We start from the raw sequence: 72,089 nt of genomic DNA on the forward strand, positions 1-72,089 counted from the left end.
TCAGTGTTCATTTCAATTTAAAGTTCAACACTAGCATAAACACAAATATTGGCAGAACAAACTTTTTCAATGTGCAGTTGTGGTGATCTGCACCACTCCATTATCAAACCAGCATTCGTAGTTGTGGGCCCCCGCAGGATCAGGGGTTCCAGTAGCTGGGGGGGGGGGGCACAGCGAACTCTGGGAGGTACGCGACTTCAGAGGTTGGGTGATTGTGATAGCAGTTCAACTGTCATTATTTAAACTCCTGCGAAGATTCCACTAAACAGTTCTGTTGGTTCAGCTCACAGACATCTTCTGTTGTTCTTGATTCACTGCACAACTCACTACACAGTTTTTTTGCTTTTAGAGATTCAGCCTGTCAGATGCTTTGATAACACATATGGATCTATTTAACACAGGTCCACTACTGTCTAGCACCCATAGTGTTTCCTCTGTTGCTGTGCAGGCTGGATCTTCGGTATTTGTCAGTTCCTGCAGTGTCTCTTGCATTTTCAGCAGACTCTTTCGATTCCTTCTCTGTTCTACTATAGCATCTTCAATTTATTTCCTTCAGAACTGTACCCTTTTTATCCCAAGAGTTGGAATCTCTCACTGTGTCATGTTATGCCAGTGGCCCTAAGCTTCTTGCTGACTTGTCATAGTTTTCATTTTGTCTCTATTGCAGACTCTTTTATTTCCATTTGACTCCTTTGATATCTCTGTTCTTGTTTGGGACTGCAGGGTAGTGGTATGTAGTCTACATCCATCAGAAGCTCAGCGGGTGACATGCCATGTTCAAATGGCAAAGTTCTGTAAATCAATAGAGCTAGATATGGATCTGAGCCACTGTCTTGTGCTTTCTTGAGCAACTGTTTAACTATGTGAACTCCTTTCTCTGCTTTGCCGTTTGACTGTGGATGCAGAGGACTTGAAGTTACATGTCGAAAAACATTCTCTTCTGAAAGGTTCTGGAATTCTCTGCAGCTGGAGCATGTTCCATTGTTACTATAGATAATTTGAGGGATTCCATGTCTTGCAAAGTTTGATTTCATATATTTGATCATACAGGCAGAAGACATATTTGGAAGCAATGCAATCTCTGGATAGTTCGATATATAGTCAATAACCAGCAAATAATTATTTACATCCATGTGGAACAGATCAGTCCCAACTTTCTGCCATGGTTCTGATGGTATGTCAGTTATTATCATGGGTTCTTTTGTCTGTTTTTCATGATATTTCAAACAGGTCTCACAGTTGAAACCATCCTTTCAATGTCAGCTTTTATCTCTGGCTGATGCATTTTTCTCTTGCATTTTTCTATTCCAAGGTGCCCCTCATTCACCCTTTTCAGCATCTCTTGTCACAGTGATTGAGGAATGACAATTCTGCTCTATCTGATTACAGACTTTTTCATAGTTTGGGCATCGTTTTGGTGCATGTTGAGTACCACATTGTTAACAAATGAATGTTTACGTCTTTTTGTTGTCTCCTATATCTTATTGTTTGTTTGTGTGTGTGGATACACACTGTGTTATGCATGCCTTCGTTTTCACTGTCTTTTTCACTCTCACTGAACTTTTTTTGCATGCTGTAGAGCTATTTCACTCATGTGGTATATTTTCACAGCTCTAGCTAAGGTAAGTTCTGTCTCCTGCAGCAACATCTCTCTCATTTTCTTATCAATAATCCTGAACACAATTTGATCATGAATCATTGAATCTTGCAGCTATCCAAAATTGCGTGTTCTTGATTATAAACTCGTCCGTTTAAAAATGATCAAATCTCACTCTACAGCTGTGTTCATGAGCAAAACATGTACCTCTCAAATGTTTCATTTTTCTTTGGTGAACAATGTTCATCAAACCTCTTGATAACCTTTTTGAATTTGCCCTGGTCTTCTGTTTTGGCAAAAACAAATGTATTGAAAACCACAGGTGCTTGAGGTCCCACTACGGTAAATAGCAGGGCAATCTTCCACGCATCAGGTACAGCATGAATCCACTCATGATTGACATTTCCAGTCCAATTTACAGCATCAGAATTCATCACACTTTCCAGTTATCTGCTGCTATTGACTGATTCTCACTCTGTCCTATACAGGTGTTTCTTCCATTCCCGGTGTTGCTTTCAATCCTAGTACCATGTGATGTTTCTTTTATTATGATAAAGAAATTGAAAACAACTGTATTTGAATCTAGTCAAAACTGCAACAGCTCGTCTCCCAACTCCCTCTAATGGTCAGGATTAGCTCTCACACTAGCACTCTGTCAGTACAGGGGGCATAGGTTAATTGGGTGTAAATTGGGGGCACATACTCATTATGCTGTATTTTTAAATTTAATTTAAAAATAAATAAATAATGTTGAAGAATCAGGTCCTTTTCCTCTTTCATGTCTGTGCTGACCATCAAGTATCCATCCAAACTAATTATTCTTTTTTTAAAAAAATGCCTTGGACATTCATATTTCATCCAGATACTGCTCAATGGAAGTACTTGCTTCCATTGCCTTCTCAGGCAGTGTGGTCCAGATTGTAACCACTCTCTGGGAAAAAAACATCCTCAGATCACCTCTAACCTTTTAAAACAATACCATTTACGAATTTGCTGATGATGTAATGGGCCGAATAAAAAATATCCTGGAAAATCTCATCTGAATGCTCTCCTATGCATTCACATCCTAGTTCTGTGCTGTTCCTGTTCCAAATTTATAGCAGCATCTCACTGGCAATTGTAATTCATAAAATAGTTGTTTCATAAAATATTTCAGCTCACTTGATCTTACATTCTCGAGACGCAGGTTAGAAATTCAGTATGTGATGGCAATGAATGCTTCTTCGATATCAATGACACCTCAGAATTCTTTTCATGGGTATTGATGTGATCGGAGACCAGACACAAATCAAGGATCTCCCAGTAGCCTGCCCCTTTAATTACACATCCCATTGCTATACCAACATGCCTGTCTAGGGCTTACTGTACCATCAGGTTGAGGCCAATGCAAATTGAAGGAACAACACCTTATATTCCACGCTGGCAGTCTCCAAATAGATGGGTTCAATATTGACCTCAAATTTCTGGTAAACTTCTTCCTTGTTTCTTTAACCAATCCACCCCCCCCCCTTTGCTTTCCCCTATTCCTCTAGTCCTACGCCTGCTTTCTTTCTCTTTGCCCTCCCCCAACCATCCATTCTACCTGCCTGTCATTCACACCTTTCTTTCTCCAGTCCCCAACCCCATTTTTTCCCCCTATCAAAGTGTATCTTTCTCAGCCCTCTGTCTCTTCCTCCTACCTTTTTCTGGCCTCTTACTTTTTTCCATTTCTTCCCTCCCCCCCCTACCTGTATTCACCCATCACATGCCAACCTGTGGTTCCCCTCCCTCCCCCCTCGACTCTTTTATTCAGATGTCAGCCTGTTTCTTGCTATTCATGATGAAGATCATTGGTCTGAAACAATGCCTTCCATGGATGTAGCCTGACCTGTTGATATGCTCCAGCATTTTGTGTGTGCTCCAGTTTTCCAGTATCTTCAGCCTCTCTTGTTTACTTCTGGAACCAACTTCTGTTTTCTTTGTTCATCCAGTGGTTCTCAACCTTTTTCACTCTACCCATACACCACTTTAAGTAATCCCTATGTGATCATTCGGTGCTCTGTGATTAGAAAGGGATTGCTTAAGGTGGTATGTGAGTGGGAAGGGAAGGTTGAGAATTACTGCTCGAGACCTAATTGTGAGTGAAATATTTTGCTTGAGAAAAATTGTCATTGGCCCATTTCCTTTGGAGTTCTGAAACCGTGCACATAACAAGTCAATTAGGTACGATTAAAACAGTGGTTTTCAAACTTTGTCTTTCCACCCACATCCCACCTTAAACAATCCTTACTAATCACAGAGCACCTATGGCATAGGGAACACTTAAAGTGGGATGTGAGTGGAAAGAAAAAGGTTGAGAGCCACTGCCTTATCCCATCTTCTCCTTTGTCATTTGATCATTCCTGGCTTGGATTTGATCACAAAACTCACCTTTTAATTTTTTTTCTGTATGCTGCTTTTTGCTTCCTTCATATTTAATAAGAATCTGCAATATTTTCCGGTTTGGGTGAAAGGGCACCTTTCTGAAATATGGACCTCTCTCCAGAGATGTCACATAACCTGCTATATATCCAGCTTTAAAAAAAACCTGTGATTTCCTGTAGCTGCAGCATTTTGCTTTTGTTAATGTTCAGTGGTCCTTCACTAGCAATAGTTTGTGTGAGGCCGAGAAGGGAGCACAGAGTCTAGTCCTGCCAGTGTGGCATGAAAAGTAGCAACAGGAAAGGAGATCTTGAAAACAATACTTGGAGAATGTCTTCTTGTTTAATCCAGAGTTAAGCCTACTTGTGGTGTGATTTTGTAAGCCTGGTATCACTCATTTAAATGCATTTTCATTGGTCAAATAATTTACAAGTCATCTGTCATCCCATAGCTCAAAGCTTATCTGTATAATGAAAATGGCAAACGGGATTGGTAGAGATATTTGATGATGGGCATGGATGTGATGGGCCAAAAGGCTTGTTACTGTTCTCAGTGACTACAACTGCTAACTGGGGTATTACCAATATATAGGTTGGGAATACAGGCTTATCAATTTTAATGAACACTTGTCCATTGCACCATTATTGTTTATCTTTGGATTGGGGAGCTCCTGATCTGCTCGATAGCCAATTCTTTAAAAGAACAAACTGGGGTATGATAACCAATTCTTGGTATGCAGTCATGAGACAGATTTTGCCTTTCATTCTTGCACTTCCTTAACCTCTTTGAAAGTGAGCAAACATTTGCTGGGATGAGGCTTAGTGTAAATCATTGCAACGCAACTCAATGGGTGAATTCAAAATGATGGACACCCCATGTCTCCTCCAGCAGTACGTGATCTGACCTGTCATGAGCAATGCAATTTCTGATTCATCCTGGTATGCTTTTCTGAGCCAGATTTTTATTTTAAATTACCAATGTTCCCCTGGATGTTCTGTGTGCTTCCATAACTAACACATTTGGTTTTTTTTTACTCTCTATAAGAAAATAACATCTCAACTCTCCCACCAAAGTCTTCACTGCTCTTGTTTGAGAGTTTTAGTTTTATCTGCAGTACACAGTGTTTAACTGTCAACAGCTGCTTTACTGGATTTAACTGCCTTGTGTGTTTCCTAATTTTGTTTTAAATAAAGAATGTGATATTCCAGAGCGCTATTTAAAAATAGTGCTTCTGAGCTTCCTTGTGTCAAGCCATGATGCACTGGGCTTCACTGAAAAGCTCTATTGAATTACTTACAAAGGCAGGCTCGTGGCCAGGCAACTTAAATCTCATCAGCCAACAGCCCTTGCAGGCACATTCGCACAACACCATTTCTGAAGTGCAACTTACTGCGCCAATGTTCTTCATCCTGCAGAGCAGCTGATTAGATATCGAAGGGTGTTTTTCACAAGGATCAGTTAGGGGAAGGAGAGCTCTTCAGAGTTCAAGTTCGGTCAGTGATGCTGTCTCAGAAGGATTGGATAAGCCCCACCATCGAGAAGCTTTAGACAAAGGGTCTCTAAAATTCTTGGAACAGTATCCCATGAGATGTCAGGAACAGTGGAGAAGAATCCATTATTTGGGCTGGAATTCGAGACTCATATTCAAGAAACAATATTTATTTATTTGTATATAGGAATACTTGTCCTGCCTATGTATTGTTTGTCTGTATGTGCGCTATGGCTGTTTGTGCAGCTGCCTGTTTTGTACCAAGGACCGTGAAATGATGCTTTGTCCTGTAGTACTTTTTCAGTCAGATGACTGATAAGGGAACATGGCTGGTAGGTTGTGTTTAATCAATCTTACAGAGTTTTTTGAGGAGATTTCTAAGAAAGTCGATGAAGGAAAGGCCAACTAAAGTAAATCTTTAACAAGGTCCCATATGGGAGGTTAGTGTGGAAGGTTCAGTGGCTCAGTGTTCAGGATGAGGTTCAGGATTAGATAAGAGTGCATATATGATCGCTTATCTAACTGGAGGCCTGTGACTGGTGCTGTGTCTCCTGGATCGGTGCTTGTCCATTGTGGTATATCAATGATCTGGATGATAATGTAATAATTAGATCAGCAAGTTTGCAGAGAACACGAAGATTGGATAGCATGGAAAGTTTTAAAGCTTGCAGTGGGATCTGGATATGCTGTAAAAATCAGCTGCAAAATGGCAGAATTTAATGAGGACAGGTGTGAGGAGTTGCAGTTTTGGAGGATTAACTAAGGTAGGACATACATGGTAAATAGTAGGGCACTGAAAACTGCAGTAGAACAGAGGAATCTGGGAATACAGATACATAATTCCCTGAATGTGGCATTAGAGGTAAAAAGTTCCAAGTTCAGATTTATTGTCAGAGTACATACATGACATCATATACAACCCTGAGATTCTTTTTCCTGCAGGCCAGGCAGAATTTCTACTTATCAGTAGTGTAAAAAACGGACCCCATTATTTAACTTCTTTTCAATGTAACATACCATTTTTATTACTCTATAAGATTTGTTAATATCTTATTTTATTGTCATGTATCTATCTAACATTTATTTGATGAAACCAATAAAAATATTTTAAAAGAAAAGTAGTACAAAAAACTGTACTTAAGAAAAGACAAGTGAACAAAGGAGAGAAATTTAAACAAAGAAAGAAATATAAACAAACTGAATGTGCAATACAGAAAATAAATATTCAATTATACATAATATACAAAGTAAAAGTCCTTAAATGAGTCTCTGATTGAATTTGTTATTTAAGAGTCTGATCATGGAGGGGGAACGTCTGTTCCTGAACTTGGTGGTGCGAGTTTTCTGGCATTTATACCTCTTTCCTAATGGCAGCAACGGGAACAGTACATGTGCTGGGTGATGTGCATCCTTGCTGCTCTCTGACGGCTGTTTTCCCTGCAGATTTTCTTGATTGTGGGAAGAGTTTTGTCTGTGATGTCCTGGACTATGTCCACTACCTTTTGCAGGACTTTCCGCTCAGGGGTATTGGTGCCCCCATGCCAAGCCGTGACGCAGCTGGTCAGCACACTACCCACTCTACATCAGTAGAAATTTTGCCAAGTTTTTCAATGTCATACCAATCATGTAACCTGATGTGCCAGAGGTCCCAACACACTCGATCACCAAGATAAGGAAGGCCCACCATCCTTTCCCAAGAGCGCATTTTGTCGAGTCTGATCACAGTGTTCCTTTTGCCTTCATACAGACAGGGCCTAAAAAGAGAGGCTGCAGAGATCAGGACAGCTAGAAGATGGCTGAAGAACAGTTACAGGACTTCTTCGAGTCCGCAGATTGGGCCGTGTTCAAGGAATCTGAACAATTACACCAGGGCTGTCACAGACTTTATCAAAACAGCTGTGGGTCCATGTATCCCCATCAAATCATTCACGGTCTTCCCCAACCAGAAGCCCTGGGTAAACAATGAAATCTGGAACCTGCTGAGAGCAAGATCACAGGCATTTAAGTCCGGAGATCCAGATCAATACAGAGAAGCAGGTATGGCCTGCGAGAAGCTATCTCCCAGGCAAAGAGGAGATTCCGGATGATAATGGATACAAGGGACACCTGACAGCTGTGGCAGGGCCTAAATGCCATAACCTGTGACAAAACCAAGTCCAGTGAAGTAGCAGATGGCAGAGCTCGCTCCCAGAGGAACTGAATACCTTCTATGCCCAATTTGATGATAATAACAGTGAAATCCCCCATGTCCACTGATGATACCATTCTGTCCATCTGAGGATGGCATTTCAGGAGACTGAATCCAAGGAAAGCATCCAATCTGGACAGAGTACCTGGCTAAGTATTAAAAATCTGTGTGACAACTTACCAATGCATTCATTGATATCTTCAAATCTCACTGTGGAAGAGCATGGTACCCACTTGTTTCAAACAGGAGCCAATCGCACCGGTGCCCAAGAAGAGTGCAGTAACCTGCCTTAATGACTATCGATCAGTAGCACTTACATCCACATTGATGAAGTGCTTTGAGAGGCTGGTGTTGAAGCATATCAGCTCCTGTCTGAGCAGTGACTTGGATCCATTCCAGTTCATCTATTTTAGCAACAGGTCTACAGCAGATGCCATCTCACTGACTCTACACAAAGCTATCGAACGCCTGGACAGTAAAGATACATTCATCAAGTTGCTCTTTATCGACTGTAGTTTGGCATTTAACACCATCATCCTTTCAAAACTGATCAGCAAACTCCATACCCCACTGTGTGATTGGATCATGGATTTCCTCACCTTCAGACCACATTGATTGAGGATTGGTACGAACATCTCCTCCGCAATCTCCATCAGTACCGGAACACTAGAGGGCTGTGCTCTATTCACTTTACACCTATGACTGTGTGGCTCTGTACGGCAATAACACCATCTACAAATTTGCTGACGATACCACTTTAGTGGGTTGTATAAAGAAAGGTGATGAGTCAGCCTACAGGTTGGAGATTGAAAACTTGGCTGAATGGTGCACCAACAACAACCTTGCACTCAAAGTCACCAAAACTCGGGAGCTGATTGTTGACTTCAGGAAGGGAAAACCAGAGGTGTACGATCCAGTGATCATTTGGAGATCAGAGGTGGAGAGGGTGAGCAAATTTAAGTTCTTCGGAGTCACTATCTCAGAGGAGCTTTCCTGGACAAATCACACTGTTGGCATCGTGAAGAAAGCACGTTAGCGCCTCTACTTCCTCGGGAGTTTGCAAAGGTTTGGTATGACACCAGAAACCTTGGCAAATTTCTACAGAGGTGTGGTGGAAAGTGTGCTGACCGGCTGCATAACTGCCTGAATTTGGTAATCAATATTCCTGACTGTAAATCCATCCAAAGGGTAGTGGACACAGCCCAGGATATCACAGGCAAAACCCTCCCCACTATTGAGATCATCTACAGGGAATGTTGTCATGGGAGAGCAGCAGCAATCTTCAAGGATCCACACCACTCAACACACACTCTGTTCCCTCTGCTGGTATCGGAAAGAGGTATAGGTGCCACAAGGTTCAGGATCAGCTGCTATCCCTCCTCCAGACTCCTCAATGACAAACTCAATCAAGGACATGAACATAAGAAATTAGAGCAGGTGTAGGCCATATGGCCCATCGAGCCTGCTCTGACATTCAATAAGATCATGTCTCAACTCCACTTACCTGCCTTTTCCCCATACCCTTAATTTTTTTAATGTAAAAATCTATCTAACCGAACTTTAAATATGTTTAATGAAGTAGCCTCAACTGCTTCCCTGGGTAGACAATTCCACAGAGTCATGACTCTCTGGGAAAAACAGTTTTTCCTCATCTCCTTCTGAAATCTACTCCCCTAAATCCTTTCGTTCTGGTCTCACCTACCGGTGAAAACAATTTTCCTGTCTCTATCTTATCTATCCCTTACATAATTTTATATGTTTCCATATGATCTCCTCTCATTCTTCTGAATTCAACTGAGTAATATCCCAGACAATTTAGTCTCTCTTTATAGATCAATTTCCTCATCTCTGGGATCAACCGGGTGAACGTCCTCTGGACTGCCTCCAAGGCCAATATATTCTTCCTCAAATATGAAGACCAGAACTGCACACAGTACTCCAGGTGCAGCCTCACCAGTGCCTGTAGCATGACCTCCCTGCTCTTGAGTTCAATTCCTCTAGTGATGAAGGCCAACATTCCATTTGCCTTCTTAATAACTTGTACCTACAACCCAACTTTTTTGCGATTCATGCACAACCACCTCCAAGTCCTTCTGCATGACAGCATGCTGTCACCATTTAAATAATAATCTGCTCTTCTATTTTTCCTACCAAAGTGGATGACCTCGCATTTACTAACATTGTACTCCATCTGCCCACCTAACTTAACTATATCCTTCTGAAGCCTCTTCACATCCTCTGTGCAATTTGCTTTTCCACTCAATTTAGTATCATCCACAAACATAGCTACACGACACTCTGTCCCCTCTTCATCAATGTAAATGATGAACAGCTGCGGGCCCAGCACTGACTCCTGCAGCACCCCACTTACACTGTCTGCCAATCAGAAAAACACTCATTTATTCTGACTCTCTGCCTTCTGTCAGTTAACCAATCCTCAATCCATGCCACTATACTTCTCCCGACTCCATTCATCTGTAACTTATTGATAAGTCTCTTGTGTGGCACCTTATCAAAAGCCTTCTGGAAATCTAAGTATTCAACATGAAGCTGTTCCCCTCTATCTACCACACCCATTATATCCTCAAAGAACTCCAGCAAGTTTGTCAAACAAGACCTGCCCTTTCTGAATCCATGTGACGTCTGCCTAATGGACCCTTTCATTCAAAGTGTTTCGCTATTTCATCCTTAATGATAGCTTAAAGCATTTTCCCGACTCCAGACATTAAACTAACTGGCCAATAGTTACCTGTCTTCAGCCTATATCCCTTTTTAAAAAGTGGCACGACATTTGCTGTCTTCCATTCTGCTGGGACCTGTCTAGAGTCTAGAGAATTTTGGTAAATCACTACCAAGGTATTGACTATAACTCTCGCCATTTCCCTCAGTACCCTGGGATGCATCCCATCAGGACCAGGGGATTTGTGCGCTTTCAGTCCCATTAGTTTACTCATCACTATCTCTTTTGTAACAATTATTTTATTGAGGCCCTCACCTCCCTTCGCCTCCATATGCATGCTGGACCCGTCTTCCACCGTGAAGACTGACACAAAACATTTGTTCAATGCCTCGGCCATTTCCTCATTACTCAATATCAATCTCCCTTTCTCATCTTCCAAGGGACCTATGTTGACTCTAGCCACCCTCTTCAGTTTTATATAGTTATAAAATTTTTTGCTATTTGTTTTTATATTTTGTGCTAATTTACCTTCATAATCCTTCTTCCCTTTCCTTATTTCTCATTTAATCACTCTTATTTGTGCACTTTATTAATTTTTTATTCTCTCTGTAGTGCATAGTCAGTTTGTTTACATCCATTATCTATTTAAATTCTTTATTTGTTTACGTGTATACGCTGTGTATGGTTTTTTTTTGCACTATCAATAAGTGGTCATTCTGCCACACCCACAGAAAAAGAATCTCAGGGTTGCATGTGATCTCATGTATGTACTCTCACAATAAATATGAAATCTGAAATCTTAAGTAACTTACTGCAGATCCTGCTACTGCTGTCAAACATTTACTTAACCAAGGTAAGGCAACATAAGGGTTTATGTATCTATCACTTGAAGGCACATGTTGCAACTTGTCAAGACCAGAAAACGCATGAAGTCCCTTGCTTGTGGAATGTTTTCCATTCCTCAGATAATTTTCAAATTAGCAAAATGCCTACTGCTGTTCATCAAGTGTAATGTAATAATAAAAATGTGGAAAATACTTTCTAAATTGACTATCAGTTTAAGCATTTTTCTGACCATTGAATTACAGCATGTTTGCCTGCAATATATAGCTATTTATACTTTATAGCCATTAATATATTTAAATTGCCATGATTTCTTCAAGGTTTTGTAGTGCGCTGAGTAAATTATTCAATCAAAACCTCTTTTAAGTTGTGTTATATGGCATACGTTATGTAAAATAGGCCTAGGCTGCGACTCGGCTATTTTCCCTTGTAATGTAATCCATGATGGAGAAGATGGCGAGAAGATATACAGATTAAATTATCGTAGAATTATTGTCATTAACCACAATTACAGATACTACTACTTGTATTCGAATGTACTTTACAACTTCTAACGAGCAGAATTGACACTGGCAAAGGCAGAGACCAGCAGAACTTGGTCTCTTTCAAAACCCGCCCATTATTGGGCGAGGGTAATACCTGACGCACAGAGTAAAATAAAATCAAAACTTTGATCGGATCCTCATCAATTATGTCAATGCAAGAAGTGTGCTTTCCAAGTCCTCTCTGTGACTTGGCATCCTTTTCAGTTCTTTCTGTGAAAACGCTGTCAAAGGCACATTAATAAAACATGGCTTGAGGCAGTTTTGTTGTAATACATAAATATAGATAGGGCAACTCAACATAGGGTTAAGGTCATAACATAGATTAGAGTCAAGAGGCTAATTGGACTCTATTTGCTTATGTGAGTTGAATAGCTCAACTTACATTAGCAGGAAGAAGATATTTAAACTTGTATTAGTTTTGTTTAGGGATTGAAGATTTCAAACCCTACGAGTTGACTGTTCTTTTGTTTAAATTTGTTATCTCTTTTGACAAATAGTCCTTTAGCAGCAGGACAATTTTAAGTGAGCATGGCAGCACAACTTACTGAAGAATAAAAAAGAGAAATCTAAGTCTGCATGGAATCTTCTGACAAATTTAGATATATATTGACTCTATACTTAACCTTAATATGGTTGATATTACTTTCTCAGGTCAATCTTTTGTAATTGCCATTTTGGGATTGACCAGTGTTAGATATGTTCCATGTGATTCCACCTTATCAAGCCGTCTGGTGCCTCCAGCGCATTGCTTACATCAATGCAAGCTCAAAGCACGTAACTTTGTCCACGCAATATTGTGCAAAAGAATCATTAGGATCAAGTCTTTGAATTTCAGTGGGGTTCTCTTGATCATCTGCAGTAACCTTTGCAGAAAATTGATGGATCCCCCCAGAGAAATTGCATAAATGGCTGCTTAGAGTTGCAGATGACATTTTCCCAAGGGTTTGGCTGAACTGCCTCTGGAGAACTCTTTCAACCACAACTCGCATGCTTGAGTAGCACCGATATTTAAAAATAAATTAGGCACTTAAAGAAGAGCATTTTATCTTTGATTTGTTCCTTGTTAAAAATGAATTGATAGTTTTGTTGACTGACTGGTTTAGTTGGACAAAAGCAGCTGGGAGAGCAAATTGCTGCCATCATGACAGATATTACAATCTTGTTAATACAATTAAAAGTATTTATGTACTTGTTTGGAAACTATGGTTATTCCTTTGGAAACACCTTTTTGCTTCTGTGTATGGAAGGAAGAGGTGATTTTAAAAATAAAATTCTGTTCAGTACAAGTGGGATGCTGTACAAATGAGTATTTTGAGATTACTCTAAGATCTACTTGTATGGTGTATTATATTTCGATGAATGGAAAACTACAAGCACTCCCGACTTCCTGAACAATGATTCTTAACAGATAATGCAATGCCACACAGGATGTAGGTCTGTCAACATTACAGTCACAATACACACACTTTAAAGAACTCATCGACATTTTGCTTACTTAAAACCTGTAAATTAATTTTCTTTTGGAAGGCAGCCAACAGCAGAAGGGGATCTCCTATTCACACTTCTATGACTGGAATCTGCATGCATGGCAGATCAGATTGTTATTATATGCATCTCTGATCCCAATTCAACTTCATTTTTAGAAAAAAATTAGCAATTCAATTAAAATACTATTATATATTCTCATGTCCTTGCTATCTCATAAGTCCTTCATCCAGAATAATTAAAACAATGGAAGTTTCTGTTGCAAGAGCATGAAAACTCAAAATGTAATAATTTGGTGATGGGGCATTTACATTGTCGTACACTGACATGAGGAAAGATGGAATGCTGCTTTAGTGGAGCAACAGTATACTAAGGCATCGATGCTGATACTTGGATAGATTGGCAATTCTTACTGAATGGACCAGTCTAAATTCCTGACATCCTAGTTTTCTGCTGTGTTTTTACTGGACGACTCCACTGTTTTCTCAATTAACAGATGTACAACCTGACATCCAACACTGGACGAGCAGAAATTTCCTCCAGCTTAATGTTGGGAAGATCCAAGTATTGCATTCAGCTCCTTATTCTCTCAGTGCTAGCAGTGGACTATGCCATCAAAACCAAAATGACCAAGTTCCACCTCCAGAACACCATCTGCATGTCTCATTTAATCTTTAGGTGAAACCCTCCTCCTGGTCTTTTTTTATTCTGAACTCCACTATACCATTCACAATAAATATGTGACTGTCCATTTTCTGTCCCTCACCAAATCACAATTACCATCAGCCTTGTGCTCAGTTACTTACAAAATCTTGATTTTTAAATTCTCAATAGAGAAAAGTGCTGGAGAAACTTAGCAAGTTATGCAATCTTCCTTTCCTCACCTAGCAAAGATAGGTAACCAATGTTTTGGGCCTGAACCCTTCTACATGAGCCAAAAGGAGGCAAGCACCTGAATCAAATGGTGGGGAAAGGGACAGGGGGCAGAGCACAGACTCATAGATGGGTATGGGCGGGAGGCCAGAAGAAACAAAAGCTGGGAATGCTAGAGGAAGGGTATAATGGAGAGGGAAAGGGTGGGGAGTTGGAAGAAAGGAGAAAAAGAGAGAGACAGCCTGAAAGAGAGAGACAGGGGATGGCCATAGACGAAACAGGAGAAGTCAATGTTAATGCCATCTGGTTGGAGAGTACCCAGAAAGAATATTAGGTGTTCCTCCAATTTTCAGGTGGCCTTGGTTTGACAGTGAGCGAGAGCATGGAATGACATATTGGGATGGGAGTGGGGTGCAGAATTGAAATTGTTAGCCAATGGGAGGTGCTCAATAAAATGATCTTCCAGTCTGCATCCAGTCTCTCCATAGTAGAGGAGGCCATACTTGACGCATTGGATGCAGTCGACGACCCCCACAGATTCACTTCACTTGAAAGGACTATTTGGGGCCCTGAATGATGGTGAGGGAGGAGGTGTGGGCATGCATAGTATTTCTTGCAGTCACAGGGTTAAGTACTAAAGGAGTGATTAGTGGGAAAGGATGAGTGGATGAGGGAATCATGGAGGGAGCAGTCCCAGCAGAAGACAGTGAGGGAAAGATGTATCTGCTGGTGGGATCATACTGTAGGTGGAGGAAATTATGGAGGATAATATGTTGGATTCAGAGGCTGGTGGGATGGTAGGTGAGGACAAGGGGAATCCTGTCCTTGTTGCATCTAGTGGTGGTAAGGGCCAGGGCAGATGTGTGAGGAAATACAGGAGTTGCAGGTAAGGGCTGAGTTGATGGTGGTATAGGGGAAGCCATGAATCTTGATCTGTAATGGAAGATCTCATCCTAAGAGCAAGATTATATTCCATCTTCTCAATTCCTCCATCTCCATTACATCTGCTCTGAAACATTGGTTGTATATCTTTGCTACATAGAGAACGCTGTATGACTTGCTGTTTACCTAGCAATTCTGTGTATTGAACTACAATCACAGCATCTGCAGACTTTCTCGTTGAACTTTTAAAATTCTGTACTTTGATCAGCTGGAGCCGATTGTCACGGAACTTTAGACCAGCCATTCCCAACTTTCTTTTTGGTTATGGTCCCTTAGGACTTTGCTCAAAGTTTACAAGCCTCATTTCCCGTGAAGCTGTCATTTAGTTGGCTTCTTTCTTTCCCTTTTCCTACTGACTACGTAAAAAACATAAAAAATATCTTATGAATTCAGTCCGTGCCCCTGCCCACTTAAATGTGTTTGGTCCCCAGAGGTCCGTATGGCCCTTGTTGAGAAGGACTGCTTTAGATTCACCACAAGGAGACACCAACCCGCAGCAAGATACCCAGAATGGATGCTCGACAATCATTTCCCCCCCACCATACAGAGAACCCATGAGGCTATCATTGGGACCACAGTTCCTGAAGTGTGGCAGCCCAAACTTCTGTATGAGATTCGCACCTAGTCTTGACTTTGGCCAGGTATTGCAAGGCGTTTACACATGAGTTTGAAATTGCGCACAATGAAGTTTGCTATTTTAATCTCCATTATTGTTTCAAGTTTACAATCCTGAACCTGAGCCCTCATGCCCACCGTTTTGGTGAACTGCAGCAATGATTACGGGCTCAGGATTGGGATGGGGTGGGGGGGGTGATCTTCCACTGGGAGTGAGGTTTCCTCAGGTGTAGCTGGTGGTGCTATTGGGGGAGATACAGCTGTGCTCCTGCTTTTCCATCTCCTGGCTGGGTTGTATTCTCCTTCTTGAGCTGGCATAGAGGAATGGCCTTTACACTGCTCCCAGCCTCCTGGAGCTGGGGGCAATGGTCACTGTACTGCTCCCAGTCCACTGGTGCTGGAGGGTGATGGGTGCTATGCATCCCACAGTCGGGCTTACTCATAATCTGTTGTCCCCCTTTCTTTCCCCTCTGGCTTGCTGCCTCCTCGGCTTTTGTCTATAGCTCATGCTGGCTGCATCCTTGGACAACGAGAGATTGTTAGCACTGTTTGGACCTTGACCTTTTTCTTGCCACAGCTTACAATGTCAGTTGGCAGTTTCTTCTGTGGGGCTTTTTGGGTTTTCTATAGTTTCTTCACTATCTGCCATTTTTCCTCTGTGGCTCCCTCCTCCGGTGTGGTCTCTGGCCTCTTGTCTAGGGTTTGAGGGTTGAGATGGGTGTGCTTGGGGTCTCCTGGTCTTGGTCCCCACCAGGGTCTATGTCGTACCCGAGGATGAGTGTATGTTAACCTTGCTGTAGAAATGGCCTGCTTCCCCACACAAGTTTCAGCACTTGCTCTCTTCACAATCCTTGGTCTGGTGGCCTTCCTTTCTTTATATACTTTATTTTTTGAAGTTTTCATACATGTAGCATATAGAGTCCATATACATCCATCATTTTATACAGATTAATACTGACTACAAAACGAATATAAACCCTCTCCCCTTAAAAACTAAACTTTTCCTAACCCCAACCCCCAGAAAGAAAATCAATCATTACTTTAATAGCATATAATAACATATTTAAAGAAAAGATTTAAAAAAAGAGGAAAATAAAACTACTGGATTGCACTAAGATAGGCCAGGGAACACAAAGGGCTTAACTATTAAATATTTATCTGTGTTATTTGGTAGGAAATAGCGATTAGAAAAGGATAAAACTAACCCACAATACCTATCTTATGTATATATGAGCTCCATATTTGTAAGAGTGTGTTATATTTATTTCTCAAATTATGTGTAAATTTTTCTAATGGATTGGACTTTTGTGTTTCCGCATCCAATCTGTCTATGCCCAAATAAGAATTCGACTTCCAGGTGACTCCAATATATTTCCTTGCCACTGCCAATTCTCTTTTCACAAACTTTGGTTGAGTTGATGAAAGGACCAGTTTAGGATTGGTTCCCTCAACATTTCCTAGTAAAAATAAATCAGGATTTTGTGGATATGGAATATTAGTAATTTGTTCCAACAGTTCCCTTACTTTTACCCATAACAGTCTTACTTTTGGACACATCCATGTGGAATGCAGAAAGGTACCATCTTCTGTACCACACCTAAAAGTTTATTTGATAAGTCCAATTTTATTTTATGCAGCTTACATGGTGTGATATATAGTTGATGTAAAAAATTATACTATACTACCCTGTATTGCACATTGATTGCATTCAACATGCAGTCTCTACATAAATCCATTTAGAATTGCTCAGCAATTATAATATTCAGATCCTGCTCCCACTTCTGTTTTGATTTATAGAGTTGCTCTTTGTAATAAAAGGCGCATGGTGGAAATAAATTTCCATACTGACCCTCATCGAACAAGAGTTTCCACTTCACTACATGGTGGTAATAAACTTTCTGGCCCCAATTTATCTCTTAAGAATTGCTTTATTTGAAAATAACAAAAAAGCATATTTCCAGATATTCCATATTTATCCCTCCCTTGAATAAAGGACATTAACTGACCTTGTTCAATCAATCTTCTATAAGTTTAATTCCTTTATCAGACCACCATTTCAAAAAATTTTGTCTTGGGGAAAAAGGCATCAAACTGTTCTTGCTGTAACAAATTATGCTATATTTTATATCGTATATAGATATGTGTTAAAGGAGATAAATTGTGGGGATGTTTTTTGTGTAGGTTGCATACAAACACTTCACAACACAGATCTTATTTAAAATGTCAGAGTTCTGCTCAAGCCAGACAGTCCAGGCTCCAAATGCCTTTGCAAAACTTTGAAGAAAGCCGGAAGAAGCTTCACAAGTAGGTGTTAATTGGACATACTGTGGAGTAATGGATTATTGTTTTGGAAAGCAACAAATGAACGAACTCAGAAGATTGGGTCCGGTGCCGCAGTCTGCCTGAATGCAGTTTGCTGTTTTTAAGAGGGTCATGTGGTTTTCTCTGAGTGAGTGAGAGAAAGAGAGAGAGAGAGAGAGAGAGAGAGAGAGAGTTAGAGAGAGTTAGAGAGAGAGAGAGAGAGGAGAGAGAGAGAGAGAGAGAGAGTGTGAGAGAGAGAGAGAGAGAGAGAGAGAGAGAGAGAGAGAGAGAGAGAGAGAGAGAGAAATTTCATTTCTACAGTTCAGCAGCAGCAGCTGGGACTGGAACAGGACAAGCTGGCAAGCTTGTGGAAAAACCCCATTTTAGAAGACAGGTTGTGAGCTCTGACTTCAGCCTATACAAAGCCCTTGTGGTCCATACAAGAGGAGGTGGCTGGCTGTGTGGTGTTTCACCTGAGATACAGGAAACAGAAAAGGACTCTGTGATGACCTGAAAGAAAGAGGTTATCATCTTGAAAATCCTGATGGAGCAGGTTTCTTCAGTAAGACACTGAAGTGGCTGAATGGTATGAATCAGTTTGTGTCCGACAAGCAACAAATCTCCATCTGAAAACTGACAATAACCTTCCTGAGTGGTAATCATTTACCTTTCAATCAAGATTCATAAATGTTAAATTCTGTGCACAGTTTAAGAATTGCCTGGAGGAGTGAGAAATGAGATTGGACTGTGAAACATGCGCCTTTTCTGAACTAATACATACGTTACATACACATGCCCTTAGAATAAGACGGGGGGGGGGGGGGTTATGTTAGGTTAAGCTAATAGTAATAAGTTAGAATTTGATCCTGTTTGCAGGATCAAAAAATTATCTTTTTTAAAGATAATTAAAAAATTTGTCGTGGAGAATATCTATTGCTGCTGGGTTCTGGGGTCCTCTGGACCTGTAACATTGTAGAGAGGAATATGTGGTGATATACCCCACCTTTGTCCCAAATATCTATTAAATATTTCAGTAAAGTTGTTTCTTTAGTTCCTGACATCAATCTAGAATTCCATTTATATTGAAAAGCCTTAGATTTTCTCCAATTTTCTCCAATTCTATATTAATTCATATCAGACTGGTTTTATCTTCAAAAAAGGATGCAATAAAACACATCTGAGCTGCTCTATAGTAATTATAAAAATTTGGAAGTTGACTGGGCTGCAAAGGACCACCACATGCCCAGGTTTGTTGCCATTCCTGCACATCTTGGGCTGCCTTGCAAAGACCAAGTACCTGTGGTTTCCCCCCCAAAAGCAAACACTGGAATGGGGTGGGGAGGGGGGTGGTTGGACGATAGCCTTTCCTGTTCTCCCTCAGCTTCACCTTCACTTGGCATTTGCTGGTCCAGTTTCCAAATATGTGTTTGATGTTCACAAGGTCCCTGACCCTTCGACATAATGTCCTAGGAAGGTGAGCACGTCCATGACTGGTATAGGTGGGTTGAAAATGTGAACTGTTATCACTCATTCCTTCTGCATAGGAAGGGTGAAGAGTGGCTGCATCTTGAACAGCAAGAATGGAGCCACTTTCTGCCTTCTCCTGTACTATCAATTAGTATTAGTGCATCAGTAACTTGTGCCTTGATGGTTAATTTGTGTTTTACATGAGAAACACAGAACTGAGGATGCTGCAATCTAGAGTGAACAAAGAGAAGCTGCACTGACTCAGTGTGAGCCAGGTATCATCCATGGTAAGAAATGATTAGTCAGGGCCCCTTAGTGAGATGACCAAATTGTTGACTGACCATTTCTCTCTGTGAACACTTGTGGCCTGGTGAGTCCCTCCAGTTTCTTTTTGTTTCCTGTCTTTTACCAGCACCACTCAGCTCTGGACCTTATCCGCCCTGGTCTAAAGATGAAGGAAAGAGTTGAACTCCTGAAGAGATGGAAAGAGATATCAAAGCAGTATTTGACCAGATGTGGCATCAAGAAGACCTGTCCACACTGAGGTCAATAGTCATTTGTAGCAGGCTTTACAGACTTCTCTCAGGCAGAGGAATCTGGAATTAGAGTCACTTTAGGATTAGGAGAGATACTTGTTAATCGGCATGGACTTGAGGGATGAAAGGCCCAGTTTAAGTCCTGCAGGACACCATGGCAACCTCAGGTCTGATTCCGAGAGGAAGACCATTTGTGACTGAATAAAGAAGAAATTTCTTTAATAAAGCAGAAACTGGTGGAAGCGCGAGGTAAACCTGGAAAGAGAAACGGATAATATTTCGGATCAAGAACTCATCTCGCGATGAAGCAGTCGTATTGTGGAGGCTCAGTCGTTGATCACACAAAGATGATATAGGTAGTGTCTTGGAAGTGAAAGGTGTCGAGGCACATGGGGATGTGAGAAGGGCTGGACGGGCTGAATGGCCTGGTGGTGCCATTGGTATTATCCACTGTTGGTGGTGCTGCTGTGGTGTCTATGGTGGATTTGATCCCAGAGACACTGAACAACACAAAGGACACGCCCGCGCCTCAGTGTTTAATATCACCTGCGGGCCCCTATCACTATGCATCGGTGGTTCAGTGGTAGAATTCTCGCCTGCCACGCGGGAGGCCCGGGTTCGATTCCCGGCCGATGCAATGTGTTTTTTCCCCCCCCCCCCCACCTCTTGCGCCTGCGTCTCTGTTCTTTTGTCGACCTCTCCTCTTGCTGCAGCTTGAATCGAGCAAATGCGCTGGGAGTCGCGCTCACCAGACAACGCAGCAAGAGCTCCGGCTGGCGAGCCGAATGAGCAGATGTAAAGCTGACGAAGGAGCGTTTGAAACCCTCAGGTGAGTTCAATCAATTTCACTCCTCGTTCGGGGCTGCTGTGTGGGACTTGGGGATGTAGCTCAGTGGTAGAGCGCGCGCTTCGCATGTGTGAGGTCCCGGGTTCAATCCCCGGCATCTCCAGGCTTACGTTTTGCTTCAAATCTTTGCTCAGTGACGATCGAACAAGGGAGATGTCAATCTCGTGCAAACCGAAAGGCTGCGGAAAAGCAGGCAAAGTTTGCATTTTGCCGATGAGAACGGCTTCCATTCATCCCGACTCAAGGACAAAGTCCAGCATCCAAGAAGCAATGACAATGACCGGTTTCGCCACGTTAAATCGTCAACCGCTGCGCCCTTGCCCTTTGCAAGTGGAGTGGGGCGTTAAAAAAAAATTCAAGCGTTTTATGTCGATTCAGAGAGGCTGCAGGAACATGGGCATGAATTGTCCCCGCGCCAGACTGTGGAATGCAGAAAGAATTAATTAATGACAGGCTTTCATAACTGCAGGACATTCCCCTCGTTTCTGCTGAGGAGAGTTGCATTCCCTTCCAGGTTTCTGTCTTTCAAAGTGCAGAACTCTGCAAAAGTTGCTGAGCAAACTTTTGCAAACTCAGCCTCTGAGGTGTTTAAATTAATTGTTTCTCTCTCTCGCCAAGTGCTTATTGCAGTTTTTATTTCATATGATGGGGACAAGTCGCCCCCGCGCTGTCGAACTTCATGACTCTGTAACTAACTTCAGGGGTGCGGGGGATGGGGATCGGGCCAGTGGCATCAGGTTGACAGGCAGGTGTTTCTCCCGCCTGTCTCCACGATCTCACAGGAGCACGAACTGGTGGGGGGGGGGGGGGGGTCAGACGGATTACTCTGACAGCATCTTCATTCATGATCTGCCTTCCACTTCGCCAGGAGACTGTCCTGACTTGACTCTCTGAGCTTGGTGGCTCTGGTCCCTATCCTAAATAATAGTATATTATTGCAATCCAATGCATTTATTTAAATTAGGAAACATCAAATTACTGGGATCGTTGCTCCTACATTGACACTGTCAAGGAGTTTGAAGTTCTGCCATGCCACATTTCTGGTCACAATACTTTAGACTTTCAAATCAACTCAAATAGTTAATCCCTGCACATTCAGGCAAACCTTTGGATTATTTTCCACACCAATCAAAGCTTTTTTCTATACCCTAGGGATGACCATACTTTTATTTAGGAACACCAGATGTAACTCTCATTGGAATTGTCCAGAGAAATAATTTACTTAGGATTTACTTTCCCTTTGTACCTTAGATCTGTTTAAAGAATGAGCGAAAGGCTCAGGCTTCAATTTGGATTTCACGTTCACTGCAAACATTTTATAAAATCTATTAGTCATTGTTTATGCTTTATCCATAATCACATGGAGTCATGCAACATGGAAGCAGGTCCTTCAGCCCAACTTTCTCACTCCTACCAAAATGTCCCACTCATTCTAGTCCCACCTGCTCGTGTTCAGTCCTTATCCTTCTGAGTTTATCCTATCCTGCATCTGTCCAATTTTAAATGTTGCAATCGTATCTGCCATGTACGATTTCATCCTTAGCATTTTCCTGCAGTTCATTCTTTCTCTATTATTTAGGTAGTCTCTTGGGATTAAGGATAAATTGCTTCTGCTCTAGTTTTGTTTCTTCTGAGGTGACTAATAAGTTTAATGTGGGAACTGCAGATGGGGCAGGAGGTAGTTTAATGTGGGAAGCTTGTGAGATTCTGTGTTCCTTCTGTCACTGATGCAAGACTTCTGTGGATGGGCTCAAGGTTCTTAATGTTCCATGAGCTAGAGGTTCCCAGGGGCAGTAGGGATGTTGAATTTCTTCAAGAGAAGCTGTAAGCACATCCTTGAATCCTTTTCATCAACTTCCAGAGGAAGAAGGAGATTTGGGTTTATGGAGGATTTGCTGATATTAAATGCAGGCCCTGTCTTCTCAAATGCATTGGTTAACAAGTAAACGATGTCTTGAGCTGAATTTCCAAGTAAATGCAGGTTCCATTTACATACTGCAGAAGTTCGGGTGACCTTGTTCTGTTGGATAGTTGCCATTGACTGAACAACTTTCCCTTCATTCTGAAGAATAACTCTACTCCATTGGGAAGTTTCATTCAGCCCCCTGATGCCACCAACCAACCATCTTGCAGGTTTTCCCTTTATAAGGCTCACGTCTCCAGAATGGAGGACCATCGCCTTCCCAAGATCGTATTATATGGCGAGCTCTCCACTGGCCACCGTGACAGAGGTGCACCAAAGAAAAGGTACAAGGACTGCCTAAAGAAATCTCTTGGTGCCTGCCACATTGACCACCGCCAGTGGGCTGATAACGCCTCAAACCGTGCATCTTGGCGCCTCACAGTTTGGCGGGCAGCAGCCTCCTTTGAAGAAGACCGCAGAGCCCACCTCACTGACAAAAGGCAAAGGAGGAAAAACCCAACACCCAACCCCAACCAACCAATTTTCCCTTGCAACTGCTGCAATCGTGTCTGCCTGTCCCGCATCGGACTGGTCAGCCACAAACGAGCCTGCAGCTGACGTGGACTTTTTACCCCCTCCATAAATCTTCGTCCGCGAAGCCAAGCCAAAAGAAAAAAGATATGTCTTCCAAGCTATCTTTATTGACAAAGGAGATAAATCGCCTTGTGTAAGAAACAGGATATGCCAAAGTAGTCCCTGTCTCATGATTGATTCTGTGATGCTCATGCCATGTAATTAATGACTAGCAAAATGGAAAGACTATACTCAAAGGGTTTACATCTGCAAATTTGTGCAATTTTATTCTTTACAAATTTTGAAAGCTGAGCATTTTTTCTCCATCATTTTCTGCTTAAATATAGAATTAACTTTTCAAGTTATATTTCCTGAAAGGAAATTGTGTGCAACATTGTTTAATTGAAGCGATTATATATTTCAGCTATTTTATTCATTGTCCACTCAACAATAGTTCTTTACTGGACAACTGGATATTCTTCCAAAATATAAATAAAGTTGCAAACAAGAGAGAACTTTAAAATGCCTTATTTATACAAGTATAAATAACATGTGGAATTCAACCATCTGACAGAATAAGAAGTGGTACTTTGCTGCATTTGAGATAGGTAGTTCTGTCCAATCCTAGGAACACTAGCACTTATGTGAGCAACTGCAAACACTGCATGCACAAACATACTGTGTTCTCACTGAATATGCCAAATCAATATTGGAGTGTAAGATCTCACTGGAGAGTTCATGCCTTGACAACATTGGATAGAATTTAGAGCTGTAATTATATTTGCCGAATATCAGGGACATTGGATGGGAATGCATGCTGGTGATGGGAAAGTGTAACCATGTGACCAGAAAGGTTAAGAATGCTTCTGGAAAACAAGATTTTGTGGGGGTTGGGGTAAGTGTTTCTGTGAAAGATGGAAAGGGTGCCTTTGTGCTGTGGGGAGAATCCTTGTGAAAGAGTCTCTCTGTGAAAGGCGTAATAGTGTCTTAACAGTTTAGGCTTTGTTCAAAATATTTTCTCCATGTATGAACAACTGATATTAATTTGCTGAAGTAAATTAAATGCTTAATGATGAGCCCTTCTGTACTTTTCTGTTATTGGGTTAGTGTAAAATCCAATTTATAAATGATTAAGAATTATTTATACCAGACAAGGATTAGACTTTTCTTATAGGAGTGGAAATAAGTGAGGTTTTGGGTGCCTCTTTAACAAAGCTGTACATTCATAATTATAGACAAGAAATTTATTACAATTTAAATGAAATACTTTCATGATGGAAATTGGTTAATCCTTTTATTAGAGCCTGAAGAGGAGATACTAATAAAGAAAAGGTTTCTTGACATATACTTTGGTGCTCAGAATAACTGAAACTATCACACAGTTTACAAGAAGAACGGGTTGAAATCCTGAAACAGAAGAAGATACAGTTTGATCCACTTAAGTATGATTTCCTGAAGAAACAAGGACTCTTTGAAGCCATGTCCTTCAGAATACAGCAAGGTAGTTTTAATTCTATGAGTGTACTGAAGTTCACTTGTGCTTTAGTAGAGGTGGCAAAGTTGGAAGACCTCAAATGCTGGAATTTCCTAAAACTTGTCCTCCTCCAATATTTAGACCAGTGTGATTTATTTTACTGCTTATTTTTTTTGCACTGTTCATAACTGAGTTACATCCTAAACCAATTCAAAGCGCTTTAAGAGTGTAAAACCCAACATGGGACTTAGTAAGAGTGGGTCAGATTAAGTACTCGGGGCCATCTCCACCACCTGAAGGACATGAGAGAACTATTCTCCTTAGTTTGAAGCTTGAAACTATTTTTCTGATGCTACAGCAAAACCAATTCAATTTCGACCCCACAGCTGCCATAGTGTTGGCAGTTCACACAATCCTGCAGGAACATTGGTCTTAAAGGAATATAATTTGGGGATTTGTTGTGGTGGAGCAAATGAATTACTGGTACACAGTGGAAGAGTAGAAACAAGTGGATGCAATGCATTTATTTAAATTATGAAATATTTTCACAATGGAAATTGGTTACTAATTTCCTTCGATCAGAGCATGAAGAGGAGATATCCTCTCCACTAGGGACCACTAAATCAGCTAAACTATAATGAGAGTTGAGTAAAAACACAGATGGAAGTTGTTTGGAAGGAAGTGATAGAATGAGCTCAACCTCCTTGAACCAAGCTGCAAATTTTCTGAAGAAGAAATCTGTTGATATCAAGAATAATCTACAGATCCTAAAATTGTTTTCTGATGGACCACCTTTCCATTTAAAACTGGCTTCTCTCGGGATTGTAGTGCACATTTATTGCTCACCTTCACTGCAAATAGCATGTTAAACATGGATTGACTTGCATTTTCTTAAAAAAAAAGGTTGCATGATATTCAAGAACCATCGAACTGTTTTTCAAATATCATTCAAGAATTGGCCAGGCTAAATGCTTCTCTGATGTTAAGGAAAACAAAACAAAATCTGCAGAGACTGGGGTCTAGTGCAGTTTAAAACAAAGTTAAGGCCATTCTCAGCAGAGTTGATGGCTGTGAGCACCACCTTCTTAAGTGCTCCCCTTCCAATAAATCCATATTTAGATGGGGATCACGATCGCAACATATCCTTCTTAAAGAATGTTTAACGACTCATTCTGGAATAAAACTTCTAAAAAAAGTCCTGTTGCATGCAAGGTTATCCAAGTAGCTAAAACAAATTAGAAGATGCAAATGAGGATTTTTTTTCTCCATTAAATGCCATGAAAAGCAGAAGAAAAAAGCTGAAGATTTGAATTAAAACCTGAAAATACAGTTCTGAAGGGCAGTGACCCCTCTTCATTCCCCAACCACGGCCGCCTCACTCGGGGAACCTCTGTTGTGGACGATTTTTTTGAGGGTGGCAGCCAGAATTTCAGCGCATTTCATTCTTATGTGAGATATTGTAACCGTTGAGTGGTTTTTGTACAATGGTCATGTTTGGATAAAGATGAAACCGATTAGGACATTTTAAGGCATGTTTTTTAAACTAGTCAATCCTCCAAGGATCGTCATAAAATGTGTCAGTGCGAAGAGGGAGGGAGGGGCTGGGGGGGGGTCCACAATGTTTGGAAGTATCAAGCACGGTGACTTTTGGTCTGTATAAAATGTGTCAGTGCGAAGAGGGAGGGAGGGAGGGGGTGGGGGGGGGGTCCACAATGTTTGGAAGTATCAAGCACGGTGACTTTTGGTCTGTATAAAATGTGTCAGTGTGAAGAGGGAGGGAGGGAGGGGGTGGGGGGGGGGGTGGGGGTCCGCAATGTTTGTATCAAGCACGGTGACTTTTGGTCTGTATAAAATGTGTCAGTGTGAAGAGGGAGGGAGGGAGGGGGTGGGAGGGGGTCCACAATGTTTGGAAGTATCAAGCACGGTGACTTTTGGTCTGTATAAAATTTGTCAGTGTGAAGAGGGAGGGAGGGAGGGGGTCCACAATGTTTGGAAGTATCAAGCACGGTGACTTTTGGTCTGTATAAAATGTGTCAGTGCGAAGAGGGAGGGAGGGAGGGGGTGGGAGGGGGTCCACAATGTTTGGAAGTATCAAGCACGGTGACTTTTGGTCTGTATAAAATGTGTCAGTGCGAAGAGGGAGGGAGGGAGGGGGTGGGAGGGGGTCCACAATGTTTGGAAGTATCAAGCACGGTGACTTTTGGTCTGTATAAAATTTGTCAGTGTGAAGAGGGAGGGAGGGAGGGGGTCCACAATGTTTGGAAGTATCAAGCACGGTGACTTTTGGTCTGTATAAAATGTGTCAGTGCGAAGAGGGAGGGAGGGAGGGGGTGGGAGGGGGTCCACAATGTTTGGAAGTATCAAGCACGGTGACTTTTGGTCTGTATAAAATGTGTCAGTGCGAAGAAGGAGGGAGGGAGGGGGTGGGTCCACAATGTTTGGAAGTATCAAGCACGGTGACTTTTGGTCTGTATAAAATGTGTCAGTGCGAAGAGGGAGGGAGGGAGGGAGGGAGGGGGTGGGGGGGGGGGTCCGCAATGTTTGTATCAAGCACGGTGACTTTTGGTCTGTATAAAATGTGTCAGTGCGAAGAGGGAGGGAGGGAGGGAGGGGGTGGGAGGGGGTCCACAATGTTTGGAAGTATCAAGCACGGTGACTTTTGGTCTGTATAAAATTTGTCAGTGTGAAGAGGGAGGGAGGGAGGGGGTCCACAATGTTTGGAAGTATCAAGCACGGTGACTTTTGGTCTGTATAAAACGTGTCAGTGCGAAGAGGGAGGGAGGGAGGGGGTGGGAGGGGGTCCACAATGTTTGGAAGTATCAAGCACGGTGACTTTTGGTCTGTATAAAATGTGTCAGTGCGAAGAGGGAGGGAGGGGGAGGGGGTGGGGGTCCACAATGTTTGGAAGTATCAAGCACGGTGACTTTTGGTCTGTATAAAATGTGTCAGTGCGAAGAGGGAGGGAGGGAGGGAGGGAGGGAGGGGGTGGGGGGGGGGGGGGGGTCCGCAATGTTTGTATCAAGCACGGTGACTTTTGGTCTGTATAAAATGTGTCAGTGCGAAGAGGGAGGGAGGGAGGGAGGGGGTCCACAATGTTTGGAAGTATCAAGCACGGTGACTTTTGGTCTGTATAAAATTTGTCAGTGTGAAGAGGGAGGGTGGGGAGGGGGTCCACAATGTTTGGAAGTATCAAGCACGGTGACTTTTGGTCTGTATAAAATGTGTCAGTGCGAAGAGGGAGGGAGGGAGGGGTTGGGAGGGGGTCCACAATGTTTGGAAGTATCAAGCACGGTGACTTTTGGTCTGTATAAAATGTGTCAGTGCGAAGAGGGAGGGAGGGGGTGGGGGTCCACAATGTTTGGAAGTATCAAGCACGGTGACTTTTGGTCTGTATAAAATGTGTCAGTGCGAAGAGGGAGGGAGGGAGGGAGGGGGTGGGGGGGGGGGTCCACAATGTTTGTATCGAGCACGGTGACTTTTGGTCTGTATAAAATGTGTCAGTGCGAAGAGGGAGGGAGGGAGGGGGTCCACAATGTTTGGAAGTATGAAGCACGGTGACTTTTGGTCTGTATAAAATGTGTCAGTGCGAAGAGGGAGGGAGGGAGGGGGTCCACAATGTTTGGAAGTATCAAGCACGGTGACTTTTGGTCTGTATAAAATGTGTCAGTGCGAAGAGGGAGGGAGGGAGGGGGTCCACAATGTTTGGAAGTATCAAGCACGGTGACTTTTGGTCTGTATAAAATGTGTCAGTGCGAAGAGGGAGGGTGGGAGGGGGTCCACAATGTTTGGAAGTATCAAGCACGGTGACTTTTGGTCTGTATAAAATTTGTCAGTGTGAGGAGGGAGGGAGGGAGGGGGTCCACAATGTTTGGAAGTATCAAGCACGGTGGCTTTTGGTCTGTATAAAATGTGTCAGTGCGAAGAGGGAGGGAGGGAGGGAGGGGGTGGGGGGGGGGGGGGTCCGCAATGTTTGTATCAAGCACGGTGACTTTTGGTCTGCATATTTGCTCGATTTGCTCAGGGAGAGGGGAATGGAGGAGAATATACCTCAATTCCGACCAAAGCGACCAGGGTAGTACATTCATGGCAAGAGGTCCGCGGAATGGCCACGTTTAAAAGGGACAAAAGTGGCGAGGCATAATATAAAATGGGGACTTCGCCCGGGCTTGAGTTATTCTTACAGAAACCGCAGCCCGAAGTGGGGAGATCATTTCTCAGCGGGTCTCCAACTTTCCAATCGCACGATGCCCCATGTTTCTAATTTTGGACCAGGCTGGTGATGTGACAAATGCATCATCTCTCACACACTGTGAGCCTTGTTTCCATTGTGCAGCCAGCCACTCAGGAGGATCCCCTTCCCCTCTCCCTCCCTCCCTCCCTCCACCCATCGCATTACCGTCAATGGAAAAAAGCCATCAACTCGAATTGAAACAAATGGTTCTATTTATAGAATGACGCAGGCAGCCCGTGCGTCATCGGATCTCGGCTCCATTGACGTCAGGCTGACGCGGGCGCGGGGTTTGTTAGGAGGGTCGGGGTGCCGAGCGGCAGTGCGGAGCGGCTACTGTGTATTTTTGGGTGTGTGTGTGTGTGTGACAATGGAGCCTTTTATCCGGAGAGTTCCAATGGAAACAGAAGAGGAGCCGGGGTGGGGAGGGGGGAGGAAAGGAGGGTGGGGGGGGTTGCGGTGGCTCCGCCCGCAGCCTGTCCCGGGGAATCGGTCGAGCCGCCGCGATCCGTGCCCTGTCCGGCTCCGCTCCGCTGAGTCGCGGGCGACTTGCGCTCCGTCCCTCGGCGGGCGCGTCTGGGCGCTTGTTGCACCGGTAAGTGGAGGGGCAACATCGGCCGGCCGGCTCTTGGCCGCAGGGGTGGAGAGCAGGTTCCGTCCGCGGGGGTCTTTTAACATCAAGCCTTGGCACTGGCAAGAACGAGGCGACGCTCCACCAAATCCTCTTCCAGCGAATCCCTTTCAATCCAGTTTCGTGGCGGCTGCAGGAAACCAGGTTGTTAACTATGAATGAGGGGGGTTGGGGGGGGGGGGGTTCTCTCTCTCTCTCCCCCCACCTCCCCCAGCCATTGTAAGCATGGAAGTAGAATTAAGATCCGTTTCAAACAGACCCCAATAGAAAATGTCTCGAAAACTCGTTTATTATGGAAATTAGTTGTGTAATTTAGTTAAGTGAGTAAATAATATTTAAAAAAAACCCAGTGGGTACAGATGTTACTTAATAAATGGTTAAGCATGGTGGGCTTGGAAACCTATGGAAACCTATGTTAGCCTCTAACCTTCAGTAGAATCAATCACGTACAATCTGGGTGAAATGACAGCCGTATCTCAATGACCAGATAGATTTTGTATCATGGAATGATACGTGATGGTCTTCGTACCTGTCTTGTCCTTGGGCCTTTGTACTGTAACAATGTCATGGCTCAATGTTTAAATGTACTCCTAAATTAACAAAATTAAAGCAAAGTAATCTGTTGCAGGAAAAATTGCTGGGGTGAATTTGTGTAGTTATCCCAAGTATTTAACAAAGGACTAAGTAGCTCATTTTTTTTCATCAATGCATGTTAAAATATTTGAGATTTTCTTCCACTTAAGTGCACTGTGAATGTAAGATTATTTAGGTGCACTTTTCATGTTTCTGTCTGTTAGAAATAAAGTGAGTTGAATTTAATCCTATGTGTATATACGTCAAACCTCCTACAGATTCAAATCACTACTGAATCTACTGAAGATTGGTTTAAAATGGGTAAGTGTTCTATTGACTGGTAATGTTTTAAGTAGGGGATGATTCATCTACTGTTGTAAACCTACATTGCTAATTACTGCTCTATGTTAGTACAAGGCACATGCTATTCTTTTTCCACTTCAATTACTCCACTGACAGTTTCTTTTTAACCTATATGTTGCCAGAAGGATTGGGTACACTGATAGATGAATTGGATTTTCTTCTAAAGTGACATGATTCTTTTTCAGAAATAGCCACGATCAGAAGCACTTTCTTTTTGGAAGCAAGAGAATGAAGATGCTGAAATCTAGAGCAAAACTCGTACTGCTGGAAGAACTCTGAGTCAAGCAGCATCCGTGTGGAGGTTCTTGTAATAATGTAATGAGATTGTTATATACCCAAGTACAGATGAATTAATATTTCAACAATTCTTTTTATACTGTGGATGCTGTTTGACAAGCTCAGTTCCCCCAGCAGTAAGTTTGTTTTGGTCTATCAAAAAATTTTTACTTCATTATTTTGTGCATATTGGTAAGTAGTTTGAGTTGTGGGCTTGCTGCCAAAATGGGTTCTACCAAAGAACACTCACAAGCACAATGACCATAAGGGCCACTGTACTATTATTAGAGAGTTAATTTTTAGTAATTCTTTGCACTTTTAACTCTATAGAGCTGTAGTGCATTTAAATTTTTGGTTGATTGCAGACTGCCACATTGTCATATGAAATATGAACAAATGGTCTCTTGCATTTTGTTTTCATGTGCCCAACTCTTCTAATTTGTACAGGTGATTTTTTTTTTTCAGGCTGTGCTTTGCATGGAAACTGATGACAGTGGGAAAATCTGGAATGATAAGATTCTTGTATGAAATGAGTGTAATCTCCAATGTACTTTGTGGTCATCTTTAATTGTAGTACACTGATGAAAAACACTAAAGTACTAAACAATTTTAAAGTTGGTGTTGGAGTAAATATTTTGCTGTTCATGAGGATTGCTATAATTCGTGAAAATGGCTGACATTTACACATGATTGGTGACTAGAGTTAATGTATCACATTCTCTGATATGGGCATCCTTTATCTTGATAATGTACAATTAACATTTTTGACCATCCATCAATCATATTAGTTTACATTTTTGTAATTGATCTACCAGTTGCATCCAGTAAATGTACATGATTTTCCATAGTGACTGATGCTTTAATATTAAAGAAAAGACTACCCAAAAAGTGTATCCAGTCTATTATCAGATACTATTTATTATAAAGTAATAAAACACATTATTACAAAATTGCCTTCAGTTGGTCATAAGTTAGACAAAGATTCACCATTAGCATTGTTCAGTGCCCCTTCCAAGTCTGAGAAAGAGAAGCAAAAGAGTCTCCTCCAAGTTCATACTGCTAGACTTTTAACTTTTTTTTGTATAATTTTTTAAATGTTGGTGCTTATTTTGATAATTCAACAACTTGCATTAATTAAAACTCTGATGTAGTCACATGTCTGCAGCATTACAAAACAAAATTTGATACAGAGCTAAAATTTGTTATTGAGGTAGTATTAGGACAAGCAGTTAATAACTTGGTCAGAGAGAGAGGAGGGGTTAAGATTTTTAATACCATGATCATTCACATTAATGCCCCATAGGTCATATTGAAGATGATGGCTAATGTAATGTTTTCAAACATTTCTTCATCCAGTGAGTTGTAACCAAAGGGAGATTTTTCAAATGACAAAAATCCAGATGCTGTGTTGCTGGATTACTTAATCATGGATCCAACCTGTAGGCAATCAAACTGAGTATTATCAATTTCCAACTTGGGTTTAGTAACAAGTAATAGAACTCCTGTTAATTAAATCTGGATCTGAGCCTTGGTTTGTTTTTGGCAATGGCATACACATTATAATCTGAGATGTTGCTTGGATTTTGTTTGATAATTACTATCAAAATGTGTATCTTGATTTTTTTTTAAATTGTAACTGATTTACATTTTTCTTTCATTGCAGCAGTGGAGTTTTTGCCATTCCTGAGGCAATGAAGCAATCAACAGCATGACATGTTACTCCAATACAGTTAAGTACTGATGGAGGAGGCAGGGATTTTTTGTTGTTGTTGGGCATCTTGATGTCATAAACTTCCCTTGAAAGTGTTGATGAACAAATATCAGAAGAACCAACTGCAGCCGATCACGGTGAAGCTACTCCCAAAATGCTTTTGGGGACAAATTCCAGAATTTGGATGTAATTGTTATGAACAAATGATTAAAAATGTTTCCAAGTTTGGGTGGTGTGCAACTTGGAGGGCATATGCAGTTGCTAGTGTTTCTATGGTGCCAAGGAAGTGTGAATCAACAAAAATGTTGTGCGGTCACCAGAGAACATGGCCATTGTGGATGAAGTTGCTGCAAATGGGCTTGGGCCACTGCACTAAGAACTTCTGCAATGACAGCTTTGGATTAAGGTGACTGATCTCTGAAAAGAAAATCTTCCTCTTGTGATGGTTACATTTCCAAACAGAAAGGTGTTTCCTTTGCACTTTGAATTATTTTACTGGGATCAAATTAAAAAAAAACTACAAATGCTGTAAATCTGAATGAAACAAAGTGCTAGAAATATTGGGTTAGGCAGCATCGATGGAGAAACAGACTAACCATTTCATGTCAAAAGGTCTGAATATTTTTGATGAAGGATTTTTGACCTGAAACATGGCTTCTTTTTCTCTTCAGAGATGCTGCTTGACCTTGTGCTTTTATTTCTGTTGCCATTCACCTTGATGCCATTCTTTGTTAAGCATTGTCTTGATGCTCAGAGCAGTTGCTCTTCTTCACTTTTGGAATTTGGCCTTGTTCTACATTTGAACAAAGGTGTGATGTGCTCAACAATCCACATGGCAGTGGTAAGTACTGATTGACATAGTTTGATGACATCTTTCACCACCTTGTTGATGATTGAAAGTGAACTGATTCAATTGGTAATTTAATTGGATTTGATTTCTTCTGGTATGTGAACAGGACTCAGCTGTTTCCACAAAATCCAGTACCTCTTGTATCTGTACTACAACAATTTGCTGTAGGAGTGGTTAGTTAAGGAGAACAGGTCTTCGGTACTACAACTGAGATATTGTCTGGGACCAGAGGTTTGTATCTTGTATATGCTTCTAGAAAAGTGTGACTCAAAGGCCAAAGAATGCTAAAGAAAAGTAAAGAGAATAATTTCAAAACCCTTTAAATGCGATTGGATAATTGTACAAGAAGTGAAAATTAGAAAATTGCTTCTCGTTCCTTTTTTTAGAGCTGGTGTGATACTTGGCTGTCTATAGATATTAAATTTTTAAATTTAATTTTTTTATAAATTAAAATTTGAATTAAATTTTATAATTGTATTTTTAAAAAATGTAGACATGCAGCACTGTAACAGGCCCTTTTGGCCCATGACCCTATGCTGTCAAATTGACCTACAACCCTGGTATGTTTTGAATGTTGGGAGGAAACCAGAGCACCTGAAGGAAACCCATGTAGACATGGAGACTCAATACAGACCACGTTGGCTTTGAATCCTGGTCACTGGGCACTATAAACAAGGCTGTGCGAACTGCTATGGTAACCATGCTCCCTAATATCACCAATATTTGATTAATTTAAAATTGTATTGCACTTGTGTAATCCACAAATTGCCAGGATCACTCGTGCAGAAGCAGGTTATCACAATGTGTGTGAAGCTTTAGATGAGTGGTTCTTGCCCTTTTTTCTTTTCACTCACATATTATCACATAACACTTCATGTTATCTCTATGTCATCAGTGCTCTGTGATTAGTTTGGGATTGCTTAAGGTGGGATGTGAGTGGGAAGGGAGGGTTGAGAACCACTGCTCTAGACCCAATTTTTCCTGAGAACCACTGGTATATATTAATGTTTAATTTTTTTTTTAAGAATTGGGCATACAACACGTTAACAGGCTTGCGAGTCCGTGCTGCCCAATTTACACCATCAGTATGTTTCGAATGGTGGAGGAAATTGGGGCCCCTGGGGGAAAATCCACACAGACATTGGGAGAATGTACAAACTCCTTCCGGACAGCGCAGGATTTGAACCCCAGTCCTGATCGCTGGTGTTGTGCTAACTGTTCCATATGTTGGAATATCCTATACCTGTTTATTACAAGTTGTGAAAAGTGTCTAATATTGTAATTTTGCCTTTGTAAACCGGCTACAAAAACTTGGTAATTTACAAACTTGGTCATTCAACTTTTTTTGGAACAGAAACTAAATGGTTAGTAATGAGCAATGTTCACCAGTTTCATCGTGGAGGTGCTTTAATTTGAAAGGTATAGTTAAGATGTTGAGCATTTACTTTAATGAACAATATTGTCTGATTTGCTAGGAAAATCATGATCCCATGTACAGAACAGATAAATGTGCTTTTCTTAATTTTTTTTTCCCCTTGGGATTTCTTAACATTACGGCTAATCCAAACCAGATATTGATTAAATCACAAGCTGGTGCAGCACAGGCCCACACGAAAATCAACCATTGAGTTTGCTGTCCTTTCCTCTATCTAAGGTCTATATAAGTTTTCTATTATACTCTTGACCTATCATAAAATTGAAAATTTGGTACAAAAGGAATTTTGGGGGCAAATTTGCATCTTATCACATTGGTTGAAGAAGCAATGCTTTATTTCTATCTGTTGCACAACAATTTTTAACTCACTATTTAAAAAAAAAAGACTTATTTTGGATGGGTGTTTGACCATCTCCATTGTTACACTTTACTACAATTTGGGTACTATAACCACAGTACAAGAAAAACAATAGTTGAGCATGGCATTACAGTCTTGCCATCTTTGATGCAGTGTCGGATATGATATGTGGCCAAAATATTCAGTAATGCTGAAAAGGACAGATTGCATTTGACATCTTATTTGATGATTAAAATAATGTGCAATCAAAGGCCATCTCTTCCTACTTGCCAGTAGTTAAGATGTAGCTAATTTTGCAATTGTATTCTCCAACCATTTCGAACTAACAATGTAAATATGTGCAATGCAAAACTGCCATCTTTAACTCGACGTGCAGTTGCATAACGTCCCAGAATGGATTAACATTAAAGTGCTTCAGGAACTTTCCACAATGTATTCAGGCTTTATTGCAATTGATATAATTATAAAATTAAACTACTCCAGACTTGTTGGTGTCATCACCTGAAGTATTTGCAACTGAGCAGTTCTTGTTGATGGGAGTTCACTCTTGTTGTCTTCCCAATATGGTGCTTTTCACACATCATAGATGTGGCATCATATGTTGCTTATTCTTCTTTAATATACAAGAAAAGCTACTCACGGAGGAATTTCCTGAGGAATTTAATGTCAAAAAGTTTCCAGATTCCTTTACTGGCATGCAATAAAGACAATGCACAATTTCACAGAATTTGCTTCTGTCTGCTGTAAGGCAGATAGATTCATCACTGGCAGAAATTGCCTAAAGCGCCTCCTTATAGTCAGAGGAAGAGAAGCAAGAGTCTCCTCAGAGTTCCCGAGTGCCCGTGGATTCACCTCCAGCGGCCTCACTTGATTCCAAACTGTCCGCAGCCTGAGCTCCAAATCTGAACATGATCAGCAAACCTTCAGTGCAATTGAAGTATCTGCCTGTTAGGAAAGTATTCAGCATTTGGGACTTGCTCAGGTAGACTACTTGGTTGAACCGAAGGGCCTTTTTTCTGTGCTGTAAAATTACATTAAGGTTACACTAGAAACCATATTTTTTCTCAATTTAGAAAAAGACAGTAAATATGTCATTAATTTTGTAATGGGTGATCACAGAGTTGGAAAATGAAGAGGCCAAATAAATCACAGTGCAAATGACAAATGTAATAAACTTGCTTTTAAAAGCTTGCTGATCTTAAGAGAAATGGAAATTTGAAGGTTGGCTGCATCTATTTAAAAAAAATATATATAGTTGTATAATGCCATTTGCCTACAACAGCCAAAAATTAAGTCATTTGGCTAACTCTTGCTTCTAACTGTTCAAATTTTCATCTGGGGATTTTTCCAAATACAGTGAGAGTTTCTGCCTCCACTAACCTTTTGGTTAATGAATTCTAGCCCTGTCAATGCAAGGAGTGTATTAAGAACAGAAAATTCTGGAAATCTTCAGCAATCTGGCAGCTTCTATTGAAAAATGCCCATTAATATTTCAGATTGAAAGCCTTCTATCTATGGATGCAATTTTTTGACTCTCCTCTAATCTTTTTACCAATTAATTTAAATTAATTCAATGTATTTATTTATTTAAATTAATTTTAAACAGTGGTACCCCATTAACAATATATTTGGGAGAAATTAGTCCTTCGGATTACTATCCAGACCTCCATAATTTGGTATATGTTTACTTTTCCATAGTCAACCATTCTATCCTAGTCTCCTCAAAACAGTAATTTTCCAGGCCTGAGATCTTGAATCATGTATATTAGAAATGTGTTATATTTTTGAGCATAATAACTGGAATTGGTATGCTGTATTTAGAGTTCTAACCTATTTTACAAAGGCCTAATCTCTTTTCCCTTGTACACTTCCTGGTATAAGATCACTAACTGCATGTTTCTTTCCCTTGTTTGTCCTCGAATTCATTACTTAACAGCATCTTAATAGCCTGAATCTGCCTGGGATTGTCTGCTCTCAGAAGCTAAGCAGGCAGATGACTGGTCTGGACTTGGAGGGGAATTGGCCTAGGAACACCAGGTGCTGTGGGTTTCTGTGAGGGATGCTGGACATAGTGGTGACTCTCTTCCTTGCGGTAGGCAAAAGTTAAAGAATTTCATGTATGTTACATTCTAAATGTTGTATTACGAAACAATAATGGAACCTCTACCTGGACTGAAATTACATTGTCCATTTTTTTGTGGACACCCAAACACGGAATGAATGTCTTCTTGCAGCCTCTAACCTCATTATTAGGTCATCACAAATTTTGTATCATTGGGCAACTTCTGAAATGAGGCCCTTCCATTTGAACCTAAAGAATTTAAAGTATTACTAGACCATTTTTGAACTGTATATCAAGGAGTTTAGCAAGTTTGTGATTTGGAAAAGAACAAATTAATAGGCGCAATAACTTGCAAGTGTCATTGGACGTGGGAAAATTGTGCATGTGTTCTATTTGGGGAAAGGAAAGTTTCAGCAACAATATTGATGGGGGGAGGGGGGCTAAGTTAGAAGTTTGAACAAAAGTGATCCCATTTCAAATTTTGTTCATTCTGTCTTTGATATGTAACAGGATAAACAAAATACAAATACTCTTCATGAGTGGCTGAATAGGGGCTTGGGTTGGGTTAGAGTTGATGAATGGTATTTTCCATGATTATACATAAGGAAGGAACCACTTTTAGCAACTGAAGTAGATGTTCCAAAGAAAATGTTTGTATGGATGAAGACCATGGATACCACGATCAAAAGATTTACAAAAAGTGTGAATATAATGTTTACCTTTGAAGAATATAATAAATCAATTTTGGTTTGGTGTTTGACTGACGCTGGTTTCTTGTTTAGTAGTTAGAAATTGTATTGAAAAAATATTGGAGTTTGGTCTGCAAGACCAATTCCATTGCGCAATTCCATTATATTTTGTTGGATTTCACTTTTCAATATTTTTGATTTTTCCCTTCATCTTGATCTGAGTTTTTTTTAACAGGACGTGATTGATTTTTTTTTTAAACCTACACCATGTTTGGAAGGAGAGGATGTTTAATCTACACAGTGTCCTTTGGGAATGTGCTCTGAATATGGGTCACCTTGCAAACATCTAAATAGTAGCTTATCAATATGTTAATATGGTTTTTCTCAGACTAATCTGGCTCTTTCATTGAACTATTTCAGTCAAGAACTGTTGGTTTGTTAAAATTTAACCAGATTTTAATGCTGAGAGATGAGGCAAAATGAAGAAATAAGGATTTGTTTCTCCACAGCATATTGCTTTTATTTTTCTGGTTTGAAATTAATAATGACCAGTTGGAAGGAAGATAAAATTGGAAGTGTAAAAATAACCAATAATTTAATAGTATAACAATTGTTCTGGCATTAGTTTAAACAATGGATTAACATGATGTAAATAATATTGATTTACTTTATAATGTATTAAAATAGCAAACCTTCAAGCATGAAAAATGCTGATGGATAATCTGCATTGGATTTCTCTAGGACTTTGGCAGAATATGGGTCATTTTGCAAAGCATTAGCTGGTACCAATATCATTTCTGAAAGTATGGATGTTTTGTTCCCTATTCTGATTTTCTCAATTTCAAATTTTATTGGAAAACAGTTTCAATTTGATTCTTTGAATAATTTGCAATTAGGTGGACTGTGGAATAAAAGTTTTGAATAATTTGCAATTAGGTGGACTGTGGAATAAAAGTTTTGAATAATTTGCAATTAGGTGGACTGTTGAATAAAAGTTTTGTGCACGTCTTTGCTGTACGGTGTCTTTTTCTCCACCATTTCACCAACAAGCAGAGAAGGCCTATCCAGTTACCGCTGTAATTAATGTTGTCATTAATGTTTGACCAGAACCTCTATTGACCAGTAGTAATTCAAGCCCCTCTGCGGCTGGCCACCTGCGTGCTTCCAATTCACAGGGGAACGTCGCATCTTGGGGACATGACATTTTCTTCTTGCACGGAGTTAATGTGGACGGGGTTGTTGGAGTTTTTTTTTGGGGGGCAATCCATTTGAAAGAGGGGGGTGGGGGGAAATACATATAGAGCGACCGCCTCTTGCTTAAAACGTGCAGCGACAGTAGGTTCCGGATTTGTGAATGGAGCAAAGAAGCGACAAGGCGGTCAACCGCAGGAAACGTCTGCCAAGAATGTTTCCTTTTAGGAACGCAATGGACATTTTCGACTCAGTTTACGTTCATTGTACTTTACTGACAATCACACATTTTTTTAAAATCGATTGAAGACTTTTCCATGGTCAAGTGCTCTCTACTTCCCCTTGAACGAAATCCAGAATTAAATTCGACTCCAGTCGACAATTGTGATCCTGCAGTAGCGAGATTCGCGCTGCTAAATCTGGCTCAGAATGTCATTCCGTGCAGAACTAACCTGCGGCTTTCCTTGATCGACGCGCGGCAACAGTATCGTTCCACGCGCGGCAACAGTATCGTTCCACGCGCGGCAACAGTATCGTTCCACGCGCGGCAACAGTATCGTTCCACGCGCGGCAACAGTATCGTTCGACCTCTCATTAAAACCCAGCAGAGATAAGACGCGCTGGAAAATCGGGGCGGGGGAGGAAGGAGCGCATCTCCGCGTAACATCATGAACCGCTGGAGGGAAATGCACGAGTTGTAAACTTTCTCGCAGAAGCCGGAGAGAAAATGGTCTCTCTCCAAATACCATGCCTTAATTTGGTGCGCTCGAGTTTCCGCTGGGGTTGAAAATAGCCGCAGCAAGGCCCGCCCCCCCGCCGCCGAATGCATCAATCGCACGCTGACAAGGCGCGGCCAGACCTGCTATTTTTGGCCGCCCAGCCCGGCTCCCTGCGTCAATGGGCTGCGTTCCTGCGTCACGCGGCCCCCCCCGCGGACGGCCCCGGCGCGCGCCCGCTCACATTTTCCTTTCGTTCATTCAGTCCCTGCGCCCACGAAACAAGCCGCGCGAATGAGTCTCCCTTCTCCCGGGCCTCGCTCACCATTAAGAATGGCCACAAGGGTACCCCCCCCCCCCCCCCCCCGCAACTTTGCTCGCCCACGACCCGAAATTAAACCCGGCCAGGTTTCAGTCTTCTTCCCTCGGCCGCAGCTTTTGATGTAAACCTCATCCCGACTTTTGCACCCAACTGTTGTCGAGGAAACCCCAAGTTCACCCAGAATAAAGGAAGCCAACAGCACAAAAATAAAGGGAATCCCTCAGGAACGCCCAATGGAGCACTCACCGTTTCCATACGACCCACCGTTCATGGCCATGTGTCCAGCATTGCATGAACTCCCCCCCACCACCACCCCCGCCCCCCCATCAATGTTGCAGCTGCAGGCTGCTGCTGTGGTGGAACTGCGGGAAAAGGTGAGAAGGTGGCCTCAAGTCGCGGCCCCTTTTACAACTTGAGAATCCACAGCGCTCACGTCACCTCGGAAATGTAGCAAAGTGAGCCTGAGCCAACCGTGTGGTGCGGGCGCAGCCCTCGGGCGCTCATTGGGCTCGGCCACGCTGACGCTCGCTGACGCTCGGAGACTGAGTTACACGCTGCCGGTGGAAGAGAGGAGCTCACATAAACAAAGGCACATTGGAGAGGAGGGCCAGTCCGAGTCTGGTCGCCGGCTCAGAGGGTGCCGAGAGCAGCAACCCCGTACCCACCGCCGCGGCTTCAGCTCCAACACCGCGGCCACTTCGAAGTTCATTCCATGTCACGCTGACTTTTCAACTCATCCCGCAGTCTCCAGCGCCCCAATGAGAGGTGGACAGAGAGAATAAGCAAGTAGGTATTAAAAAGAAAGGGCTTGATGTGCGTTGACGCGGTTAATTTCCTCTGTCAGGGCTTCGTCTTGCCCAGGAGGACGTGAATTCAGCGCTTGTCAGTTTTGGAAGTGTGTGTGTGTACTTGGCAACAGTTGCGGTCCGGGGGGTTCATTTTTGTTCTGTCCCGGTCACCGGAGCTCTGCGTTAACCATCCAAAAGCTGGGTCCCAACAAGCATTCAATGCAAGGACGGACTCTCCAGTCGTGGCTTTGAGTTTCGTGCGGTCACCTGTACATTCCACCTGGTTCCCTGGACCAGGATGGGGGCGGTGACAGCGCGATCTCATTCACACGTGTCTTTCTTGCGATCAGCATCACCAGAGATTGGAAATAAGCGGCGAAAGATTAAACCGTCACCCGGGCACAAGCAGCGATGCAACCACAACCATCGGTCTGTTGCCCAAAGGGGCTCAGAGAGGGCGATGAGCCGGCGGACAGAAAGTTAGAGATACTGCCATTTGCTTGGGCGAGCACAACAGGGAATTTAAGGCCAACATTTGCTCGCTGCTTGGCAAATCACGGCGGTCCGTAAGTCATCAAATCGAGTTGCGCTCTTTGGAGAATGTTAAAGTTAAAACACCCGCGTTAGGGTGGGTTATTTTTAAATCGATAGACACATGACTTTCAAGTTCAAGCTTATGAGGCCATTTGTATGATGAATCTGTATATTTCTCAAACTTTATTTCAAGCCAGACCTCATTACTTTTACTGTTTGGTCTTTTCAGGAACTATAGAATAAAACGGAATGTGAAATGGTTTTTTTAAAAAAAAACTTTATACGTGTTTTATTGGAATCGCGTATTGGTGGATTTTTTAAAAATGCTTGACATAGCCCCCGCCTTCTTATGTTGGCATTACAAGGCAATAATGGAACTTGAATGAATGCTGGCTGGACAGTGAGGTTTTTTTGTGTGTGCCTGTGACTATGCGCCTGTCTATTAGTCAGTATATAGGTTACCTACCGATTGATCTTAATTTATGTGTGGGTGTGTAATTATCTGTATAAAAAAAAGATTGCGTTGAAAATTGCGTGCATATATTTGCATGGGTGTAATTGAACACTTGTAATTTGGTCTGCCAGCGCTCCCTTACTGACTGCAGTCAACTTCCTGTAACAATCATTTCTACATAGGTGGATATATTCCTTCCATTTTGGGGGGTATAACGTCTCCTGGTCTTCCTAAAGTGTATCGTCTAATAAAATGTGATCTATGGCTAGAGTTAGTCATATATGAACTATGTATGGAATTCAGAAAGGTGTTGGAGCAAGAACTCCAAAGGATGACGAGTGAAACAGGGCAGAAATCAGTGCACGATATTATCCCTGCAGGGGTTGAGCCAATGTATTCCATTGTAAGAATGCGAGTGAACTTTGGAAATATGAAATCATGGAAATGGCAAAAATAAACTGTTAGGTGTCCCGTGAAAGTCACTGGAATATAATTCTATTAAAATTAACGGTTAGCGTGGCAGAGGTGAGTGACTTTGTTTTCCATTTGCTTTCAGAGACGGTTTCATGATAGATTGCGATTCAGCAAACACCCCGAATTCTGCTCATCAAGAACACAAGCCACAACAGTGTCTACTTTTCATTTCTTTCACTTGGCAGAAGGTACGTCAGCTTGATTGCAGAGTTAGTAAAGTTAACGTATCAAATTATGTTAATTAAATTGTATTGTCAGTCTTAAATTCGCAATTGAAGTTAATATTCTCGATGTATTTCATATTTTAAAAATGTGGCTGTTTGAGATGGAGAAAGACGCATAACAAATAGTTGAGTTGACCTCAAATATTATGGAAGGAAAAAAAAACATTTAAAAGTACATGTAATACGCTGTCTTCCAAGGGAGCGGTGACAAGTGTCTACATTTAAACGCTTTCCACGTATCTCTGCCGTACTCCCTAAAATCCACGGGTTTAAATAGAAAGAATTCGAGGCATTCAGTTCAGATTCTAGCAATTGGGGCTTGGATGAACGGAGCAGGGCGATTTAGAAATAGAAGGCTTGTGCATTTAAATGGTATGAGTACATGTTCAGAACTTTCATTTACAGCCATGCCCTGTGTTCAAGCTCAGTATGGGTCATCGCCACAAGGAGCCAGTCCTGCCTCTCAGAGCTACAGCTATCACAGTGGGGAACACTGCTCTGACTTCTTAACACCAGAGTTCGTCAAGTTCAGCATGGATCTCACTAACACTGAAATCACAGCTACCACATCACTGCCAAGCTTCAGCACTTTTATGGAGAATTACAGCACCAATTACGACGTGAAACCCCCTTGCTTGTACCAGATGCCACTGTCCAACCAGCAGTCTGCCATCAAAATCGAAGACATCCAGATGAACGGTTATCACCAAACGAACCACCTACAGCATCCACCAGAGGAGATGATGCATTCTGGCTCCATGTATTACAAGCCATCTCCACCCCCTACCCCAACACCTCCAGGCTTCCAGGTCCAACATAGCCCATTGTGGGATGATCCCAGCTCTCTTCACAGCTTTTCTCAAAACTATGTAGCTACCACCCATATGATAGATCAGCGGAAGTCACCCGTTTCAAGACTCTCTCTCTTCTCCTTCAAGCAGTCTCCTCCCGGTACCCCAGTGTCTAGCTGTCAAATGAGGTTTGATAACCCCTTACATATTTCTATGAACCCGGAGACGGGGGGTGGGCATCACGTGGTGGACAGCCAGAACTTCGCTGTCCCCAATCCCATCAGAAAACAAGCAAATGTGGGGTTCCCCGGTCTCCAGATCGGTCATGGGTCTCAGCTGATGGACAACCAGGTACCATCACCTCCATCTCGAAACTCTCCATCAAACGAAGGCCTTTGCGCAGTCTGCGGAGACAACGCTGCCTGCCAGCACTACGGAGTCCGCACTTGCGAGGGCTGTAAAGGCTTTTTCAAGGTAATTGTTTTATTTTAAATTTTAACTCGGGGTTTATACTGTTGAGATAAATTGAAAGGTTTTTTCTACGTGTATTGTCATTAATGTGTTTGGGAGGTTAACTGGAATCCAATGGCGAGAAAGCCAAACGGATGCGACGTTGGAGAAGCAGGGGTTATAAAGGCGTACTGTTAAACTGTACAGTGGCTTCAACATTGTGACAAATATTTCTGTCTCCTCTCTTTTGGCAAGTGCAATTTTTGGTGTGATTGTCTCAAATACAGATGGCAGAGGGAACAGCTAGCGTCTGTCACAAACTCCTTGAGATTTAAATTGGTAACAACATTAAGCCTCGTCTAAGTTAACCAAGTGGAACATAATTCCCCATGGTAAAATTAAAGTGATCTCTTTATTTCACCGCTGTGATTGAATAATCTTATCATTTTAAATCGAGGGGTCTCGGAGGGATGTAAATAATATGAATGCCCACGAATTTATATTTACCCAGTGTCTGCTTCTTCCCTTCCTCGCATGTCAAATGCAGCGAGAACCTGGGATAGGGGGAGACGGTTAGAGCTATTGTGAACACTGTTAAGATCCACTCATTAAATGCGGTGTGAAATAACTTGCATTAAATCCTCTTTTAAAAAAAATACACGATACTTATGTATCCGATATTGGGGAAATTAACTTGGCAATTTCATGGTTTGATATTTTGCTCTTCCTTTTCAGCGAACTGTGCAGAAAAACGCCAAGTATGTTTGTTTGGCAAATAAGAATTGTCCAGTTGACAAGCGCCGTCGTAACAGGTGCCAATACTGTCGCTTTCAGAAGTGCCTCGTCGTTGGCATGGTGAAAGAAGGTAAGTTTCGGTGCCAAATGTGATTGTGCATCAACTTCTGCAAGAAATGATTAAATATTAAGTACACAGAAACCCACCAAATAGCTCTTTGAAGACATTTTTTTAAATTTTTGTAAACATTAAATGTTTCTTTCTCAAAGAAAGAATTCTCAGATCAAAATATTAAAGATTACACAGGGTTTTTTTTTGTTTCGCTTAAAGAAATCATTTACTTTTCTAGTGGTTCGTACGGATAGCCTGAAAGGTCGCAGAGGACGCCTCCCGTCCAAGCCGAAGAGCCCCCAAGAGCCGTCTCCGCCGTCTCCTCCAGTCAGTCTCATCACAGCCTTGGTCAGAGCGCACGTCGACTCCAACCCTGCCATGTCCAACCTCGATTACTCTCGAGTGAGTCCCACGATTACTTTTCCGCAAGTCACCAGCCAGTTTTGCGTCTGAGTAATTTGATAATGCGGTCTCTGGGCCACTGCTTCGGCCCTACTAGATTCATCAGTATATCAGAAAATAGGCATATTGTGACTTTGATCTTTAAGGGACGACGTTTAAAGCAAATGTCACTTCCATCGTTCTAGATTAGGAATATACAGCGATCATGAGACAGCATTAACCTGTGATACCTGGAATACAAAAAGAATGAATGAATGTTATAAACCAATAACATTTGGCATAGGTTGACAGTATTTGATGTAATTTGTGAATACGGCATTGGACTGTTTGAATTTTGTTTTGTTTTAAATACGAAAATAAATTCCACCCCGAATTTATTAAGGCGTTAAATTTCTTAATTGGTGAACAGGAGACAAGATTGTTAGCAGAATGGTCAGGCCGCTCTGTGCACAGAGCAGGCGTGACTTCACTTTACATTTAGTCCAACGGGTCTTTATTGATCTTTGAAAATCTAGTTCCAGTCCAACCCCGAATACCAACTGAGCGGCGGGGACACGGAGCACATCCAGCAGTTCTATGACCTTCTGACCGGCTCTATGGAAATCATCCGCGGTTGGGCAGAAAAGATCCCTGGCTACACCGACCTTTTAAAAGAGGACCAAGACCTACTTTTTGAATCGGCTTTTCTGGAACTGTTCGTCCTGAGACTGGCCTACCGGTACATATATAGTTCTAATATGCCATTGACTCTTTTCCATGCCTTATCGCACCAAGCTTCCATTATCTAAGTGTTATTGCTTTGCGCTAATTAAATTCCGTTTATTACTGCAAAGCAATTAGTTGCGTTATTATTGTTAATTGCAGGTCCAACCCCGTGGACGGCAAGCTAATATTTTGCAATGGGGTGGTGTTTCACAGACTGCAGTGCGTCCGTGGCTTCGGTGAATGGATAGATTCAATCATCGACTTTTCGTCCAACCTGCACAGTCTGAACATAGACATTTCAGCCTTTTCCTGCATTGCTGCTCTCGCCATGGTAACAGGTCAGCTCATTTATTTTTAAGCCTTTCTCTTTCAATCCTAGAATAAAACCCCTTAACCCCTTCAGCGCCGCTTTGCAGCGCCCAAGATCAAGCTTTGGCTCACGTTTCTCTTTTTGCTTCTGTTGTTTCAGAGCGACATGGACTGAAGGAACCCAAGAAGGTGGAAGAGCTGCAAAATAAAATTGTGAACTGTCTCAAGGACCACGTGACTTTCAACGGTGGGAACGTAAATCGTCCAAACTACTTGTCCAAACTTTTGGGGAAATTGCCAGAACTCCGCACCCTCTGCACACAAGGTCTCCAGCGCATCTTTTACCTGAAGCTCGAGGACCTCGTCCCACCCCCAACAATAATTGATAAGCTCTTCCTCGACACACTCCCCTTCTGAAAGCAAATCTAAGCATTTGGACTGAAATTTAAAAAAAAATAGAGAAACTATAACAGAAGATGTTAAACTGCCCCATTAATGGGGCAGAGACATTTCTATAGTGGAACGGGACTTTCGTGCCAAATGCATTTGCAAAAAGGCTAACAACTTTTTGCATTTGTTAAAACCGTGTATTACAATCGTTTACTGACCAGGATTCACAGCAAATAAACATTGGTATATACAGTTTTTAATTATCCGTTTTATTTTTTTTAAATTCTCGATATAGAGCTTCCCCAAATGGGGATACATGCATTCCTGTCAAACTCCGTTCAACTTTTGATAGAACTCACAATTGCAGTGTATAAGATGGATTGTAACCTCGACCCTCAGTGGAGCTCGTGCTCTTAGCAGATATATGCGGTAGTATATATAAAATACATAATTGGTTGATGTCAATTAAACAATTACTGTATACCATGATGTGATGCGCCCAAAGCAAAGGAAAAAGGCGACAACAGCTGTAAATTATCGAACTAAGTTTGGGTCTGATTATTTTTCTGATTGAAGAAATGTAAGATGGAGATCTATTAGCGAATAGTGCAAAGGCCCAGCATGTGAATGCTATTGCAGGACTAATCTTCATACTTGTATGTTGGAAATATTATAGGCACTTGGTATCTTCTTGACGGATTTTGTCTACAGTATGAGAACCTAAGAAATAGAATCCCAGACACTATGTAGTCTGTTAGTTTTTTTTTAAAAGACAAATGTAGTGTTTGATATCTTGTTAGCAGATGTACAATTTTAGCATTTGGCTACAAGTATACAACGACTGGCATCTTAAAGAGATACATTGTGTTTGTAAAGATCGTTCAACATTCATCGTTTGTAAGTGTTGTATGTACTGTTGATGTTGATAAAAAGTTTATATATTATTTTTGTCGTCTAACATGAATTTGCATGCTCCTGCTTTTGACATTTTCAGAGTGCTTTTGGAGGCAATCTCCTGAAATTTACTGAGCACTTTGTCCTACTTTCCAAATGTCTGCAAAAAGGTGACAGTTGTCATTTCATGTTTCAGTGGAATTTTTAAAAGAAAGTATTTACATACATGTAGGTTTTACTTTGTATATTAAAATATATATATGTATGCGTTACGTATACATTTTGACCTACAAGTCACTGCCTTTTCTATTGTGTATCTTACATTTAGAAATGCTTAAAGTATGTTTTCTGAGAATTCTTTCTTTGAGAAAGAAACATTTAATGTTTACAAAAATTAAAAAAATGTCTTCAAATAGCTCTTTGCTGGATTTCTGTGTACTTAATTCAAATCCTCGTTAACTCTGGGGTCAGCCTTCCTCCCAATTCAAAATGTACCATTTCGATTTTATTCACCCACAACACCCAGTTCACGAAGCCACATTCCTCATAACAATTCTTTTCGCCGCAAAACATTAGGAACAACAAAATAGCAAGTGTGCTACTTTGTGAATTGGTCATTTTATGAGTTGATCACAAAGCTACTCTTTCATGTGACGTGAACCACAATTTTAAATGAATCTTTGGGTCAATATTGCGCTATCTAGATAAGTACGTTAACAAATTGGGTTCGATATTCTATAAAAAAGGGAACACTCTGATTGGATGTGATGTTCCTAACGTCCGTGGAAACTCTAAATCCTACCATATATGTGTTGCAAGCTTTATATATATATATATATATATATATATATCTCAGTCAGAAATGTCCCATCAGTTTAAGTATCTTTCCTAATGAGAAATGTAATTAAGGTTTCCGACATCCTATCTGAATAGCATTTGGTTATCGGTTATTCATGTATTCTGTCTTGGGATTCAAATAAATTAAAGGAAATAGGTACCTAGAGAATTTCTCGATTTCATGAATGTCACAAGATCAGCTTCTCTTGTCTTCAGATAAGAAATTCAGATTAGTTGCGCAGTGAGAAGATGCGACTTTTTCTTCGTATTGGTAGCGCTGCGAATGAAGAAAGCCCTTTCTTTTTATCGTGACTTGACAGAATTAGACGAAGATTTGCGCAGCTAGAAACCACTGTTTCCGATTACCGTCTTTTCATATCTCGAGTCTATCAATCGAAATAAGCCCGATTAACGACTCTCAATGGCCCCGATACTGCTGGCGGCGTTAGCCTAACAGTGATAAATTATCGGATTCAAAAAAAAGTTTCTGGCAACAGGATAAGTGCCAGCAATTGTTAGTCAAGTTTTTTTTTAAGGAAAATAGGAAAGGAAAGGATCACTTGGTGCAGCGTTCTCCTCCGGATTGAATACTTTTTAACCGGGATCCCAATCCACCATGGATGCAGTATTATTCAATATGTACTGTATTGCCACTTGAAATTTGCCCTGTAAGTTGAATCCTGCCTCGGACTCGTTTTAATACAACATGGATGCAGTATTATTCAATATGTACTGTATTGCCACTTGAAATTTGCCCTGTAAGTTGAATCCTGCCTCGGACTCGTTTTAATACAACACTCGGGTTCTGGGTTTCTTTCATGTGTCCAGTATTGTGTAATGAACAAATGCGGCTATTTGAATGTAAGTGCAGCTCCTCAAACAAATCACTGCTAATGGAGGTGCAGCTTTTTTTAAAAAAAAAATTCGAAAACGTAGAATTAAAGTTAAAACTGATCGGGAATTTTCATTATAATATCACATTTGAATTTATTTCTACAAGTATTGATTTCAACCAAGCAGCGTTTGATCACATCATTTTTAGGAACATTGTTTGGAGACTTGGGACTGTAAATAGTTCGTGAACGAGTGCCCTTTCGATGCGTAGCTGTTCCACTTTCGTGCCTTTTATTAATACTGGTGCATCATTTCACAATATAACACTGATCAGTATTTGTGTGTGTGAATTCTACGTTTAGCAGAAATCGAAATGGTCCTCATCGTCTACGTTGGGTTCGCGTCGTGAGTTTACTCTTCAATGCGACGTGCTAATGTGTATTTATTTTTTTTTTAAAAAGTATATGAAGCGCAAGGATACAAAAATCACCGAATATTATACATTAGTTTGACAAAACGAGTGTAACACTTCTAATGCCGTTTGATCACAAATGACGGAACATTTCAATAATTTTTTATTCCTATTGAATGGAATGTAAACCTGATGAAATAATGTCAGACAATAGAGGAGAACTAGAGAAATAAATCTCATCGAAATTCTATAAATTCACCTTTCTTACTGTGCAGGTGTAAGCTGATTTTAACCACTGCTGGGCGGACCCGATATTCAGAGCCCTGGGTATAAAGGATTGTCCTAAGTGTGAAACAATTCGATTGAAGGTGATCAAACAACATTGAAAGACGAAAACACGAATCTCACATTCGGCTTAAAAACCACATAGCGAACAGTTCTCAAAGAAATCAACCATCCGCCCAAAGAGGTACAGTTGTCTTTTTAAGCGGTTTTTGCTAAGGTTGATCTGTTTACTGTACGGCAGCTTGAGGATCTCAGTGCGCTGTCATCTATAATTGGTGGTATTTGAAAGCAGATTGCCCGTCTGTGTGCATGTGCGTGGACGGCGCTTGACTGAGGTTCCACCGAGAGAGTGATCGGCAGCTGGGGCCGCTGTAGAGCTGGAACTGGAGAATCCGCGCTTGGAACAGAGGGTCTCCGTGCGGGGAGTTAAGCCCGGAACACGCGGTGGGATGGCCTGGAGCTCAAATACCACTGAAAACAAAGAGCGCTCACGAAGCTCCCTCAAACCCCGGAGAATATGGGCAATGCGCTCCTGTTCGAGTTTGGAGAGAGAAATGCCCTGAACCGGCAAACGAATTGCTAAATGTGGCATCTGGATGAATGTAGAGATTTACTGAAGTCATAGGGTGTAAATCTATAAACAGATGTCAAACTTTCCAGTGCATCTCCATCCGTAAAAGCAGCTTCCCAACTAATACCACCTCAATCCCCTTCTCCTGAAGCCGCCCCCCACCCACACCCCCAATCAGGGTGAAGCTCATGACATGCCCGCAACGAGGGGCTTCAAGCTGCAACACGAAGTTGCGGGAGCTGCACTCGCTAAAGAGAATCGCGCTCAATTCTAATACCAGCAGGTGTTGCGAAAGCTGTCCCGTCACCGTGTTCAATATTCTGCAAAGTAAACGCCTAACATTTCTGATGTCTCTAAATTAGTTCCCAGTCGTTTTTTTTGTGCTAATGACATCATCTGTCAAACCCTTCGTTTGAATATGCATCCAAGATCTCGGATCCAGTGGCATCTCCTGCAGGCAGAAGCAGTCCCCCAAGCCATCTGTAATTGCAAAGAACAGATCGCATGGTGTATCTAAGCAGCAACGATGTTGCATGTCGAAATTGGTCTCAATCAACCCCTGTCTTTTTTCCCCCCCACTTTAAGATGTTATCCGTTCCCATTAATCAGATGATCACCCACAGGCATTCATTATTCTTTTAATAATTCATCCTCTTTCAAGGCCGCTGCAGTGATTCGAGCGACTCTGTCCACCGCTTTCTGGAACTGCGGTTTGCTGACAAGAAAGTGGGTGGTGGAGCAATTCTTGCTCTCCCTGTAGATCGCATGTAAATCAGCTTGAAGCGGGCTGGAACCCATTTGAGTTCTGCTGTCATTACAGTGCGTTTTCTTTTGGTGATGGAGCATTGCCAAGATTTTTCTTGTACTTCTGCCAAAGGAAATAATGCTTTCGGATCTCAGAAGTTCTGATGTAAGCAAGATCTCCGAGAGATTTGCTTTGTTGTTATTGGAGCGACGGCTATCTTTTATTTAAGTGACCAACAGTGCAGGCGGCCCTCTTTCTAGTGGTCCTCCCCCACCTCGTATCAGCTCCCCTCAATTCAATGGACAATCCACCTGACGGACAGGAGGTTGGCAAATCCTACCTCATGCCCGGGTTTGAGCCCACATGCTCAGCTGTGCGCAGCGCAGGCGAGGCTCCACTGTGCGAGCAGGCACACTCGACACATATTCTGGACTCATTCCAGTGCACACGGTGCCAGTTCGTCGCGGACGAGTCGCAGAAATAACGGTTCTGTATGAGGTTATGTGTGTGAGACACCTGTTGTCCAGCCATTGAGTTTCTAATCATAGGTTTCACTCTCACTGATATATTCTATTTTCAATGTGACTTGGTTCCTGTTTTCTTAAATTGTCAAAAGTGGAGTTGCTTTGCTTCTGGTTTCATCTTAATTCAAGGATGTTCCTGGCAGATAAAATCTGGACAATTTCAGTGTTCTCTTTAATTGATCTGAGTGGTAGAGCATCACCGACATGGATGAGACAACTAGCTCCTCAACCCCCACTGGACATGGTTATTTGCTGATTTCATCGGGCTATTTGAGATCTGGGGCAAAGGGAGAACTTCTCTTCAGTCAGGCAAGAAAGAAATACTTCAGCAAATGTCCTCATACCCTAACTTCATTAAAATCATACATGATCTAAACACAATTAGAGGACAAAACAGGGTCAACCATAATGCACATTCACTGTTTAGGAGGAAAGGTGAAGCAAGGAGAATGGTTGAATCTATACCTAACTGAGCATCTTCAGAAAAGATGGGGAAAGAACTAGAAAGAGTTAAATAATGTCTTACCATCCACGAGTAAAATAACACGAGTTTGAGTTTCCTTTGTTCTATAATATCAGTGCAATTAGGTTGGGACCAACCAAAGTGGTAGAGGATTCACACATTGCCCATAAAACTGGTCCCTAATCAAATTGCAAGACTACATTGAATTGGAGGGCTCTTCACCTTGAGCCTTTCTATTGAATGCAAAGCCGTAAGTGGCCATATTTTTAAAAATCAAAAGCTATCTAATTTACCAGGATGCTAACTAGCATACACACCAATACAACTATTAATGTTTCAGAGCAGTTCTTTCTAGATCAGCTTGAGTGATTGAAAAAAACCCATTCTGCACAGGTGGAGGATTGGTCATCCTTTTATTCCTGTTGTTGACAAATTTCCAGCATTCCAGCAGTCAAAATATGACTGAACTACCTTATCAGGAATAGTTCCGAATAATAAAAAGATAACAATTATGTTCAACTATGCCTTCAATTTTTTTTTGTTTTATGTTTTGACTGAAAATGAATTTTGGGGAAAGCAAAAGCCTAACCAATGCAATATCAAGAACATTTTAGCTAGAATTACATAATTTGTTAATAAATAAATAAAAACTTTGTTGCACAGTGTTAACATAGAAACATTTGTTCTCACAAATTATGAAATGGCCAGAAACTCTTTCCCCCCTCCCCCCCCACCGGAATAAAGAAATAGTCAGAAATGAACAAGAAGCCAACAAAATAATTTGCATTTATATGGTGTCTTTATTATAGCAAAGGAATACCATCCAGGAAAATTTGTCATTAAGGTATATAAAAACGTTAGGTTAAATGGATAAATGTATCACAGCTTTCTTTGAAGGCATGAACAAAAAGGAAAGGGAAACAGAGGCATTCACAGAGGAAAATCCAGAGCTCAGAATTTGGCAGCTGATGGTACTGTGGTCTATGATGGAGTAATTAAAGTAATAGATCATCAACATTCTGAAACTGGAAGGGTACAGAGATCCTGGCATGTTGTAGGCTTGCAGGCAGTCACAACAGCAGGGAAGGTTAAGAATAAGGACGGATTTGAAGACAAACAATAGAATTTTAAAGTCAACCTTTTTTTTATCTGGGAGTTCATTTGAGGTAGCATCAAGAGGGATAAGTTAGAAAACGGAATTTTTAATGACCTCAAAATTAAGAGATAAAATTAAACATGTAAATTTTGCCTAGAATAAAAGAGAGTGGTTTATTTATTATCAATATTTTCAATTCTAGCATGGATAAAACTTGTAACTTTGGTTGAATGCAAACTGGTCTGGATCAGGAAGATTTGATCTGAAATTGCTGATCAGAGCCAGTGTGGTGATGAAGGTGAAATTGTTGGCCTCGGTTTTTTTTTTGCCACGACAGCCGGAAAGCCTCGATACAATATTGACAACCACTTAACTTGACAAAACAAACAGTCAAAGCTAAATATGAAAGGCGATGGTTTGACAAATGCTTTCGTAGCACAAATAATTGTGAATCTGAGTTTTGACTTAAAATAGGGAATTTAGTGTACTTCAGAGAAAACATAACATAGACCAACAATGAACAGAGCTTGTTAGGTCCCTGAAAATACCACATGGATCACAGGTAATGCACATAAAACAATCTGCACAGTTTAGCATAGTAGAACTGGAGCATTCACCAAAAATGAATGGAATATATAAAATACAGTTTAGTACACAGAGAATAAAGCCAAGAATTAACACAGTCGGCAGCCAGCAGCATGTTGAACATGTCAAAATAGAAGAGGAAATGATTTGCAATACAAAAAAAAAATAAAATTGGATGCAATGAAATATAGCCTGGAAGGCTGTTAACCAGTTTGTATGACAATGGAAAAAAATCAGGAGGCCAGCATGTAGATGTGAAATTTCAAATGCAGGAACAAAGACTGGATCACAGATATCAAGGCTAAGCAGGCAAAATATATTAAAAAATATAAAGGCTACATCCTGAAAGGAAGGAGAATTAGAGATTTAAATTTTGAACATAAATAATGAATACTAAGGCATGCACACTCAAAATAATAATAATACTGGAAGATATTCTTTGTTTCCAGTCACAACTCCATTATCATTCCTTGGCAACAAAGTTGCCTAAGCCTGAATCCTGGTGTCTAGGTGGTAGACACTGCCTTCTGTGTTTGAATTCAGCCGTGACTGATGGAAAGAAAACCTTCCCTCTTTGCTAGGTGAAATGAGTTCATAATAGGGGTGAGTTCACAGCATAAACCTAGCCATTATATAGGAATAGTTGGCACAAATTGCTCATTGAACAAGCCCTCACGGATTGCCATTGTGCAAAAAGGAAATGTCACAATTTTGCAGCGCTCTTCTCCGTTGGTCAGCCAGTTGTCGAATATGTGTGAAAACTTATCTTCATAGTGTTTTGGGAGCTTTCACCTATGAGAAGTCGACATGCGCAGAATTTGTGTTTGCCTTATATGAGAGTAAGTATAGAGAAATGGCTTACTTTTCGGAGTAGAAAATGCTTAGAGTTTCCTTCATGTGCCAGCTAGAGTGCATCCACATGCCTTGCCAGGATATAGCACTGGTCAGCAATCTGCTGCTGGGATCACTAGTTTCAGCTTATCTAGTAGGGAACTGGAGGACAAAATTATATTAAAAAAAAAATCACACAGCCCTAGAGAAGTCTGTCCTTACATATATGGTTTCTTCATGAAATGGACTGCCAGATGGACACACCTCTATCTGACAGGCTTTACTTATATTTCTTCAAAGGGATAGTCCTCACTGATTGACCATTAATAATAGTGAACAGGCCAATGTTTCAGCTTAACATGTGAGATAGGTTTATTAAACAAGGATGGCATGGTTTGTGTAATGTAGCGGTTAGCTGCGCTAGGGCAGTGCTGTCACAGGGCCAGTGACCGGAGTTTGACCCAGGTTCGAATCCAGCACTATAAGGAATTTGTCCATTCTTCCCTTGTCTGCCTGGGTCTCCTCTGGGTGCTCTCGTTGCATCCATCGTTCAAAAGAAGTACCAGAATTGTAGGTTAATTGGGTGGCACAGACTTGTGGGCCAAAATGGCCAGTTACTGTTCTGTATGTTTAAATTTAAAATATCTTTGAGATTATCAAAGGATTTGATAGTGGAGATCTGGAGTAGGTTTTTCCTCAAAGGAAAAACAAAACTGGGTACTATGGATATAAGATAGTTACCAATAAATTTAAAATAAATTCACATGAAGGGCTAGAATTTGCAACTTGGTACCTCTGGGAATAGTTAAGGTGATAAGGTGATTGGTATGTTTACACTTAGGGGAAGTCATGACAAAGGCAGGAGGGTCTAATTGGTTGAGCCCTGACAGAGATATTTATATTTTTGCCTACCACAGATGAGGTGCTTGGTCTTGGAAACAGCAAACATAGTACATTTAGTCGAGGTCAACAGAATAGCAGGTAATTATAGGCCGGTTAGTTTCAGATCAGCCATTGGGAAATTATCAAATAAAGTTCTGAGGGACAAGATTAATCCACACTTGGAAATGTAGGGACTGATCAATGATAGTTAGTAAGGTGAGAGATCATTTAAATGCATTTTTAAAAACAAGTAATTAAATATATTGAAGAGGCCTATGCAGTTAATGTGGTTTACATCAGATCTGTGACACAGGTCCACGTGAAAGATTGTAGAGCCCATGGGATCCATGGCAAGTTTGCAAATTGCCTCCAACATTGGCTTGGTAGTGGAATTGTGAATTGTGGAGGGTTGCTTTTGGGATGAATATTAGGCTGATCAGTGGTGGGATATCTGTTGTTTGTTATGTGCACTTACATGAACTGGCAACATGAACTAAGATGTAAATATAGGAGCTGTGATTAGTATGTTTGTATGTGACGTGACAATAATTGTTATTGTTGATCGTAAGGAAGGTAAATGGAATCCAAATAAATGTGAGGGGGTGCATTTTGGGGGCTTTTGATGAGTGTAAGAAATATATCATGAATGGTGGAGCGCCAGAAAATATTGAGGTTAGTATTCTGTATGTGCAATAATCCATGGATAAATAGGGGGGCAAAAATGCATACAAGAAACTTGGCTTAATTAGCCATGTGGAATTCATTTTGTGTTTTTCTATCCTCAAAATGACCTTTCAGCTACCATTTATTTATTCCTTACCAAGGCATCATCCTATCCTTTAGGGTCTTTAAAATAAACCAAGCTAAAATGAAGGAGACATAATTGATTTTAATACCTGGCTGTTAATGAGTAAATAATTAGATTATACAGCACAGCAGCAGGTTCCCAAAGTTCCTTGAGACCTGGGGAGAATAATTATATAAAAGAGATGTAAAGTGACAAGCATTAACTGGACAATGGTTTATTTCTGCTCATCCTAGTCCTTTATCTCAAAGATCATATCCTGGGAATTCTTGCTGTGGGTGTGTGAATTCTGACTGTCCAATTGAATGTCTCATCTGTTCTGACATTTATCGGGAGCACATAATACAAGTCCATTATAGTTTCCCTCTTGCTGCAGTCACAGATGTTTCATCATATTGGTCCAAATTCTATTAACAATGAACAAATTGCCATGATCTCTAATAATAAATTAAAAGTTTTTCAAAAAGGTACAGCTCTGAATATTATACTTACTTTCCATATTAATTATACAGTCACAGTATCATAGATTCATCGAGTTGTAGAGCACTGAAATGGTCCTTTGGCCCCACTCATCCATGCTGACCTGATGTCCGTCTACGTCGATCTCATTTGCCTGCACATATCCCTCCACACCTTTTCTATCCAAGGATCTTCCTGAGTGCCTTTTAAACATTATACTTGTACTTAACTCTATTAGCTCCTCTGGCAGGACATTCCCCAAAAACCATCACCCTCTCAGTGAAAAATGTACCCCCCAGATCTCCTTTAAATTTTTCCCCTCTAGTTTTAGACTCCACCATCCTAGGAAAAAGACTCCATCTCTCCTGTCAATGGTCTTTATAATTTTGTAAACCTTGTCACACTATAATGTCCTTTGTTCCGGTGAGAATATACAGAGCCTATCCAATTTCTTCTTACAAGTGAAGCCCTCCATTCCAGACAATATCCTGGTGAATCTCTTCTTCATCCTTTCTGAGGCTATCACTTTATTCTTATAATGTGGAGACATGACCTGTACACAAATGTGGCCTTACCAGCTGAAACATGACATCCAAACTCTTGTTCTCATTGTCTCAGCATAAAGGCAAGAATGAAGAACATCTTCTTCACTGCCCTATTCAGCTATATTGTCATTTTCAGGGATCTACAAACTTTCACCCAAAGTCCCCCTGTACATCAGAGTTCCCTGCCGTTTACTGTATATGTCCAGTTTGTTTTAACATCCCAAAATGCACCACCTCATAATTGCCTGGATTAAATCCCATCTGCTACTGTTCTGCCCAACTTTCCAACTGCTCTAGAACATAGAACATTACAGGACATTACAGGCCTTTTGGCCCATGATATTGTGCCGACCCATATATACATATCAAAAAAATCCTTCTTCACTATCTATGAGTCCACTAATCTTTCTACAAGAGGTATAGACAGAATAAATGAAAGCAGGCTTTTCCACCGGGTTGAGAACTAATGGATAAAAGGTGAAAGATTGAAATGTTTAAATGCAACATTAGGTGGAACTTCTTCACACTGAGAGTAGTGGGAATATGGAACAAGCTACCAGCAGAAGCGATGAATGCAGGCTCAATTTTGATACTTAAGCAAAATTTGGACAGGTATATGGGTGAGAGGGGTATAAATGGCTATGGTCAATGCAGATCAGCGAGAGTGGACTGAATAATAGTTTAGCACAGACTAGATGGGCCAAACAGCCAGTTTCTTTACCATATTGTTCTGTGCTTCAATGTCAATAGCAAATCAAAAAAAATCTGTCCACCTATGTTCTCATTCAAGTCACACACACGCGCACGCACGCTTACACATGCACGCACACAATATGACAAATAACAATGATTCCAGTCCAAATTTCTGTGGGACAGCACTGGTTACAGGTTTCTAGATGCCTTCGAAACTCCACTGATTAGAGTAACAGGTTACTCAATCTCTCCTCATAAGATGACACCTTTCTTTCTGGGATTAACCTGGTGAACCTCCTCTGCAGCATCTCCAAAGTTGAAATATCTTTCTCAAGTAGGGAGACCCATTACTGCACATTTCAGTTGCAGCCTCCAGGTATCTCTGCACAACAGGATGCTTCAGTTTTCACCATTTAAATAATAGTCTGATTATTCTTCTTAAATTGGACGACTTCATATTTTCCACATTAATCTTCATCTGCTGGACCCTTGCCCACTCAGTTAACCTATCCATATCTCACTGCAGGCTCTTTGCATCCTTGACGCAATTTGCATTTTCGTCCACCCATCCAAATACATTATGTACGGTGTGCAGCTGTGGGCCCAGCACTCTCTTTTATATTGGTTACCAATCCTCTGACAATGCCAACACTGTGATAAACCACTGTAATGTCTCATTATCTGGTCAAGCATGCCTATTGGCTGATTGTACCTGTGGCCCCTCCCCACAGGCTCCTGGCTAAAGGTGGCTGTTCCACAGCCCCCTGCAACTCAGTACTGGATAGCCGAACAGCAAGGATATGCTATGTTCTCAAGTGAATTAAAGCCTATTGGTTTCTCCACCATAGTCTCCTGAGTGATTGATGGTGCATCAACTACATTAACTCGAACTCCCTGAATCCTTATCTTATGCAGATGCCTTTTCTGCGGCATGTTATCAAATGCCTTCTGCAAATTTAAATTTCCCTATACACATCTGCTCCCCTCTATCCATTATATCCTCAAAGAACTCCAGTAGTTACTTAATTATGACTTGCTTTTCCTGAATCCTTTCTGCATCTCCCCAATATATCAATTTCTATTCAGATGTCTAGCTATTTTTTTCTTAATGATAGCTTAACCATTTTCCCAACTACAGACATTGTTAACTGGCCTCTAGTTACTTGCCTTCTGTCTACCTCCTTTTTAAAACAGTGGCATGACATTTGCTGCCTTCCAATCTGCTGGGACCTACCCAGAGTATTTTAATAAATTGCCACAACTGCATCTGCTATAACCTTTGCCATTACTTTCACTTTGCTGGGATACATTCCATCAGGATCAAGGGACTTATCTAACTTTAGGCCCACAGATTTGCATCTTTAGTTATAGCGATTGAATAGAGGCCCTCAGCTCCCTTCGTTCCTTAACCTGTGTGAAGACTGTGCAGACTGACACAAAATAGTCATTCAGGGCTCGGCCATTTCTGCGTATCCCTTCTCCTCTTCTAAGAGGCCCATGGATACTTTAACCACTTTTTGCACTTGATATAATTTAAAAGATCCTTTACTGTCTTTTTTTTCAGAATCCATTACTCCTTTCTTATAGCGTTCTTAGCAGTTTTTTGCTGCTTTAGAAGTTTTTCACAAACTTTTAGTTTTCAACTACCCTTGGCCAATTTGAATGCACAATCCTTTAATTTGTTGCCTTCCTTTATTTCCTTAGCTTGCCACAGCTGTCTCTCCCTACCTTCAATGTCCGTGCATTTAACTGAAATATGACCACCATGAAAATATCTCTGAAAGTTCTCCACTGTTCCTCAGCTGCCCCATCACATAGACTGTGCTCTCATTCTACATTAGTCAACTCTTCCATCATCCTTTGATTCAGCATAACACACTTCTTTGGGAATTTTCCTTTCTCCCCCTCCATCTGTATTAGAAATTAAACCATACTGCGGTCACTCTTTCTGAGAGGATCCCTAAGAACAAGATAATTAATTTTACTTATCCAATTACCCAGGACCAAGTCAATTCAAGTCACCTTTATTTATCGTTCATCCCATGCTCGCATGGTAAAGACGAGATAGTGTTTCTCCAGGACCATGGAGCATATTTACATAAACATAAGTTAGAAGTTAAACACATTAAAATATTAAGACGTATACAGTAAAAGTCCATGGTACACGATCCACTAACGTTCTGGGAATTCAAGAGCCTGATGGCTTGGGAGAAAAAAAAACTATTGCCCAATCTGGACGTAAGGGGCCCAGTGCTATGGTACCTCCAACTAGATGGCAGAAGGGAGAACAGTTCACATAAGGGCTGTGTGGAGTCCTTCACAATGTTTATTGCCTTTCACCTGCATTGAGTATTGTAGATGTCCCGCTGACTTCACTATTCTCTGTAGGGTCTTGTTGCCTTAGGTGGTACAGCTCCCAATTCAAGCAGTGATGCAGTTGCATTGCTATGGCCCATATATAGATAGAATGTTCCTTTGTGTTCTAGAAAACTAACATGCATGCATTCTAAGAACTCCTCCTCAATGCTGCCTTGACTGACCTAATTTGACCAACCAATAGGTAGTCTAAAATCTCTCATGACAACTGTTTTATTTATTTATTTACTGCCTGTGTCACCATAATATTATTATCTGGTGGCCTGTAAACTACTTCCACCAGCAACTTCTCATCCTTTCTATTTGTCTACTGAGGACAATTCAGGATTTTTTTTCCTTTGAGGCTTTATTGTCTCTCATAATTATCCTGACCTCACCATTAATTAAGAGCATTACCTTACCTCCCTTGTCTACCTGCCTGTCTTTTCAAATTACCTGATACCCCTGGATATTTAATTCCAAGTTATATCCATCCTACAACTACTTTTCTGTAATGGCCACTAAGATCATACCCCTTTGTACCAATGTGGGAATGAGGGTTAGTGAGGGAAAGTAAGTGAGGGCAGATCCACGGGAAAAGGATGAAATGAAGGAAAGGGCTTGGTTAACAATGCTAGAGAGGAAGTCGTGGTTCATGAAAAAGGAAGAGATTTCAAATGCTTCCAAATTGAAAGTTTATTAATTGGAGCAAATATGATGGAGATTGAGGACCTGGGAGAATGGAGTAGAGTCCTTAAAAGTGTTAGGGTGGGAAAAAGAGTAGTTAAGATAGGTAAGGGGGCCAGTATGCTTGGTAAAGATGAGCCTTTGGGACCACGTAATTAGAATCTGCTGAAGAAGGATACTGCATCAGAGGGTCTGCCATTTCTTCACTGCCCATTTCCCCTTCACCAAGACATTCATTTGCTTGGCTGAACTTGTTTTCACATTGAACAACTTCTTCAATTCCACTTACCTTTTCTAGTTTAACGTGTAGCAATAGTTGCTTGGAAGGGCCTAAGCTGGAATGTGGAATGTGGAACAATCTTTGTTTCAGTCCTACGCAACACTTGTTCTTTTCTCTTTCGCACCAAACAGTAACCTAGTAACCAGCAGTGGTCACTTGGACTTCTTTCAATCTCATGTCCTTGATTTGGTGTTCACAATGTAATCTCCTCTGCATTGGAGAAACCAAACCTAGATCAGTGACTGCTTTGCAGATCACCTGCATTCCCTCCATGAGGGTGGCCCTGAGCTTCCTGTTGCCTGCCCATTCCCTTGGCTCTTGGTCAATGACTAGATTGGTACTGCCTCCTGTACTCTGGTATAGATCGACAATTAGATTACTTTTACTGTCATTTACCTTCCTGCTTCCACCTTCACTTGGTCAATCTCTGACTCTATGTTTCACATGATTGAATGTCCACCTTCGACGATTTTGAATTCTCTGGCCACAAAAGGCTCATCTTTACCATGCCAATCGACACCCACAGCTAGCTTAATTACTCTTTATCCCACCGTGCCTCCTGTAAGGATTCTATTCTCCCAGTTTCTCTGCCTTCTTATATTTGCAACAATGATGAGACATCTGTACAGGTGTCTCTTCCTGAACTGAAGATTCCCCTCTATTATGGTTAACTACTCTTTTGATCGCATCTCACCCATTTTCGATGCCTCCCTACAGAATGGGTCAAGAACAATTCCTCTCATTCTCACCTTCCACCGCACTAGTTTTCACATTGATTCGATGATTCTCCATCGTTTCCTTCATATAGATTCTACCTTTTCAGCACTTGGCAAGGACCATTCCCTTCACAGCTCCCTGGTCCGTAGTTCCACTTCCACTAACCATCTGTCTTTTTAATACACTTCTCCTAGCAAGTGCTAATGACATAATACTTGTCCTTTTATCTCATCCTTTCCCATCAAACAGTAACCTGGACCATCTTTTCAGATGAAGCAATGGTCACTTTTTTTTTTCAATCTAGTATCCTGGATTTGGTGTTCACAATGTAATCCCCTCTGCATTGGAGAAACTAAACATAGATTAGTGACTGCTTTGCAGATCACCTGCATTTAGTCCATGGGGATAGCCCTGAGCTTCCTGTTGGCTGCCACATTAATTCTCCATCCCACTCCTAATCTAACCTATCAGTTTGTAGCCTTGTACACTGTTACAATGAGACCCTAAGCAAGCTTGAGGAATAAAACCTCTGGGCACATTTGTACTACCAATCAACCACAATCAGACAGAGAATTGTGATTAATAGGCTTTAATCACCTTAAAGTGCCAACATAGCTTGCATGTTGCTGGCCCGGTTCCAAGGCAGGTACTGAGCAGAGTGGTTTGGGCATGACAGCATTTATGGGGATATCTGGGAGGGAGGAGTCACAGGTTCAGGGGTGGGCCAGCCCATACAGCACATATATACATAAATATACATAGTAGTATCTCCTTCTTTTTAAACAAAGTCCGGCTGGATCGTGTGGTTTAGTGTTCATTGCAGCTTTGCAATACTTCAAAGTCCCTGTCTGGTGGTCTCATCTGTGGTTGTGACCATCGCAGGGTCAGCTGTCGGTTCCCGGGCGGTATCATGTGCTGAGGGAATGTTCAGGTCGGTTGGAGTTTGGGGCGCGAATTTGGGTGCCGATAGTGGGGCCAGTTGGTCGGGGTTTCCAGGGAAGGGGATTGGTAGGTTGGTCGAGGGGGTCTCCTCCATGTGCGTGGTCCTGGATGGAGACGGGGTCCTGTTGACCATCCTGATACTCCACATAGGCATATTGGGGATTGGTGTGGAGCTGACCAGAGGGTCAGTTTTATGGCATCTGATGTTCCTTTGAAGCCGCATGGCCTTTGGCTCCTCAGCCAGGACAGTTGTATGGTTGTGGATGCCGATTCCGTGGGAAGGAAACGAGCCTTTCATGCGGTGTTGTGTTCATAGCCATTCGGAGAAGGGACCTGGTGGCATGGAGTGTATTGGGGAGGGCATCTCACCAACAGGAGATGGGTAGTCTTTTCAATTTAAGGGCTAAGAGGACCACCCTCCAAACAGTGATGTTTTCCCTATCAACCTGCCTGTTTCCCTGGGGGTTATAGCCCATGGTCCTGCTCGTGGCTATGCTCTTGCCCAACAGATACTGGCCCAGCTCCTTGCTGATAAAGGAGGATCCCCAGTCGCTATAGATATAGCAGTGGTATCTGAGCAGAGTGAAAATGCTGTGTAGCACTTTTATGACCATGACCCTGGTCATATCCAGGTAGGGGATGTGAAGATGAAGCAGGAGTCTTCATCCATAATGTTAAAGAAGTCCATAATATTAAGGAAGTATAAATTCCTGTTGATGGATGGGAGAGGACCCTTAAACTTCATGCTCAGCTACTCTAATGGGTGGGTGGTTTTGATAAGGTGGGTTTTGTCTGGCCGGTAGAACTGGGGTTTGCACTCGGCGCAGTTGCGTGTCAGCTCCCTGATGTCTTCGACTGAGTAGGGGAGGTTGCAGGCTCTAACAAAGTGGTAGAGCCTGGTTACTCCGGGGTGGCAGTGGTTGTTGTGGAGGACTTGGAGACAATCCAGCTGCGCATTGGCACATGTCCCCCGGGTCAGGGCATTGGAAAGCTCGTTGAGCTTCTTGGGCCAGTACAAGATCTCGTAGTTTTAGATATGTCATTCTTAATTTTTCCTTGCTGTTTGTTGTTAAACATAAAAGTGACTGCACGTTGGTCAGTCAGCAGGATGAACAGCTTTCTGGTCAAGTAGTATTTCCATTAGCACACAGCTTCCACTATGGCCTGGGCCTCCTTCTCAATGGCTGAATGCCAGAGCTCAGAGCTCTGGAGGGTTCTGTAAAAAAATGCCACAGGCCTGAACATCTGGTTGAGTGTGGTGGCCAGGGCAAAGTCAGATACATCACTCTCCAACTGGAAGGGGATGGATTAATCTACAGCATGCATTATTGCTTTGGCAATGTTGCCCTTGATGTGTGTGAATGCCATTTGGGCTTCTGCCGACAGGGGGAAGGTGGCCAATTTCACCAGGGGGTGGGCTTTGTCCGTGTAATTGGGGACCCACTGGGTATAATAGGAAAAGAAGCCCAAGCACCTTTTCAGGGCCTTGAGGGTCTGGGGTAATTGGAGTTCCAACAGGGGTGCATGCGGTCTGGGTCTGGCCCAATTACACTGTTCTCCACCACACAGCCCAGGATGGCCAGCTGTGAAGTGCTAAAGATGCACTTCTTTTAGTTATAGGTCAGATTGAGGCATTTTGCCACCTGGAGAAACATGTGGAGGTTGGTGTCATGGTCCTGCTGATCATGGCTACAGATGGTCACATTGTCCAGGTGGGAAAATATGGCCTTGAGTCCATAGTCATTGATTATGCGGTCAATTTCCCTCTGGAAGACAGAGACCCCATTGGTGACTCCGAAAGGAATGCGGAAGAACTGATAGAGGCGGCCATCCGCCTCAAAGGCAGTGTATGGGCCAGATTGGTAGCTGGTGATAAGCCGACTTGAGGTTGATGGTTGAGAAAACCTGGAACTGGGCGAACTTGTTGACCCAGTCGGTGATGTGGAGAAGTGGGTAGGTGTCCAGCAGGGTGAAGCAGTTTATGGTCCGACTGTAGTCAATGACCAAGCGTTGTTTCTCTCCACTCTTTACTACCACTACTTGAGCTCTCCATGGGCTGGTGCTGGGTTCTATGACCCCTTCAGCTAGGAGCTGTTTAACATCTGGTTTAATGAATGTTCTGTCCCTAGGGCTGTACCATCTGCTTTTAGTGGCTTCTGGTTTGCAGACGGGGAGTGAGGTTCTTGAACTGGGGTGGTGGTGGGATCCAGAGATTTGAGAGGCCACAGATCGTGTTTAGGATATTGAACTGTATGCGGACGCTCTGTAGCTGATACTGGAAGTCCAGTCCCAGTATGACCGGCACGCAGAGGTGCGACAGGATCAGGAGTTTAAAGTTCCTGTACTCCATGCCCCACACAGTCAGCATCATGGTGCATCAGTGACTGATCTTGGCCGAGTGGGATTTGGAGGCCAAGGAGAATTTACATTGTATTGGGGTCACAACGGGGGAGTATCGCTGTACAGTACCTGGGTGGATGAAGCTCTCGGTGCTTCCGGTGTCGAATAAATAGTTCATAGGGTGGCTGTTTACCTCAACTCTCATCATGGCTTTGGCTGGTTGGTGTGGGCTGTCTTGGTCGAGGATGATGGAGACAAGCATCTGGTTGCTGTTTGAGTCACTACTGTGCTGGTTCCGGGGCACTCACCCAGATGGCTGCCCACATGTCATGCATGCGGTATTGTCCCTTGCCACCTGAAATGGTGCCACCCCGGCTTGTCGACCTAGGGCCCCGTCGATCCATCCCTGGACACTAAAGGTGAAGCTGGAAATGGGGTGGTCCAAGATAGCGGCAGCTGTTGGTCACATGTGGCACTGCTGGGGGAAGGTTGGGACCTACACACTTTTGCGTCGAGCCCTTTCTTCCTGCAAGTGGAGCATGTGGCACTTGGCCTGTGCAGCTCTTCTGGGGATGCTTCCCATGGCCACAGAAGCAGCACTTCTGGCACTCGTTGGTGGTGGCAGTGATGTGGCACTCCGCATCCCAAGATGGCAGCACCCATGTTCCCCACATGGTGGCTGTGTTGCCCAAAGAAAATACTTTGGCACTTCATTGTGCTGTCTCTAGTGATTTAGCCAAGTCCACTACCTTCTGCAGACTCCGATCGCCCTTTTCCAGGAGCCTCTGTCTGATGTAGTCAGAGCTGAGCCCGGCCATGCACACGTCCCGTATTAAGCCTTCGAGGTGGGCAGCTGTAGAGACTTCTCGGAAGTTGCAGGCTCGCACTAGCAGTTGCAATGCCCACATATACGCATCAATCAACTCACCTGGTGCTTGTATTTGGGTGCCCAGGAGGAATTGTGTGTATGTGACATTGTCAGGACCTGGTACGGCTTCTGCAGGAACTCTATCACTTCAGAGTAAACGGTAAAGTCTCTTATCACTTGGAAAACCCAGTGGCTGATCTGAGCAAAGAGGACTTCCCTCTTATCCTCTTCACTCCGCACGTCGTTGCGCCTCATGAATGCATTGAAGGCAGTGCACCCACTGGTCAAATTTAGTTGAGGTCTCCGGATCCTTAGGGTCAGTGCCTAATTTATTTGCCTGTATTATCTCGTCCACGGTCTAAAATTAAGATGATTAAATTGTCTTACCAATCAACCACAATCAGACAGAGAATCGTGATTAATAGGCTTTAATCACCTTAAAGTGTCAACACAGCTTGCATGTTGCTGGCCCAGTTCCAAGGCAGGTACTGAGGGAGGGGTTTGGGCATAACAGTCTTTATGGGCCTATCTGGGAGGGAGGAGTCACAGATTCTGGGTTGGGTCAGCCCATACATACCTCTATATACCTAGTGGTAGCACCACAACATTGCAGCTTTCTGGATTCAATATTGAAGTCTAAAGTTCAGGTAACTTAATTTGTTGGTTTCTATCCATCCATGATATCGTCTCAGCTTGCTTTGTTTTTTTCCCCCTTTATTTTCTCCATCCTGACCTGCTGGCAATGCTTTCCTGTTCTCCATTTTGCCATTCCTACATTCTTTTGTCTCTGCTCTTTTATCTTTGTTCTCACCCTCTAACTGCTCAGATTCATTCACTGACCAGACATCTCATTTTGGCCTTTCACCTCCCATGGACCCACCATTTTTACCTGATCAAAGACACCTATCCCCTACTCCATTGAGCTTCTTTTCTCCTTCCAAGTTCTGATGAAGAGTTGTTGACCAGAAGCATTAACTCTTTCACCACAGATGCACCCTAACACCCAGTATTTTCAGCTTTTATTTTTGATTTTCTGCAAATGCAGTTTAAAAAAAAATCATTTATACGTTGGCAGAATTCATCAATACTTGATTCAGAACACCTAAGATAATTAATAAAGTGCAGCCTATATGGAAATTCATTGGAAGTGATTGTCACTCCTAATGGGGAACTGGCAGTAATTATTCCTTAGATACATCTCCAAATACCAGATATCTGTGTTGTGCTCAAATAAAGTTCGTTTAAGGGGAACCCAAAAAATTTCAAATAATTTGGACAATCTCAGATCATGAAAGTTATGATTAAAAAGACAAATTATTTATAAATCTGCAAAGGTTATTTGCTCATTGTAAATGATGAAAGTTATGTTTAGTTTGAGAAATTCATGTTCCAAGTCACAAAACAAATTAGTTAGCTAGTGCACAAACTGAAAACCAGAGAAAAAGTGCCATCTGAGATGTCTGACTTTTCATTACCAGCCTAAAGTGGAAGATAAAAAATTTCTTTAGATAATTCAGTCACAAGAAAGTGGTTAGCATAGCAAATAGTTAACTAAGGGGAAATAAAACGAAAGACGTCTGACAGTAAATTCCAATCTAATAATTAGTCCAGAAAAGTACAGCTGACGACAATAAAACTCGTGCCCTTTTCAATGTCACCTGAACACCTCAATTCACTGCAGAAAGAAATGTGAATTGGCAAATAGATTTTAAAAAGGAGGGTGGAAATGTGTAGAGGAACTTGATCTATATAGTGCTTGCGCTCAGTGCTACAGAAGGAACAAGATACAATGGGCGCTGTGAGATAGGACATGGATTGTGAAGAGAAGGGCTACTGAGAGGGTCTAATGAATTGGCAATTATTAGACCTTGTCTAGAACACTGTCAGCATGTGAACAGAGGATGTGTGCACCTGGATTGGGAAAGAGAAGTATATTAATAGATCTGCTCATGGTATTTTGAAAACGGAGTTTTTGGAAGCACTGGGGTGATTCACGGTGACCACTATGAAGGACAATATTAGTGAAAAAGATGGAACGATGAAAAACTGTACTTACCTTTGGTTCTCCAGTCAGGTCATTGAAAAGCTTTATCCCAGATGAGATATTATTGGGAACAAGGCTCTCACGGACACTGCCCAGGGGATGACATTTCTCCTTGTCTGGATGGCTGATCTATAACCACACTACCATATTCCAGAATTAACCCCATATCCCCAGATCTCCTTAATATTCCAAAATTCATATACTCAGCAATCTAGTCTTCAGGGTAGAGAATTCTTTAGCCTTTCATTAATTTGATTTATTCAAATAATATCAAGAAATGGTGGAGGACTCTACATACATCAAAAGCTGCAGGATTAAACAAGACCTAGAATGTGCTTAAAGGGGAGATTTCATCTCACTGAGGTTAGATGAGTCAAGTACTAGAGGTAGAGTGGTCATTCCAAAGGATATGGTCATAGTAACTTATGATCATGTTCTTCTTTGGAATGGCCACCCTAACTAGAAGACATGTGTTAAAGGTGAAAGGGGAAATCTTTAAAGGGAGAATTTGGGAGAGGGGAGTACTTCTTCACGCAGATAGTGTTGAGTGTTACCTTCACCTGTCAGCTGAAGTGGTTAATATGGGCTCATTTTTCACATTTATGAATGTGAGGAGTCCTATGGACTGGGAGCAGGTCCATGGGGATAGCCATAATAATAGTTTAGCTCAGAAGGGCATGTTTCTGAGCTCTATGGCTTGAAGATGTTCTCTCGAATTTGCCTTGTCTCTAGCCTCATCTCCATTTTCTTCAGCATTCACTTAAGATCGGAAAGGATCAGCTTGTAGCTTCCCCTATGAGATTGTAGGTTCTGAAGAAATTTATTTCATCGACTAGCTAGTTGACCACTTATTCTGAGATTGTGACCCTTGAATCGAAACACCCCACCAAGGAAAACAACTTTACAGCTACGTGCCTAGTCCCTTCGGTGCCTCTTCAAGCAAGCTTTAGACTACCTGACTGATGATTTTCTATGAAATTGGTTGATTATTTGCTTGTGTAGCCTGTATTCAATAGCATTAAGCTGGGGATCAAAGAATTTAAGATGCTGGAAACCTGAAGTAAAACCAGAGTATCTTGGAAACACTCAACAGGTCAGTCAGCATCTGTAGAGTTCTCTCTTTTCCAGTTTGACCCAAAACATTATATAATTTTTGCCTATTTTATCTCAAGGTTTTGGTTTTTCACTGTATATGTATCTCAATTAGTGGGTTTAATCTTCAGCAGGTCTTGGTTTGTATTCAACTTAGGAGAAACAGAAGGAGTAGAGAGATAGTGCTTGTTTAGTGCTCCATGTGGGAGCAAGATATGATGTTAGCAATGAACCATATAGTCTAAAACATGGAGGGGCAGGGGGCACATACTATGCATAATCTCCTTTTACAGCTGGGAATGAGTGAGCCAGAATGGCTTATCTCATGACTCATCCTGTGGTTAGCACCTTCCTAAATCTCCTGGATCAGACACGGAGATGCCATGACTACAAGAGCTGAGGGTGACTACTCCACTTCCAGTGACTCATCACCTTCCTCTCCACTACTTTTCTACCTGACCTAGGTCAATGCTTTGATGGAATGCTTGTCACTTGCTGATGAATGAAAGGTGTAACAGCACTCATGAAGTTCACTGCCACACAGGACGGTACAGCATGACTGGCAACTCATCCATTCTCTGTCTCGTGGACAAATTGGCAGTGGTAAGTACAAAATACACAACAATCACCTGCGAGATGTTGGACAGCACTCCTAAATCTGTGATCGACTGTCATTCTCGAGCTCCTTCCCTAATGGACGAAGCTACTACACAGCAGATCAGATCAGAAAGGCAGCTATCAGCATCTTCTCAAGCCCAGTTAGGAATGGACAATAAATGTTGGCCTTGCTTGGAATGCTCGCAGCCCACAAAAGAATTTTAAAAAAATCTCACATCTGTGGTGTCAATGGGCAGTAGAACAAGAAATGTTGGCTACTGGCACCACAAAGAACAAGAGGTGAAAATGTTTGTTGTTTTTAAAATAAATTGATCTCAGGAGTATAATAAAGCAAATATTGATGGCAGTTTTTGGGCTGTAATTGGTAAACTATTGCCCCTCTGGTTGCAGAAGTGACCTTAAGTGTGAATAATGCCTTCAAAATCTTTGGCTTCAGGCATCATAACACAATGTCATCACTTCTGTAATCTTTGGGTCAATAGTTTTCAGCTTTGGTCCTAAACTGCAGTCAATATTTAATCATACTGTCCCACAGTACAGGATCAAAGTTATACAGCACATTATTAAAGAGGCACCGTACTTGTCACTGGAGAGAGAGGAGAGACAAAACAAGTGCTAGTTGTTTTCATTGTTTTCATAATGCAGAGCGACATTTTGACAGACATCACATCATCATGTCAAGTACCTGTCAAATCTTCTTCCTTCATTTGGCAAACATTTTTGACAAAGATGGGGTTGTTTTCCCCTCTATCGCTTTTGAGTATTTAGTTCTCAGAGTATCCTTTAAGCAGGCATGCTGGAGCATCAGGCACGGCCGTATTTGCTGCAGGGCTTGTGATGCAAGGCTGGACTCCGAACCTTAATTATTGCCTCCATTTTTTTTTAAACGAGAAAGACAATATTGTTTGATCATTATTCTTTGAAAGAAAGTGATCATCGGAGTTTTTGGCTGAAATGATTTTAAAAAGCAATAGAATCTTACAGAGTTCACTAAATATAAACAATGGATTATGTTCTGGAAATCTTGGCAATATTGTTTAAGCCTGATATTTTAAAATAGTTTTCCTAAGCCACTTAGACCTCCCTATATTATATGCTATATGTTTCCTGGGCAGTAAGACCTTAGCTATCACTCATTTGGAGGTCTGGTTGCAAGTGACTTTCTTTCAGCTCCCCCTCTACCTCTTTGCGAAATTAAGTCGGGGGTTCTTTCTGATGGCACTCTGAGTAATGGAATTCAGTATCAACATACGAGCACTACACTTCATGATAATTAAAAAAAAACCTCATTTGATATATCCATGCCTCATTTTACCTGGGCACAACCTTCAACATTTTTGAATTAATACAGGTATAGGAAGAAGCCAGTTAGCTACCTGAGTTTATCCTGCCATTAAATGAAATCATGGCTGATTTATAGAATTTTTATAACAAGTTCAAAGGGAAATTATAAAAATTTAAAAGCATCTCGTTCCTTCTCTTGGAATCATTTTTTCCACTTTCTCCATCTGAATGAAGAATTGCTTCAGAATTTCTCTCCTCAATGCCTGGCTTTGTCTTATGGTCCTCTATTATAACATCAGCAGAGAGGTTCTACTTCATCAGTTCCTTTCAGAATCAGCTAGTGCTATGCTATAGTGATGTTGATATGTATCTACCACAGTTTCGCCAATTCATGTAATCTATCACTATCTCTTTATCATTTCATCCTCCTGCACACATTGGTCACTGGCACATTTAAATATGTGGCTTTTTTTGGTGATATCTACACCATTAACTCATAAACACCTGATATCCAAGCTCCATGGAAAATTATTAATCACTTCCTTCCATTTCAATTATGTATCCATAATGGCCTGCCTTTACTAAGGACAAAGGTTAGTCAGGCCATTCAACCCCATCAGTCAATCCCACATACAGCCCCAGCCACTTTGTTGCACACATCCAGTTAGAGAGATTTATATTGTGCCTATTTTCAGGTTCATTTCTTCCCAGTTACTACTGAGTTTGGTGTAAAGTGCATGAGAACTAATGAAGCTTAATGTAATATTCAGATTTCAGATGTATTGTCAGAGGACGTAAATGGCATGAAATTCAACCCTGAGATTCCTTTTTCTTGTAGGTGCGGCAGAATTACCCCTAATTGGTAGTGGA

At 41.7% G+C, this 72,089-nt stretch overlaps 1 protein-coding gene and 2 non-coding genes across 10 annotated transcripts; all 3 read left to right on the forward strand.

The window, feature by feature from the left end:
• The first annotated feature begins 20,527 nt into the window (after window positions 1–20,527).
• Window positions 20,528–20,598, forward strand: trnag-gcc (transfer RNA glycine (anticodon GCC)). Its single transcript has one exon. It is a non-coding gene; the product is annotated as a tRNA-Gly (tRNA).
• A 241-nt stretch (window positions 20,599–20,839) lies between these two features.
• On the forward strand, window positions 20,840–20,911 carry trnaa-cgc (transfer RNA alanine (anticodon CGC)). Its single transcript has one exon. It is a non-coding gene; the product is annotated as a tRNA-Ala (tRNA).
• An 8,363-nt stretch (window positions 20,912–29,274) lies between these two features.
• LOC138762122 (nuclear receptor subfamily 4 group A member 2) lies at window positions 29,275–46,786 on the forward strand. 8 transcript variants are annotated; one of them, XM_069935519.1, is made up of 11 exons: window positions 29,397–29,581; window positions 30,469–30,511; window positions 32,493–32,558; window positions 37,120–37,275; window positions 42,496–42,601; window positions 43,043–43,902; window positions 44,614–44,743; window positions 44,964–45,127; window positions 45,643–45,845; window positions 45,992–46,170; window positions 46,302–46,786. In XM_069935519.1, the coding sequence occupies exons 4-11, from the start codon at window positions 37,243–37,245 to the stop codon at window positions 46,556–46,558; spliced, it is 1,932 nt and encodes a 643-aa protein (XP_069791620.1). In that variant the 5' UTR covers window positions 29,397–29,581; window positions 30,469–30,511; window positions 32,493–32,558; window positions 37,120–37,242; the 3' UTR covers window positions 46,559–46,786. The 8 variants fall into 8 exon arrangements, with proteins under 8 accessions (XP_069791614.1, XP_069791620.1, XP_069791619.1 ...); XM_069935518.1 differs by having other exon boundaries at window positions 29,398–29,581; window positions 32,493–32,946; XM_069935515.1 differs by having other exon boundaries at window positions 29,399–29,581; window positions 32,493–33,621.
• Window positions 46,787–72,089: the final 25,303 nt, after the last annotated feature.

The sequence above is a fragment of the Narcine bancroftii genome, chromosome 4 (assembly GCF_036971445.1).
Source record: "Narcine bancroftii isolate sNarBan1 chromosome 4, sNarBan1.hap1, whole genome shotgun sequence".
Taxonomy (NCBI): Eukaryota; Metazoa; Chordata; class Chondrichthyes; order Torpediniformes; family Narcinidae; genus Narcine; species Narcine bancroftii.

Coding starts and splice junctions, on each gene's coding strand:
- LOC138762122 (XM_069935513.1), top strand. CDS start 37,243: ATGCTGGACATAGTGGTGACTCTCTTCCTTGCG. Junction 37,276..42,495: donor TGGTGACTCTCTTCCTTGCG/GTAGGCAAAAGT, acceptor ATTTGCTTTCAG/AGACGGTTTCATGATAGATT. Junction 44,744..44,963: donor CGTTGGCATGGTGAAAGAAG/GTAAGTTTCGGT, acceptor TTACTTTTCTAG/TGGTTCGTACGGATAGCCTG.